This window comes from Dermacentor silvarum, chromosome 6 (assembly GCF_013339745.2).
Source record: "Dermacentor silvarum isolate Dsil-2018 chromosome 6, BIME_Dsil_1.4, whole genome shotgun sequence".
NCBI lineage: Eukaryota > Metazoa > Arthropoda > Arachnida > Ixodida > Ixodidae > Dermacentor > Dermacentor silvarum.
The window spans coordinates 57,686,353-57,758,441 of record NC_051159.1 but is presented as its reverse complement, the minus strand read 5'-3'; the positions used below and the strand labels follow the sequence as shown (position 1 = coordinate 57,758,441).

Sequence of the window (72,089 nt, the reverse complement as noted above, 5' to 3'; positions counted from 1 at the left end):
GACCTAGCAGGTTGACTCTGTTACCTCTAGAACGCTTGGTAGGACATCTAAAGTACTTGATTGCGAGGCATCCAAGAAGTGCGCGATTCTGTTGGTCGATAACGTAAATTTCTTTTTGACAACCGGCCACTCCAGCACAGGCTCGCAATGAACAGTCCAATCGTTACTATTGTGGTGCTGCCAAGTCCAAGCAGCTGTTTCTTTGCTTGCTTCAAGTTGCCCATAACTTCATCGTAGAGTCTTGTTGGTATAGCGGTTACATTCACGCCAGTGTCTACCTCGAACTTCATGGGCAAGCCGTTGACTGTCGCACCTAATTGTTACGCTTTTTGCAAGCGTATAAGCACACTGCGGCGAAGTGTACGGCCCTTTTTGCCACAAGCACTGCATGTTTTGCCGTTCGCTGGCCACACAATGTGTGATGGTGGGTACGTCGTTGAGCCACATCACTTGCACGTCGACGCAGTCTGCTCGCGCTGGGTTTTCTGAGCCTACTGATTTGACTTTCCTTTGCTCTTGGAGTTGCGAGCAGGGGTTGTGACGGCGGCTTCTCGGCGTTAAGTTGCAGCTTCTCGCTTAACTGCGTGTCTATGAGACCGACCACGAGCCTATCACCGATCAGTCAGTTCCTCTGATCGCCATTACTCACAGGTTTCGGCTCGTCTGAATAGTTTGGTGACGAATGTATCGACTGTCTCGTGCGCTTCTTGCTCTGTGTACGTTTCGCACGACAGACCGCGTTGACCTTTTCAGTGTCAGCACTGATACCGTTTGCTGATACAAAGTGTCTGAGGAATCTCACTGACTGCTGGTGCAGTACACACTTTGCTGCGTTTAAGGTGATGCTAAGAAGTACTCTGTGAACTGGGTGTACCAATGAACATATGATGTTCATCCGCGGCACCAAAAGTTTCGCGAACGCTCTTGTTTCTAGCTGTGTCGTAGCCGAGTTTCTCGGCGTCGCAGAGCTAGGACGTCTTCGGCTTCACGACCCATGGCATAGACGAGGGTGTTTCCCTGCGTCTCGTGAGCTTGCTTCTTTAGTCGTGAGATAGCACTACCATCTCGTGAACTACCCTTTCCACTCCTCGGATCGCCGAAAGTCGTTTTTTCGGCAGTTCAACTACGAACGGGTTGAGCGGAGCGGTAAATTCTTCGTTGGCGTAACCTTCTCCTCGCACGGGCGCGGTACGTCAGATGGACTTTCTCGCGCCTACGGCCCTCGTCCTGCATACCTGATTATACCTTTCTCGCGCCTTGCGGCGCTCTACCTTCAAAATAACTTCACTTTGAGTTAATATGTTTTGAAAAGTAACGAAGAGCAGCATACGAAAGGCCTGGCACAAACGAAGATGGCCCGGTCTGTACTGTGTCCTCGACTGCTCCCCTGAGAAAATCAGTGATGTTAATTATTTTGAAGGTAGAGCGCCGCAAGGCGCGAGAAAAGTATAATCTGGCATCACTGATACAGCGATACACCACGAGCGCTGCAGGCGCGAGAAAGTCCATCCGACGTACCGCGCCAGTGCGAGGAGAAGGTTACGCCAACGAGGAATTTGCCGGAGCGGAGCTACATATGCTGACACTGTAGGCAAAGCCATGTGTAGCGAAGTTTCGCGTTCGGGGCAGTGCGCGCCTGCGCTGCGGGCGTTTTCAGACGTCTATTCCAATGGTGCGTTTCTCACGGCGTTGTCGAGCATCCCGCCGCTGCCACCATGTCTTGGTCGTCTGGCGAGCATGTGACGAGATTGACGAGACGCAAGTGTTAACTGACAACTGGTAAACAAGTTACATACGCACCACTCGCATGGCTACATGCCGGCTTGGATGGCGTGGGCCGCGGTCTCCTAGAGGCACGTCATCGCGTCATTCCGCATATCACCATATGATCTCACCATGGATAGATGGCTGAACCATTTAAATCGGGTGGCGGCTCACACCATCTAGCCATGATTATAGTAATATACATAACCGAGAAGTAGTATGTATGTAATTGTACATAGTGGAGGTTAAATTTCACTCTTGTCTTGGTTTTAGCCACCAAACCTTCTTTTGGTTATTTCTACCTTATCTGCACCGTCCCTCAACCCCAATACTTTGAAAAAAAATCCGCCCCGTTGCTTTGAACTGTAAGGCGAAGCCCTACTTAGAAAAGTATCTAGAGTTCAGCCATTTCCTCCTCTTCCCCCGCTCCGCATAAATTGTTTATCCCTTGATACTTGGTTCGGTACGTCTTAGTCCGCAATACTCCCGTCATGACTTCAAACAACAAAGATCTTCCCCTAGAATTATCATAGATATTTTCTTTGGCAGTTTCCTGCTTGAATGTTCTGTATGTTCCCAGTGCTGATTTCGTCTGCATCCCTGTTTTCCACAGATCCCTCACTCATTCTTTACCCTTTTTCTTAAACACTGTTTCTTGGTTTGCACCCCTCCTGCAGTCTAAATATTTGATTAACAATTTTCTGGTTCACTTCCTCCATTTTGTGTCAACGTTCCTCATGTACAGGTAGCAGAAAACTTTCCTAGCCCACCGCTTTTCCCCCATTTCTCTCAATCGCTCCTGTCTTGCTGCTAGCTTCTCTGCTCTGAAATGGTGACCATACTATGTCACCCTGTACCCTCTATTTGGTGTATTTCCATGTGCTGCCAAAGCAAGTCTACCTACCCGTTGCTGCTTAATTTCCAACCTTGCTCGAACCTCTGATCTCATGCACAGGACCGCATTGCCAAAAGTCAGACTAGGAATCATCACCCCTTTTCAAATCCCTCTCGACCACTTCGTACCTATTATAATTACACAGTGCCCTAATTATCATCACAGCTGCATTCCTGTTACTTCAAGTTGTATCTTTCGTGTTCCATTAGGTACTCCGCTCCATTGTTTATCCACACGCCACGATTTTTGTCCTTACCCAGTACCTTCAGTGTAACCTAGCTCCTATATCCTATGCTTGCCATCTTTATTTTAATTAAAAATCATGATTGCCGATTTTCATTACTGAACTTTAAACCTAACTTATCAACTTCTTTACTGTAGATGTCCATCAATCCCTGCAAATCTCTCATGCATCATTGTGTTTACCAGCGCCAACCAAGTCGTAGCTGGCGGATACGGTAGTGGCAATGGTAGGGCGGCATATGGTAAATGCTTGTTCATTTATTGTTCCAATAGGAACCTGTGGGGTACCTGGATAATTAAATAAATTGAGGTATGTGTACCTACTCGCATGTAGCGTCAAGCGTTGAGCAAAACCAGAGACTTGGAGCGTTCCATCAGCAAGCTGAAGCGCTGGTAAACACGATGCATGAGAGAGTGGTTTCCTGTGATCCACATAACGATAGGTCTTTTTTATCGCAAGACTAATTATTCGCAACGCTGAAAAGCTCATTTCTTATTCCTCTTGTGCCATAGACATGCGGAAATATAGTTTAAGGGTCTGGCCGCATTATTGTTTCAGAGAGGACCATGTGTGGCCATATACGTGGTGTCTCTTTTAGCTGCACCAATTTATTTTTAATTGTCTGTGGCAGATAGCACAATTATAAACCTTGATCAAAATTACTCGATAAGGCGGCCATTACCTTACGAGAAACAAGTATGCTTTTTAAATAATTTACTTAATTGCGCTAATAAACACTACGCCACGCGAGCAAATAGCGCAGCTTAGCGAACATGCGCCAACCAGACTTGTGCCTGAGACCGTCGCGGCAATGGTATACAGCGGTATACATGTATAGCGCTATGCTAAACGTTCGTAACAACCCTAAAATTTCAATTTCCCTTCGCTTCCAGAGAAGTCCGTTGGAGGAAACCGCTACATAAGAGTAACATTTCGCCAGAGATCCCATAAAGCGCTGATAAAATAATGGGTAAACAAGAAAGAAAGCAGCAATTCACAACAGCGTGACCCGCCGCGGTGGCTCAGTCAGCTAAGGTGTTGCGCTGCTGAGCACGAGATCAGGGGATCGAATCCAGGCCGCGGCGGCCGCATTTCGATGGAGGCGAAATGCAAAGACGCCCGTGTGCTTGCGCTGCAGTGCACGTTGAAAAACCCCAGGGCCGGTATTTTGTAGCGATGCCTTTCCGGCGCTAATGTCTTTTCGCGCTTGGTCAATGGTCAGAGCGATGGTGCTCTCGCGTTAACAACGCACACTAAACACGAATGATCCCAGATGGTAGTAAATGCCTCGTCGCCTAGCGCATTCCCGAATGAGAGTTTAATATACTCCAATCCTATGGAGTTTTAGTTAACTCCATCTCTCACAAGAGTTGTTATGGTGTTCAAATAAGAGTAAATATTACTTCATTTCTCTCGGGAGTTTTTACGGTGTTCCAATTGGAGTGAATATTACTTCATTTCCGGAAGGGGTTTTTAGGTATCCTAATTTGAGTGAATATTACTTCATTTCTTCAGGGAGACTTTAAGTGTTTAAATTGGAGTGAATATTACTTAATTTCTTGAGGGAGTCGTTAAGTGTTTAAATTGGAGTGAATATTACTTCATTTCTGGAAAGTGTTCTGGGGGTGTAGCAAATGGAGTAACCGACGGTCTTGGGGCCCAGCCGAGGTTCCGCTATCGGCAGGCGAACGTCTTCTTCTGCCCTCTCGTACCCCGTGTCCCACTACTGCTTGCGGCACATACCCAAATCATACAAGACTCTCATGATTGTAACACATCCCCCCACGTAGACGAAGCCCACCGGGCAAGTCAAACAGCATCTCGAGTGGTGCAGGGCTTCAAGCGGGCAACATGAGTCACTTCAGTCTTTGAAGAGCGACGACCATTTGAAAGGAAACGTGCTATGCGGTATGTCAATTCGCTTATACGGTCTAACACAACGTGAGGTCCAGCATAGTGCTGCCAGTAGTTTTTCGCACAACCCACGTTTTCTCGGTAGGCGTCCATATCGACAGTAAGTCACCGGGATCATATGTGACGTGTCGGTGTCGGCGGTCATAAGGAGCCTTCGAACGATCTTGTGAAGCAAGAGTGCGCAAATAAGCAAGGCGGTGGGCTTCTTCTGAACGACAGATGGTCTCACATATGCAGGCATCATCGTGGTTTATAAATGGGAAGATCGTATCAAGGGTATAACGTGGCGACCGAGCGTAAAGAAGAAAGATTGGGCTGTAGCCGGTAGTTTCGTTCTGGGCGGTGTTAAATGCATAAGTTACGAAAGGTAGAACGCTGTCGCAGTTCTTGTGATTCCGTCGAGACGTACATGGACAAAATGTTCGTGAGAGTTCTGTTGGTGAATTCCGTAAGTCCGTTTGTTTGTGGATGGTACGGAGTAGAGTGTCGAAAACTTGAACAACACAGACGAAGCCTCTCTTCAACCACACCTGCAGTAAACTTGTCGCCTGCTATCGCTGATAACGATTTTAGGAGGCCTGTGTCGGAGGATGATAAAACGTAGCAACAAAAGGGACACGTCGGCTGCAATAGCCGGTGGTATTGCAGCCGTCTCACAAGTAGCGTGTCAGGTGGTCAGTGCACACTACGATCCAACGATTTCCGTTAGAGGACCGTGGAAACGGGCCGAGAAGGTCGATTCCCGACTTCTTGGGGGTGGCACAGGGTGTAGTCTACCAGGAGGAGTACTTGTGGGACAGTTTGCGACGTTGACATTCGTTGCAGCTAGATACGTACTGTCGCATCGTCTGACGCCTATTAGGCCAGTAAAATCGTTCTTGAAGACGGGAATGCTGTCTAGCTGTTCCCAAATGAGCGGAGGTTGGTTCGTCATGCATAGCCCGTAAGATTGAAGTGCGCAGACTTTTCGGGACCACCAGGAGATATCGTGAGCCTGTGGTAGAATAATTATTTTGTACAGAAGCCCATCACTTGTGCAATTACAATTGGCTGCTGATTTCTGTTTGGCAGCAAGCAGTTTTAAAGTGTCGTCGTTTTGCGGCTCAGTCCTGAAGGTATTGCATGAGGAAATGCACATCCAACGTTGTGACACCAGCAGATAAGGCAGTAGTTCCTGTATGAAGCTCCACCGGACAGCACCAGCTGAAAAAAAGTAAATCACAAGCATGTTACATTTGCAAGCACGTAACAGCGTGTTACAAGCATGAGTCATTTTGGTATTTAGGCATAGGAATACGGCGTGTACAGGCGAAACGTGCGAAAGCGGTGAATGGGGGGCATTACAAACAAAAGCAATTCGCTTTTACTTACATGGCGTAGAAAATACCCGAATCATCCCAAACATATATGAAACATCTGATTTCCAAGCGTTCCCCCATTTCCGGGCATTATTTCCTGCACTTTGGAAGCACAAATACACGAGCGACTTCGCGTTTCCAAAACTTGGCCTCGGGCGACGCGACGGTACGCTACATACATAGAGACGGACGCAACAGGCACTCAAGACAAATGCGTGGGTGCAATGCCTTTTTTAAGTCCTTTAGAAGACGTAATTTTCGAATTACAAGTTTCTGATATGTTCGTTGTTCGCGCGTTCTGCCGGCGCCAGCAGCACACCCCATGTTATCACTCGTGGCAATCGCCCATCGCGTTTTCAACAGGCGTGACTACCGAAAGAAGGTATATGTTGTTGCGGAGCTACAAAAAACTTCACAGACTTGTCCCTCTAAGATTCATTACACGCCAAACTAACTTTATCACCACGGCCGAGCTGCTTATCGCTAACTGCGTCACAGCGCGCTGTGCGGCCAGCGTGCCTCAAAAGTACCCCAGAAAGCAACGAAATTATTTTTCAGTAATGTCCGGCGTCAGAGAAAGCGGCACAAACTTCTCCTAGCAAGATGCACTAGACTACACACCACGGCCGAGTTCTCGCTAACAGCGACACGGCGCCCTGTGCGGCCAGTGTGGCTCAAAAACTGAAATAAGTTACAATAGTCCCATACGAAGGGTCGGAAACATGTCTCAGTACGATTCATTAGCTCAAATTAACTGCGCCAGGATGGCCGAGCTGTCTTTCGCTAACTGCGTCTTAAGTCTCGGTCCCGTGCCGTAAGCCTAATTGCGTCGTAGACTGGGAAACAAGATTTCTCACCTTGCCGTAGTCCAATGGTGCAGTGGTGTCTTGTCCCAGTGCAGAAGGAACGCAAGAATACGCCGAGAGCCCATTAAACCACGTTACATTTAAAAAAGAAAAAAAAGGAGACAGATGGGTCGCCGCGCGCGAGCGCTCAAACGCGCGCGCAGCCATCCTCACTGGCTTCGGGGGAGTGTCTGGCGGATGACGCATGTATCTGCCGCGTCATTGACCTGTGGCTAGGTAAGGCAAGGAAAATAAGTCGCAAAGCTTAAGTTCATTTATACGCAAAACGTTTTAGTTTTCACGGCAAAGAATTAAAATAACAAATCAATGCCTGTTAACTTAAGTTCACTTTCTTTTTCTTCGATGCTCGCGGCAGCTAACGTTCGGTGTCAAAAGTATAGCGTGACGTATGGTGACGTTTTTCCTGTTGCCAGTTTTTGCCGAGTGTCCCCTCTTGTTGAATTTCTTTCTCTACGGTATTGAGATCAGGAAATGCTGGCTCCAAGGATACGATGTATTGGTCAAAGTTGTCCGCGTCACAGTCCGCCGTGGGAAGCGGTAGCCGCGACAGGCAGTCGGCGTCAGCCGTCGACCGCTTTTATGGGAAACGGTGATGTCATACTCCTGTAGACGGAGTGTCCAACGTGCAAGCCTGCCAAATGGATCACGCAGATTGACGAGCCAGCACAGCACAGCCAGGGATGGTCTGTGACGGTGGTGAAAGGGCGTCCGTACTGGTATGACCGAAAGAGGTGTACTGCGTAAATCACCGCGAGACATTCTTGTTCTGTGACGGTGTAATTGCGCTCGGGCTTGCTGAGAGAGCGACTCGCGTACGCTACGACGTGTTCTTTGGTGTTCAAGCGTTGAATAAGAACTGTGCCGACGCCAATACCGCTAGCATCCGTGTGAAGTTCTGTGGGAGCCAAGGGATCGAAGTGTGTGAGAACTGGTTGGGACGTCAAACGGAACTTCAGTTCACGAAAAGCACACACATTCTGAGGTCCAGTCAAATTGAACGCCTTTCTGAAGCAGACACGTCAATATATGCGCGAAGTGAGCAAATCCGGGAATAAACCACGGAAGTATGAGCAAAGGCCCTTCGAAGCTCTTTTACTGAGCAAGGTTGCTGAAAGGCTTCGAGTGTGGCAGTTTCTGCTGGATCAGGTCTTATGCCCTCTTTGTCCACTAGGTGGCCTAGAACCAGTATTTGGCATTCTCCAAAGCGGCATTTCTTGGAGTTTAGTACCAAGCGTGATTTGCCTGGGCACTCTAGTACAAGATTGCGGCGAGCGTTGTGTCCACTAAACGTGCGTTCAAAAATCACGACATCATCCAAATAACACATGCAGACCTCCCATTTCAAACCACGCAGAATGGTGTCCATGAAGCTCTGAAAAGTTGCAGGCGCGTTACACAGTCCAAACGGCATCACATTAAATTCGAAAAGTCCGTCGGGCGTAACGAATGCGATTTTTTCCTTGTCTGCCTTGTGCATCAGAATTTGCCAGTATCCGGACCGCAAGTCTACACTCGAAAAGTATGAAGCCGAAGAAAGGCAATCTATAGCACGATCAATCCGTGGCAAAGGGTATACGTCTTTCTTGGTAACGGCGTTGAGGCGGCGGTAATCAACGCAACATCGCCATGTGCCATCTTTCTCTTTAACTAGAATTACAGGGGCAGCCGACAGACCACTCGATTTTTGGATAACGTTTTTCTTTAGCATGTCACGGACTTGGTCATTGATCACCTTGCGCCCCGAAGGTGATATCCGGTATGGCTTTTGTCGCAGAGGCTGGTGAGGTCCCGTGACTATGCGATGCTCTACACGAGAAGGGGGAAAGGATCGTGGAGCCTCTTGCTGGCAAAAGTCGAACAACGCGAAATGTTTTCGTAGAATATTTGCCAGTTCCTGTAGTTGGTTAGTGCTGAGCGATTTGTTTATCATAGCCATCATCGAAGTGTCCGTGACGCATGCATTCGACTGGCACTCATCCGTGGCATCGGGGGCTCCTGAAAGGATGGCGAGCGCCAATACTTGATGTTCACGAATAGCCGCAAGTTTTAAACCCTTCTGCAGTATTGTGGGTTAATTCGAGCAATTTATCGTCCATAATACAGTACGCCCGCCGATAACCGAGAGCGTACAATAAGGCACCAGAACATTCTTCTTCAGGCAACTAAGGTGAATGGGCTCTACGGTAGCGTCAAATCTTCTGTCGGTTGCAGGAGAACAGGCGACTGGGACACATTTGGCAGACAGCGGCGGTACGACGGTATATGCGGACACACAAAGGGCACATTCGTAACACGGCGGGCGTTCCACAAAGACGGCTGGAAGGCTCGAATCTACAGTAATTTCTCCCGTCCGGCAATCGACATTGGCACCACACAGCTTAAGAAAATCGAGGCGCAGAATTACGTCATGCGTAGCATGAGGTAAAACTACAAACTCCGCGTTAAACGGTTCACAACCCAAACTAACTTATGCACTGCACACACCTACAGGGTACAATAGTTCTCCACTCACTCCACGAAACACATCGGCACGGTCCCACGAAAATAGCACTTTTCGTCCTAGCAGGCGTTTGAATGCGTGACTCATTACGAAAACGGTCGCACCAGTGTGCACTAAGGCCATTGTTGAGACGCCGTCTACACGTACGCAAACCTTATTTTTAAACATGCAAATTGGCGGAGGTATTTCTGTCATAATCGAAGACTGTCCAGCGGCATCACCTCAAATGGCCGCGCTGACTCGTTTTCCGGCGAAGGCGACGAGTAGCGGCGCCGGGGAGACGGTGACCGGCTTACGCGAGGAGCATAAGGTGGTGTCAAGCTCCGATCGGAGGCCGGTGAACGGTTTCGCAGTGTTCCCGGGTTCTCGTTGGACGTACCTTGTGGATATATGTACGCACCGCCAACGCGTTGCTGGCCAGATGTTGTTGATCGGTCGTACCTCGGCGGCTGGCGGCGTTGTGGGACCACGTAGCAGTACCTAGCGATGTGGCCATCGATACCACAGTTGTAGCACAAGGGCAGAGGACGCTCGACGAAATGCCGCTCGAAGCGCTCAGCCGGCAGAGGTCGTCGAGCAGGGTAGAGCCCCCCAGGACGTTTAACAGGAGCCGTTCGCCTCTGTGCATCACGGCTGGAGTGAAAGCGTTGCCCAAACCGCTGTTCTGACAGAAACCTTTCCAGATGTGGCCACGTCGTTCCGGCCACATCGACGTCCGTGACAAACACAGACGGTGCCAAAGTAGCGCATGGTGCTGTGTGCGCTGAGTGATACACTGGGTACGTGGCCGGCGGTTGAGCTGTGTTGCACACTAGTTCATTGTGTCGCCGCAGTTCTTCGCGTACTATTTCCCGGATAGTAGAGGCAAGGTCGGCGGACGGACTCGTATCGACGCTGGCGACAGTTGTCGCGTTTGCCAGTCGTCTAAATTTGGGCGCAATGCGACGGGTCTTCAACGTCTCAAATGTACGGCAGTGACGCAAGACATCTGAGACGGGCGTGAGGTCTTCTCTCCCTGTCAGAAAATTATAGACGTCTTCTACGATGCCTTTCAGAAGATGTCCGACTCGGTCGTCCTCAGACACCCGCGGGTTTATGATTTTGCACAACTTGAGTACTTTTATATAGGTAGTGCATGTCTCTGTTGGAGTTTGAGCTCTTTGGATAAATGTTCTCTCCGCGCGTTTCTTTTTGGCATCAGTGTCGCCCAAACATTTCCCTATTTCTTCAACAAACAGTTCCCATGTTGTTAAGGACTCTTCGTGATTCTCGAACCACATCAGTGCGGTTTCCATCAAAAATAAGACGACGTTGTCAAGCTTTGTGACCGAGTTCCAGTGGTTATATCGGCTCACCCGATTGTAGTGCGTAAGCCACTCGTCCACGTCGTCTCCCGCTCTTTCCGCGAATGAGCGTGGTTCCATGTAATGGCGTGCAGAAAAACTGGCGTTCACCTTTGTGCGGTTGCAACTGGATCTGGGTCTGGTCCTCCGTTCTGTGGCATGATGAATGTTTTTGGCGAGATACCGGCTAGACGGCGGCTCCGGGGGAGTTAAAGCGCTTGCAACTCTGTAGTACGGTGACTTCGGGTACCCCGCACCTCCACCACTCTGTTACGGGTTACTCTCCGCGAGGAGGACTTATTTGGACGCAACCGACAGTCTTGGGCGCCAGCCGATGTTCCGCTATCGCTAGGCGAATGTCTTCTTCTTCTGCCCTCTCGTACCCCGTGTCTCACTACTGCTTGCGGCACACACCCAAATCATACAAGACTTACACGCTTGTAACAATATATCAATGCAGGTACCATAGCCACTATTAAGTGCGCAGGTTCGAACTGACTTCAAATCGCCGTGCTACCACAGATCCTTATTTTCCTCGTAGAAGGAAGGAGATGCTGCAAAATTACAGGGCGCAACATAAGTGGTTAATCTGGCCGCTATGAGTGAGTCTTCAAGCATTAAATGGGTAATTAACCCCAGATGCTCCTGGAGATCTCCGTGTGCTTTGTTTGTCTTAGCGCGGCTGGTTCATTTGTAAATTCTGCAGATTCCAAGCGTACATGGGCCGTTTTTGCTGGAGGTTTGGCAGCGCGTATCACTAAAGTAGCGTGTACAACTAATCTGTGAAGTAATGTTACACTGCCTCGGAAAATGTTTCAACTTCTACATGGTTGCACAATGCCGTATGTGAAAACGTTTGTCGCACGCTCTGTCATCATATCATATATAACACGTTTTCCGCCGTAGCTTATCCACCAGTGCCTTGAGCAACCACTTTACGCACGTAGCCGGGCGCTGGGAGGCGAGAGTTGTTATGCTTTGCCGTCGGTTCAATGTTGTCCAGGTCTCTTTCCGGAGGCACGGCGCGGAGCTTTAGTAGGTTTCGGTCAGTTCACAACAAAAGCTATCTGCGAGCCAGTAATTTGGAAGCAGGTAGGTGTAATGGTTGGAAGGACCATCTCTTCTGCACTTGTTCAGCAAATGTTAAGACAGATGTTCGTTTGCACCCAGGTGGTATACATACATATCCTACTCACTGACACCAGGACGTGCTCTTGACATTGCGTGCACTGCCTTGCTCTCTACCAGAAACCATTATTTGACGAATTCGGTTAGAGAGAATGTCCATACCAAAACAATTGTTAGGATCCACTTGGAATTTCATGGGGCCTGTTGCAGTGTACGCAACAAGAGCTATACATTGCCATTTTTTTTCGGCTGGCACTTCTTTGCTTCAAATCAACCACTCACAAACCGTCGTGAAAGCTTTGCTGAGGAACAGACGGACTACCGAACTATACAGCAGACATTTTTCAATGAAGTATAAGTGTTGATTTTAGCATACCCATAGACATTTTTATGCGTTAGCATTCTTACGGTAAGTCATGCTCTTTCTTGGGACATCTATGTCTGTATCTAACCATTTTGCCGCCTACCTGGGTCACTGGGTAGTTTGTGGTCGAATGGTTAGTGCATCAGACTGATGTGCTGAAGTAACAGGGCTCGAAACCAATCATCGGATCAATGTTTAACTGCGCGAAGAAACGGACCACAGCGACAGCATGAAATAAGGACGCAGGCAGGCGTGTAAATAATGTTTATTCGCTATTTAGAACATTTTCGCTACTCTAGAATGTAAAATATAGAGGACATGAATTACGAATAAAAAAGTGCATTCATTCAAAATCCAACCCACAATTCCTGCCTGGGAGGTGGAGACGGTACCACCCCCAATAGTACCAATACACCAAAGTCTAACTCAAGATGGCGGCCTCCTGGCAGCCGTTGGGACAGTTTCTTGATGCCTTTTTTAGTGTTTTCGAAATGTCTAACTCTTATCTCTTTGTCCGTTCCACTTTTTGGGAAGACTGCGTACACCGGAGTGACCAGGCTTGCTTCCACGTAAATGTTATTTCCTGTTCATGGAACCTCAGAGATTCCCAGAAAGCACTTGCAGTTTTCTCATGAAACAAGAAGTAATAAGTGTAGGCTCCGGACATTTCAAAAATAATCAATAAAGCAAAAATACAAGCATTACAGAAAGATTAAGAGATTGACGTATTAAGAGGCGTGCTGTTAAGAGTAAAAATATCAAGTAGAAAATTAAAGAAATCGGTAAGAATACACCCAAGGCTACACGACAGCACTGGTCCAAGCATGGTCCAATGCTCGCAGAAATTGGTATGAATTTTGGCCCAATCCTGGCATTGTGGCGAAGTGCAATCCGATCCAAGGTCCAACCACTGTTCGAGCCAAGATTGGCCGTACAGTTTGCCATTGTAGTATCCAATGTAGTTCAAGCATAGAGCCACTGCTCAGCCGTTCTGTATGCAACGTGTTTCAAGAATATGCAGTGCTCCGCCATTTTGTATCCAACGTCTTTCAAGAATATTCAGTGCTCATCCATTTTGCATCCAATGTGTTTCAAGCATAGCCTGTACTCAGCCGTTCTGTTGCTTGTATGCTAGCTTACTGCCTATACAATTAGTAGCAAAGAAAACGTGATGGAAATAAGTGCGGGAAGGAAAGTTCCTGCAGACACACGCAAAGCATAAACGAAAATATAATTTATTTAGAATACTATTTACAATAAAGTTCTTGAACTGATGCAGGCATGAGTAGGGGTGCTCAGCTCCAGGGGCAGCAGCAGGAGGAGGAGGGGCAGGGGCTGCAGGAGCAGGGGAAGGAGCAGGGGCAGCAGCAGCCGGACAGGAGGGGCCGACAGTGGACTTGTCAGGGACGTGAGGGCAAAGGTGGGGCAGAGAGACGGCAGCAGTGGGCAGGCAATGATTCCTGCCCCGAAGTTAGGGATCATCGGGCTGCTCTGCTGCAAACGTTTCTGCGAAACGCCTCTTCCTGCCACCACCGCTGTCCACAGATCCTGGCAACCACCTCTTAATGAAGTACTGTGCTTCTGTCAGGTCGCCCCCCCCCCCCTTCGCACAGATGACATCGGCACACAAACATACAAAGACCACAATTAGTACATACAACATGCACCGTAAAGATCACCCACAATAGAGCAGGCAAACACATTCAACAAAAGAAAACCTTATCATAAACTCAAGAGACTTAGTGAAATAAGTTGCCAAGTCTTTAGCACACAGTTTATCTGACAGAGTTTGCAACCGCACCTAACCTTATTGAATCGAGGTTCACAGCATGCTCAGCGGCGAAATGCAAAATACGCCTCACCTCCCGACCTCACCTTCATCACACAAACCACGCGAGCCTAATTGCTTAACACACTCGAAAACTTAGGCAGCGATTACTACATACTGAACATAACGCTACAAACCGGACGCCTACGCAGGCACATCGGCACAGCCAAAATGACTGACTGGCGAAAAATCAGGGAAGCCCAAGAACAGGACACAAACACAATCACGAACCTGGAAGACTGGTGCGACAACCTCCGTCGACAGAAAAAACACCACACAAAGGAAATTGCCAGAACGGAAGAGACCCCAGAGGTGGATCCCCACCTACTACACCTGTGGGACGCCAAACGAGGCCTCACCCGCTGTTGGAAAACACAGAAGTACAACAGGAAACTCAAGACACGCATAGCACAAATAACAGCGGAAGCAGAAGAATATGCCATGCAACTCACCTCGGCGAACTGGTATAGATTCTGCAACTCCTTCGGTGGCACCCTGGGTACCGCCAAGACGTGGGACATACTCAAAGCCATCCTGGACCCCACCAAAACCAAAGGAGAGGGGCACAAGGCCCTGGAGCGGCTACTACCCAGGCAGCCAACAAGACCTCATCGACGCCATCAAGAACAAGTGCTATGGAGATCCACCTCCCACGCAATCATGTACAACACCATACATGGGACAACCAAACCCACTTTTCGACGAACCTATCACAGAACACGAGGTGAGAGCGGCCATCGCAGCCACCACCCGTAACACAGCGGCCGGCACGGACCTTATCATGAACGCCATGATCAGAAACCTTAGCGACAAGGCCATCTCCGCGCTAACGGCCTTTCTCAACCAACACTGGGAACAAGGTACCGTGCCGGCGATGTGGAAACACGCACGCATAATCATGATCCCCAAACCGGGGAAGAAATTGGCAATTGAAAATCTCAGACCCATCTTGCTCACATCCTGCCTCGGCAAGGTGTACGAGAAAATTATACACAAGAGGCTGCAGAGACACTTAGAAGACAACAAGCACCTGCCAGACACCATGTTTGGTTTCCGCGCAGGCTTGTCCACACAAGACGTTTTACTCTAAATCAAGGAAGAAGTCCTCAGCAACGTTCCCCGCAGCGGCGAACATGCCCTCCTAGCAATCGACATCAAAGGAGCTTTCGACAACGTCCGCCACCAAGGAATCCTAGAAGAGCTCACCAACACCACCTGCGGTGAGCGAACGTACAAGTACGTTCAGAGCTTCCTAAGCCACCGCACGGCACAGCTGAAGATTGGGGAGATCCAGACTGCAGTATACCACCCTCCCAACAATGGCGCACCACAAGGAACAGTCATCTCACCCACGCTCTTCAATGTCGCCATGATCCCCCTCGCAAGAAAACTGCAGGACGTAGAAGGCCTCCGCCACGCCTTCTACGCAGACGACATAACACTCTGGACCACAACAGGGTCCCTTATTGAAAAAGAAGAACGGCTGCAAACTGCAGCTGACCTCATCCATCAATACGTCAGCCAACGGGGACTACAATGCTCGCCCGAGAAATCTGAGCTCATACGAGTCTGGCGAGGCCGGGGTAACCACACAGTCCCCAGAGACCCAACACGAAAAATCGAGGTACACCTCAACGGGAGCCTCATACCAGAAACCTCATTGCTCATGGTGCTGGGCATGTGGCTGCAGTCTAACCAGCGTGCTACACACACCCTTACGCTCCTCAAAACCAGTGTCAAGGCGATATCACGCATGATATTCCATGTAACTTCGAAAAATAGAGGCATGAAGGAAGGGGACACCCTCCGACTGGTCAAAAGCCTGGTGGTGAGCAGAATCACATACAGCCTGCCCTACTACCATCTCACACAATCCGAGACGAAACAGGCTGACACGCTCTTGATGATGGCTTTCAAGACTGCTCTCCGCCTGCCGATGAGTACATCGACTGAGAAATTATTGGCTGGGGTTACACAACACCCTCAGCGAACTCACAGAAGCCCTTCACCTCTCACAACAACAGAGACGTGCGCGGACTCACACGGGCCGTCAGGTCCTAAAAACCTTGGGCTTCAAACAATACGAACCCAAGAAACCTGCACGATACCTCGTCACGTCCAGGACAGGTATCACATTGCCCCAATACCACGCAACATGGACCCTAACCTACACTCCGGAAGGAGAAAAGCGAGGGCCCAATACATAGAGAAAACATTCAGGTTCGATACCGGGGCCTGTTTTACGGACGCCGCTATGTACGGAACGAAGAAAAAGGGCGCAGTGGCAGGCCACGTCACCTCCAGTGCATTGACCCGCCCCTGCACGATCACGGAAGCGGAAGAGCTGGCCATCGCGTTAGCCATCCGCGAAGGCCGACACGCAAGCACACCACTGACGATCCTCACGGACTCCCAGCAGGCCTGCCGCAACTTCCTACAGGGAGAATCGCAAGACCTGCGGCACAAGTCCTAGCCCAAATACCCAAGGAGGACACTGACGACAACACCATCATAGCCATCATTTGGATACCGGGTCACGCTGTCATCACGGGTAACCTGTATGCCGACAGAGCAGCTCGAGAATTTGCACATAACCGAGCACTCATCACGCCGACTGCAGATGGCCCTGACCCAGTTGACCCCGAGTAATCATCAATTCTGAACTACCACAGAGGTAGTCGCTTGCGATATCCCGCACCCCATCGAATACTAAAGACGGAGGATGCCGCTGCCTGGCGGAGGCTCCAGACAGGCACTTACATGAACTTACACCTATTACATCCCATGCACTCCACAGCCTACAGGGACGAATGCCCGTGGTGTGGGGCCACACCAACCCTATACCACAATACGTGGGAGTGCACGCTACACAACATAGAACACCATGACACGAGCACCACGAGGGAGCAATGGCAGGCACTGCTGTCCAGCTCGGCCCTCGACGACCAGCTCAAGCTGATCCAGAGAGCAGAAAAGATGGCAAGAGCCAGCGGAGCCCTCCACTAGGGGCCCCGACCATTAGCGATGCCCCATTGGGGCAAGACAAAACTATCTTTGGATTAAAGTTTATCTATCTATCTATCTATCTATCTACGCAAAGTAATGCTGTGGATAATTAAATGCTGCTATCGCCTTCCCCGCCCTCAATATTCTTGATCCATTTACAGGATCTTCATCCTTGTTGCCTTCGTTGACATTCCTGTTTTTCCACCCTAACATAGCGTTAACGTCATCAGTGATGATCACACCATGTCATTACTGACCGATACATATTTAGCTGTCTCACCCGCTGATGCTAAACGTGTAAGCTGCCTGGTGTGATGCAATTCATCGGCATGCTCGTCAAGCAATTCACCTAAGCTGCCATTGGTGCTAGTGCAGAGAACACTTTCGCAATTTCTGCAAGGGCAGTGGTGGCTGAGCATGTGGCTGCTATAGTAAAAAATGAAATCAGCCAACACGGACGCCCAAATTTCTTCGTTGCAGAAGTTGACAATTCATATGAAAGACAGGATTTTGGCAAGGACAATCTCTTGTTATGCAAGCCATTTCGCTGTAGAGGAGTTCGGCAGAATACACAATACTTCAACAATACAAAAGGATGACTGCGGAAGCTTTACCTGTGGCTATCCGGCATAACTTCAAATTGAGGAATGCCCTCTTCCCCTTCCTTCTATGAAGGCTGTAAAGCACTTGGGACGGAGTGCGCCATTACAGCCTTCATGGCATTAGTTGCCACCTCGCGCAGCGACTTCCCTCCTATTTGCAGGAGGTGCTTGTGCTGCAAAAGACAAAAATTGCCAGAGATGTGGAAATGAGCACTGTATGTGGCAATGTTTTCAAGGTGTAAAATCTACCAAATACTACCAGAATATAAGTTATTGCCAAGTGAAGTGAATTTTTAGCTGAGTGCAAAGCAAAACATTTTTGCTCGAAGAGGTTTGTGACGCAATGCCCTTTAATTGTAAATGTGCTCCACAACACCTAAGCGTTACTGGAAGAAACACAAACACGAAGTGCATCAGGTCTTGTCTGTTCTCTGAATTTCATGTTTGTGTTTCATAACCCTTAGCACAGTAACTATGTTGCATAGTAACTACCTCTCCAAGCTTTCACTATCATTTGTAAGCACACCAATTCTACTCCCATGCAAATTCCCAATGCATAATTAGGGGATGTGACATTAGAGTGCAGGAAAGTCAGATCTACATACGTGTGGCACAAAACAGCTTAAAGGCATACCGACATGACATTTTCAGACCTTCACACTTTGCGTTAAAGCGACTGACGACCAGTTTTTAAAGACCTAGTTTTGTGGTAACCAAAAGCTAACCCTCAGCAATGTTTGCACCTGCAGCTTTGCAAATTGTCAAAGCAGGCCTATCATATGGCTTTCACAGGAGTGAGTGCAACTGCAGTTAACTGCCTACATTTTGGCCTTTTCAACCACTTTTGAAAATATAAAGCTGGTACAATAAGTTTTCATTGTCGTACAGACCTTCTTACATTTGTACAGCGTTTTCCCCCCAAAATACACACCTACATCATAGCTGCCGGGCCCCCGTTATCATTATTCTGTCGATAGATTTACCAAGCCAACTCATCAAAAACAAAGGCAGTGCCACTTTCACTACAAACGAAGCCTTATCAGCATATTGTAAGTTAAAAAAATAACAGAAAAATGTAGACTCCATTTCAATACTCAATAAGAATACTATAAACCCCATACAATAATAGAAAGCCATGTGATACGCCTCTCATTCATGATAAATAAGGAACAGTGTCCTGAAAGCGTAGGGAGACGTAGACACACCACAAGTTCGGACTTTCAACTGGTAAGTTTATTGAATGAACGAGTTTATGAAAAGTTGAACTGCACATGCACCCGGAAGGCAGTGAACAATTTATGACATTAACTCGTGGTTAGATCAGGTGATACTAAACAATAATGAATTACCAAAAATAAGAACCATCGTGCTGCTCCGCTGTCAACGATTTGTGTGGTCTAAAAAGGAAATTTCTTCTTGGAAGACTATTGCAGGCTGACGAATGCAACCTGGTCCTGCTTTCTGTATTCTATAGGCCTCGCAAATTTCATGCGTCAATTGGTCTGTGTGGCGAAAAAGAATCTCGGTCCGAGAGAATTCTGCAGTGCACCCGCAGTCATGGCAATGCATTGCGAAATGCGAGGCGCAAACAGTGCATTTTGGTGCTCCCTGAGGCGCACGTTTACAAACCGCCCCGATTGCCCCACGTACACGCGGCCACAGGTGAGGGGGATGCTGTACACGACTGCAGTGGCGCAAGGCAAACACATGATAAGTGTGCCTTACAGGGCTGACGCTACCTACTTTCTTTCTGGCTGAAAAGAAGAAAACAAATCTATGCGATGCCACAATCCCCCCCCCCCCCTTCAACCTGTGCGAACGCTAGTGGATGTACGGCTAATGGCTTGCTTCTTGGTGCCGCATCTTTACTCTCCAAACTTTACTCTTCGCACAAGCTTTCCCCAAGACACCAATAGCATGCTGTCTTGTGGAAAGTTCGTGCAAGAATTGCAGCATGCTATGGACACTAGTGTTCGCACAGGTTGAAACAAAAAAAGGGTTAGGGGGGCGGGGGGGATCATGACATGGCATAGATTTGTTGTTTTCTTTTTCAGCCAGAAGGAAAGTGGGTAACATCTGCGCAGCAGTTACAAAATTTGTGGAGAAATTTGCAAATGCAAAAAAATATCTGCCCTGTAAGGCACACTAATATACGTGTGCCTTGCGCCATTGCAATCGTGTACAGCAACCCCCTCATCTCTGGCCGAGTGTACGTGGGACAATCAGGGCGGTGTGTAAACGTGCGCCACAGGGAGCACCAAAATGCACGGTTTGTGCGTCGCATTTGGCAATTCGGGTACACTGCAGAATTCTCTCCTACCGAGATTCGTTTTCGCCACACAGACCAACTGACTCATGAAATTTGCGAGGCCTATAGAATACAGAAAGCAGGACCAGGTTGCATTAGTCAGCCTACAATAGTCTTCCAAGAAAGAGAAATGTCCTTTTTAGACCACGCAAATCAGTGACAGCCGAGCAGTGTGATGGTTTTTATTTTTTTAAATTCATTCTTGTTTTGTATCACCTGATCTAACCACGAGTGCATGCATAGTTCAAGTGTTCATAAACTCGTTCATTGAGTAACTTTTCCAATTGAAAGTCAGCACTTGTGGTGTGTCAAGTCTCCCTTCGTCTACGTTTTCAGTGCACTGTTCCTTATTTACCATGAATCAATACCAAGTTGTTCCAGTTTTCCCTCCTGTTCGGGCCACTTATGCATCTTCATGTTTTTGCCATGTGGGGCGCCAAGGGTCATTTTTCGCAACTTTTGGGGAAGAATTAAAAATATAAATCCACATTTATTGAGAAAAACATGGCTTATTTTAACCAGTAGGATAGGTCATTTTTCCACAAGCGGTTTTCTCAATTCATGTTCTGAGCAGTTGTCTGTCCCTTTAGGTAAAGGCGCCAGACTTTAAAACCCCAGAAATATACTGGCAAATCCCAGAGTGCACTAAATACCTAATTTATACTAGTTTTTCTACAGCCAGGTTTCGTTTAGCTTTCTCCCTCTCATAACATCATGGCACAGAAGGCAACCACGTAAGACATCAGAAGGTTTGACACTTGCTTCGACTTGATTGTCGAAAGGATGATTCGGCTTCTACACAGAAGCCTTGTTCACTGACTATTATTGATTTCATTTAGCTACGACAGGCAAATGGCCAACAACTATGTCAGTGAACAAGGCTTCATGGGGAAGGCAGAACATATAACCCTTTCAACAACAAACAATGCTATTTCCCCTTCACGATGCCGTGTTCTCTCTATGGCCAGCATCTGTTTTTGCCATGAATGTTCAATGAAATGGTTCGAGCTGTTCGCAATTTGACTGACTATCCCAACCTTTGTCATTTAGGCCTGAAAAATGGGGTACCGCCATTACAATACCGTATTTTCTCGCCTAACGAACGCACTTTTTTTCCTTGAAAATCTGCGCAAAGTTGGGGGGGGGGTGCGTTTATTAGGAAGGGTAAAATTTTGAACGATTTGTTTTTCCGCTGCCACCTCTAAAGAAAGCCGCAGTTTCATCCGAAAGGCGAACCATCGATTGCGATAGCAGATGCGCAGAGAGCTACACAAAGTAAGGATAGTAGTTCTATCGCCCGTATAAACTTTCAATGTAATTTAACCAGCATGGTTTCAGCGCGCACACTCACTGTCGAAATGCTGGTGTGAGGAAGCGCTGCAGCAACAGCGAGCGAAGTGACCTTGATGCCGTGTATCGCTTCAACTAAAACTGAGCGGCGATAACGGAGTACGCACAAAAGTATAAGCCGCCGTTGCACCTAGACTCAGCCTCCGACGCAGATCGCGCGGCCGTGCAATGTGCAGTTGCTGTGCCACCTCCCTCCCCTCCCAGCGGCGCCATGCACACGACGAAATACGGCGCGTTTCCTACCCGCTTTCTTCCCTCGACGCGGGATAGAGCCGCGATCGTTGGCGCCGACTTCAAAAATGCACCTGGAGTGTCCACATGATTGCTACCGCAATAAAAGTAGGGGACACGTACAATTCGGCGTCCGATACAATCGTACCAACTAAATGCCATATCGTACGCCGAATCGTACTGTGTCTCTCCTACTTCACGGCAGCAAGTTCAGGGTGGGTTTAATACGCGGGAGAAAAAAAATCGAAATTTTGACGACGAAAGTTGTGGGCGCGTTAATTATGCGAGCGCGTCCATTACACAAGTAAATACGGTATTTCACTTATTCAATCTGATGGGCATAAATTCTCTCACATAATGTAGCATAGTAGCTGATAAAACAAAGCACAGAGAAATCTGAGTAGTGGAATAAAAAGTAACAGTGGCCACAGGGTATGTGGGTTTACATTCTTAAAGTAATTGTTAGTGCTCTAGAAAATGCTTTGAACCATTGCATGAAACTGGATAGTTTAGAATTTTGTTTCATGGGCTTGTAGCACAAGAAAAAAAATGTTAGTGCAATGAGGCAATTGGACAACAGGTACACTAGACTTGCTGCAAATGTGGTTTTCATTACATATCCAATTGCAATGCAATTTCAAACTCTATTATTTAGAAAACAGAACCGTAGATTAAAATGAGGTAAATACAGTTTATACATAACATCATTGCACTGCCATTTATCATTCACGATGTGCTAACTTGTCCAACAAAAACAATTTATTCACAAGTGCTCTGCATTGCGTCCTTCTATAGAAAGCTGCCACAGTTTGCATTTTATATCAGCAATAGATTTTTATTAACTTAACGACTTACTCCTGCTTCATGAATGTATCTCTACGGAGAGCTGTTGGAAATCACTGATTCAGCAAGCAACTATGGTAGCTCAGTGCCTTTGGCGTTGCGGTGCTGAGCTCGAGGACAAAGATTTGATTCTGGCAGTCATGGTCACATTTCCATGAGGCATCATTGCAAGAACACTAGTGTACGCTTAGATTTATATGCATGTTAAAGAAACTAACGTGCAGTTCAATGGTAGCAGTACAGCTAGAATGGTTGACCAGCAACAGATAGGCAAAAAACACGTCAGCCTTTAATAATGGCTGGACCTCGGAGAGCGCGCGCGCAACCACGAACTTCGTCGTTCTCGCCTCAAGGGTCAGTGTCACCACGCTCCAACTTATTTCGCGTCAATATTTCATTAGAAACTATACAGCAGGGAACAAATTATTTCCACGAACTCTTTAGTGTGTGCGAGGCAAAGTTCCTTCACATAGAACCCACATCATGTTTCAGGAAACAGCAGAGAACTTCCACTTGTTACATAGCATTATAATTAAAAATAAAAGGGCAGTACAAACCAAGGTGGCAGCTACAGCCTCATCCCGCACGGCTGCCTCTAATTCTTCAGTATTGTCGGCAGGTAGCCGAGGAAGAACTGGAGGCACCGTCGACAACGCAGGCTGAGACACTGCACGGGTCTTGTCGAGAGGCTGTTTCATCCTGCGTCTCAGACACGACCCGTGCTTCATGCCTCAGCTGGTGCAGCTCATGCATGACGTCCCTGTTGTGCTGCCACACCTCCAGCTGCACCCGCAGCAGCACCGCTGAAACACAAAAATATTTACTTCACAGCAGAAGGGGTACATTTATGGCATATTTGGTTGTTTCTGAGCACTCTAGTAAATGTAAAGGATCAGGATTTGTACAGGTCTCGGTGACAAAAATTCATAGGTATTTAAAGACTTTCAAGGGTGCTTCCAGCAATAGAAGGAGAGGTGGAACCATTGTATTGTGTCTGATGGGAAGTACCGTATTTTCCGGTCTATAAGTCGCACCTTTGTATAAGACTCAACCCCTCAAACCGGCAGCTTTTCTAGAAAAAAAAACGTAAATAAGTCGCACCGGTGTATAAGACGCACCTCTTCGTTCGGTAAGCGATTAAAAAAATTCGGACGTTTGTTTCCGTGAACGTGGGTCACGCGCAAGCGTAAGGGTGCTTCTGGTTCACTGTAGTAAGGGTACCATATATTTCCGCTCCAGGCGCATTTCTGCCGTCGTAGTTGCCGCGATGTTCCGTATAAAGTCCGAGGGCGATAACATCGTCCCCGCGTGCCATACTCTGTATGTGCGAGTGAAGCCGTCCGACGGGGAGCCGAATCGCGCACAAGGGAGAAAAGCGGGAACGCAGCACGGAAGGGAGGGAGGGGGGTGGCGCTTTGTACGCTGGTGGCAACTGCGTAGTTTGCAGAGCGGCGCGCGCTGTATCTTGACCGCGATCTGCAGATGCGACGAATTCGGGGTCGGTCGACTCGCGGTCGACCTGCCAGCCGCTTGCGCTGCTGCTCCGTCCCTCTCATCGCACAGCGCTCAGGAACTCGATCACGAGAAGAACCCGCCACCTCGATAGCGCGCTCAGAACACGCAGCAATTACGTCAACCAGTGCGCTTAGCAAGGCCATAACATCGAATTCGTTTTTGACGGCAGTTTTCCCGGAAAAAAAAACAAAGAAAAAGGCACATAAGTCGCACCGTTCTATAAGACGCCCCGACGAAAAATTCAGAAAAATAAACGCATCTTATACACCGGAAAGTACAGTACTTCGTAAGGTGACCACGATATATTTGAAAGTTAGCGAAATTATTTCTTTAAAACATATGGCAAGAACTTGTGAGACATACCTTGCACATATTCGCGCCATAATTTTTGATTAAGAGTCTCAAGATTGGAAAAAAATCCGCCTGCAGAAACTTTGCACCATACCTGTGGCACTTATGATAGCCATTGAAGATGTTCTCTTCATAAACTAAATGATGCGAGAGAGACATTTCAAATAATGTAGCAATTTGAAAGCCTAGAGCTTTTTTTTGCAGAATGATACAGATAACATTTCTGTCATACGTTTAGGTGTCAAGAATTCTAATTCGTTTAGGTGTTTAGAACTTACTAATTCTCTCTACTGAATCTACTGAATTTGTAAAAATAATTGACCATATAATGCCTATTGGAAGCTAGCAAGAATTTAAAAAAATGGTGAGGAGCAGCCCTCTGGAAAGGTATCTTCACAGACTGCTTCTTAGCTCCTCCCGCTACATGTAGAATGTGTTTGCTTGCCAAGATCAAGGGGTGGTTCAGTGCTGCTTTAATGCATAAATAGCAAGAAGGTCTCGGTTTATTTTTCAGTGCCATCTGCTTTTAGAAATTCATTGCTCAGATACGCCAAAACAAATGCTGACTTGTGCATATTGATCTGGGGCGCTATAACGTAAAATGATTCCAAACTGTTTTGATTCCAAACTCCTGACGTCAAATTTACGTAACCAGCGACGCAAGCATCGGGCGGTGAACCGCAGCGTTGTCTGAACAACCCAATCAAACACTCTCCTCGTTTATAAGAGGTCACCTTTGTTCGCTTTCAAAACCAATAACATTGTCTACACTCAGCGGCTTTTCTTATCTAATTGGCTGACAAGAGGCGAGGAGCACGCTCTAGTGGAGAGGGTTTCGATGGGGCCGAGCCAGCACAGTGAAAATAGATAACAGCATGAAGAGGGTGGTGCCGGCTTCTCCGATTTGTCCGCTTCGCCTTACTTAGCTTGCGGTGTCTGGTCGAAAATCGCGGCGGCATGCAACGTAAGGATAAAAATACCACTAAAAAAGATCCTCAGCAAGGAAGAGTTGGCAGAGCGATGTCGTATGCATGCCGAAAGGGCTCGATAACGTTTTACTGCCACGCAAAAACGTATATCATGCGCAAATTAATAAATACGTGCTCACCGGCAGGTGCGAGTAGCGAGGGCCGTGAGCGATCGGCGGGCAGCCATCTTCTATTCCTTTCGGAACGGGGCAGTCTGTGGATATTAAGAAAATTTTTCAGTTTTGTTCGGCATATTAATGCAGTTTTTTCGCGTACACGTCACTTTGACGTGGTGAGTTTTCGCGGTTTTGGGAAGTCGCATGACAGACAGCCGAAGTGGGCGTAGCCAGAAAACATTCGACCAATAGCAGAGGGCTAATGGTGAAAGTGCGTCGAATCAGGGATGATTATTTTTCTTTTGTGGGGTTTTATCATGCGTAATCAGCGTGTACACGTTATATCAGATAGGGAGCTATAGCGGTTTTCGTGACGCCGCGTGACAGACAGGCGAAGTTGGGAGTGGCTCGAAAAAGTTTTCACCAATCATGGAGGCTGATTGCAGAAATTGGAATCAAAACACTTTGGAATCATTTTACGTTATAGCGACCCTGTACAGCAACGCATTGACAAGCTTTCCAGCCACATGCAAAATAAAAGTACTACTACAGCCTACTTCCTAAGCTGACTCCAGCATACTCCATTCCATTCAAAGGTTCCTGCTGAAGCCTATAGATTTCTATGGGATCAACTTTTGTTATACCAATCCTAAAATGAATTCAAACTTGGCTGGCCATCGCACACGTGTTCGACCCTAATGGTGACCGCATTAGTTTCGAGAATCCTAATAAAAGAGCAGAGCTGGTCAGTTAAAAACACTGAATGCTTATTTTATGGAAAGCTTACGGGGTGCAGGTAGCTCCAGTCGAGGTGAAGCAGGATGCCCCTCTTCACCATGGCCAGCTTCAATGCCTAAATAGAACGTTTACGCATATACACTTATTTTTAAGCCACTATATACTAAATCAACAATTCAGAAACTTTCAAAGCAAAGGTATAGTCATAAAAGAAAAAGTAGGCTGTTTAAGTAGCATGGAGGTTTTTTAAAAAAGAAAAAGAATGCAGCTACTTAAAAAAAGTTTTCCAGTAAAAGAAAGAACATTTTGGTCCAATATACTCATCCATAGTCCACCATTTTTGGGGACAGATAGAGAGCTACACAGGAGGCAAGCACATGTCAACACAAGGCTATATTAATGTTGAAATGACTGTACGGTATCCTGGTAAGCTTTGTTGCACGCACTTCGACTTGCCACTTTAGCCTGATGCTGTCACCTCTAGCTTCCTGGTCAGCCCAGTTGGCATAGCGACTGCTCTGTAAATGTAGCGCTGCTCCGAGTTTGCCTTCCCCTTTGACATAAGCATGAGCATAAAAAAACAAAAAACACAAGCAATTACCCGACAGCTCCGTGGTGTCCACGGCCGACTCACATTCCGCCTTCTTGGCCCTCCTCTTTGCCTTGTCATAAATGCCTTTGAAGAAAGTAAAAATATTCAAAACAGATTATAATAGACACTAAAACAACAAGCAACCTGTTAAGCTATGCAGGCTACATTCAACAGACAAATGTCATGAATAAGATATTTGTGACCTCTGTGAATGCCCACAGCAAACTGCGCAGACATTGCGAACAAGCTGGCACAGCTTTGATGACGTCAAAGTATCAGTGGTACAAGGTAACATAACTCAGGAACTGTAGAATGACACTAAACAGTTAGTTTGTCATTGTTTTTATATTGTTTGCAAGTTTTCAGTTGCGCCCACCGCCACCAACAGTCAGTGTTATGACATGTCAGAGACAGTCAAGCACCTGCAAATCTCAATTAACAACGAATCATTCATTATTACAAGCCCCTGTCAACGCAAAAATGCAGATTGCATTTGGTATAACTTGGGATGGCAACATTCAATCTGGCCAAAAGGTTCAAGCCTCTTGGTGCACAGTTTTTAATGTTAGATGTTCAACAAACTATGCAACCTTCTAAGGCAGGTTTACACCTGCAAGATATCAGCCATAAAATGACAAGAGTGCTGTTAATATTCAAGCCATTGCTAATTTTACAGATGTAGGCATTGTAAGCTTGGCGGAGAAAAGTTATGCATAATAATAAACAGCGAAGCCTTGATTACTTTACTGTATTTTCAATAATGGTGCTTGTCAACAGTAATTGCCACATTTTCAACAGCTATACAGAGTGCATCATACACAAACTTTAAATTGAAGGAAAAAAAAGAGGGGGGGGGGGGGGGCAAACGAACTGTATTGGTCCTCACTACCGTGGTCTTAAAGGGACAGTAAAGAGAAAAGTACTTCCGCATCAGTAAATTACTGTTCAGTCTACACAAACAAAACAAAGTGCATGTTCGTTGGAGTTTGGTTGAAAAAGCGCTAGTATTCATGGTCACGTCATGCAAGTAGCAAAGCAATGAGCGAACGTTTTATTTGTTCTAATTGTCAAGATGTTAATTTGGGAGATGAGCATCATAACAGACATCAAAACAAACTGTTTCCAGCGAGGAACACATTGTGTATTAATTTTTTTCAGCAATGAACCCCCCACCCCATGAAATTTGAAAAAGATCTGCATGGAGTTACAGGGCCCTGAAACTGTCTTAGTTGGTAAGCAAGCTAGCCCTGTCATTGATAATATCATAAATATTCTTTACACAATGCACCAACAGCTCCCCAATATTATGAAATACCAACATAAAAGAAATGCACTGCTCCGAGTGGTTAGCCTGTGACGTGCAGTTTACTTTCCCGCGTGCCTCATAATCGGAACTGGTTTTGGCACGTGAAACCCCTGAAAGAAGAACAGTTAACTTTCCCCGCTTAGACTCTTGGATGGCACAGCAACCTTTCGCACACGGGTGCGTTGACGCATGGCAGTTTTCATACTTGCAGGCTTCTCTCCACGAGAAAAAAAACGCGATGTGGACCTTGCTAGAAGCATGTCACTCTAATATATCATACAACTTCCTGATCAACACCCGAACAGATAGATGACTAAATTATAAGTGTTAGCTATAACTAATTAGGTGCCAAGGGCTAATAAATTACTGGCCATTTCTCAACTGGACTCTGAATAACATGCATTTGTTTTTATTTGTGTAAAATTATCTGTGTATTTTTAAAGCTTGTTACATAACAGCTGGGACACTATACCATCAGGTTTTTTTTTTTTTATACAGAGGGTAGTGGTCACAGGTACAAGGATTAGTTACATCACAATGTCATTCCTACTTATCCAATGTTAGCTGTTGCAATAATACGACAAAAAAGAACGTATTAATGCAACACAATATTAGGTCAAAACAAAAGGAAAGCGTGGTACAGTAATTGGTGCATTTAGCATATGAGCCCTTAATACAGGCATGAGACAGTGAAAGGGCTGCAGCAATACATTGCAGTTACTGCCCTCATAAACTCATAATCTTGAACTAGAGCTGTTTGGAAGAGATGACAATAATACTCTTTTGATTTACGTGGTATATACGAGTTCAAGGTACAAGTTCAACAGTCGTTCAAGACAGCCGAGCATAAGGTTAGACGTGATATGTACGTCAAACTTATACAGAGTGCTGAATGATTTCGCTGCGCCTGTTCGAAAAAAGGTTTTGCACTCATCACTGCACTGTTCTTGCTCAAATTTTGCAGAACGATCACATTTTGGGGTCGCCTTCGTTGAGTATGTCACTTACCACAGTTAATTGCCTGGTGTTTTTAGAAAAAAAAAGTGAAAATCTGCCTTCACTTGTGGGGATGTGACTTGCTGCAACGAGAGCACTAGCATAAACTTGTGTCGCTGCCTGCTGGCAGCTGCAGAAAGCAGCTGGTCAGGGAGGTTTTCCACATGCTCCAGGAGCAGGCAACATGCGGCAAACCTCCCTGACCAGCTGCTTAACGAAACTTAACACCCATGAATTTCGTATATGTAATGAAATGTCGGTCTCAGGAAGAACAAAAATCGTCAGTGTGGAAACGCGACTGTCACGAATAAGCAATTGGTGCAAAAGTTAGGTGCAGAACTATTACTACTGACGTAAACCACCTCATGACTTGCCGAGAAGCGTGTTGACTGCTGCACATTATCTCATAATTTCCGCCTAAGGAAGCTGGCATGACATCAGAATCGCCGCACATATAAGCAGCCATTCTGCGCCTAGTCTCCGCGTAGAGTACGGGACACGCTGCAATTGAGATGTTCTTTTGTATGCACTGAATCTGTTTTAGAGGTTTTGCTAAAGATCCATTGTGTGCCACAAGCGCTCCGCTATTTACATGCGCCGTTTGATTCATGTGGTCGATCCACTGCATAAGGCTGGAGCTTTCTGTGCAAGCATGCGAAATCACCGGTTTCATTAGAACACGTATCCTTTTGCACGCGGTACAATTAAGCTCGTCTCCCAAGAAGAGCAAAGCTAGCGGAAGGCGGTGAACGTTTACGCTAAGTTGTGAACAACACGTGGCTGAAGCGAAGTGTTACATGCTGATCTCATATTGTGGCACTAACACGCACCACTCGTACGGGACGAACAGGGATCCATTAGGCCACGCCGAGCACTAAAGAAGTCTCTTAGATTATTTTTCACGTGCTTTAATGTTCGCATAGAACCTACATGGCTTTGTTTGGCACCACCGCAGCAGTGACGTCGGAATTTCTCGGGAAAACGGCTAATGTATTTCCTCGCCGGCACGGTTGCGTGTAGACTCCGCTGCCCTAAACGATGCAGTATATGAAATGGCTGTGGCCGGGTAGCACGCGTATAGATCCCCGACAGACCTCATTCAAGATCTATAGTGTAGCTATATCGCGCAGGTCGTGTATAAAATTTATCTACGCCCAGCGTCTTTCTGTGAATCAAAAAAGCGGTCCAGTCAATGCCATTCCGGAGTATATAACATGCGCGCATGACTGAACTCATCTCGAGCGCACGTAGTACGCGACCGATCGGCCTAGCCACACGTGCGCTCGCTGCATATTTGGCACGCGCCATTAACTACACAAATACTCGCACACGACGTTGACCCGTAGATGAGAATGCACACAAGGTACAATCACGACAAGAAAACTCTCGTATGGAAAAAAATTCATACTCACGCACACGTTGACTTCGGTTTCCTCGGTTACCACGTTGCGCACAAGGCAAGGCATGGCAAGGCTGTCGTCGATGGCGATGGCGCAAATTCCGGATCGCAAGGACAGAGAGGAATTCGAGGAACCGACGCTCTTTTTTTGCGCCACCTCTCGAATCGCCAGCGCAAAAGTACATTATTATTTCATTAATTAAGGCGCATGATACGCAATAAAAACAAGCATAGAGGGAAGCGCGTTCAAGTCGCGCGGGTTGCACCAGAATCATTGAATGACAAAAACGAAAAAAAATGTATATTAATGTTTGTATTAACCCGATCCACAATCCAGCTTTCCGTGGCTGCAGAGTGTACTAGCGGCTCCTTCGCTTCGGTGTAGGTGAATCGAACGTACCTTTGACACGTTCGATTCACCTGTATTAACAGCTCATTCGTTTCAGCGGTGCAGCAATGGCGCCTTTGAACACCCTATGAGAAACCCGCCGTTCATTTCAAAACGTACAGGAAAGCTGCAGGGCTGGTTCGCGATTTTGCTGCACCCTTTCTACTGTCGGTGCCGACTTGTTGCAGTCGTGTAGGTACAGTGCCCTAGAATGCACATACATTATATTCTAATACACTGTGGTACAGGTGCGAAGCAGCAGCGCAGCAGACAACACAGCACACGTGCACAAGCGCCATTAAAAACATAGCTTACGGGTATCTGCGTGTCTAGGCAAGCGCGGGTATAATAACGTCTCTGAAGCCGATTACACCAGCAGCTCAAGACCTATTTAACGCACGCCGTGCAAATTGGTCGAACAAAACACACACCTGCACCGGGTCTGCACCTCGGCATTCGTTTCGCGTGCCGCGCTGTGCCCGTGCCGCAGAAATCGAGCTGCATAATTTCTTAACTTTTCGTGGATCGGTGCGCGAACTGGTTCACATTGGTGCAGGCGAATCGAACGGGCCTTTAAAAAATACGTTCGATTGATAGAGAAAGGAAAAAAATGTCGCAGTTTCGCCCGAAAGGCGAAGCGTCAATGGCGATAACGAATTAGCAGAGATCTATGCGGAGTAGGGATAGTAGCTTTATCGGCTGCATAAAGTTGGACACATTCTCTTACTAACTGAATTAACAAGCGTGGTGTCAGCGCGCATAAGCACACATGAATAGATCACACTCGATGACTGCAGACAACCACTGTCAAAACGCTGGCAGCAAGCGCAGCTGCCGCAGCGAGCGAGTGAAGGTTTGTGTGGTTTATCACTTCAACGGAAAACTGAGCGGCCGAATGCACAGCGCATACAAAGGTCAGAGCCGTTTGGAGGTCGCTTGCAAGGTACGGTGCGCGCGACAAGACCGGCAGCCCGTACCGGCGCACACATAATAATGAACCAAGCGCAAAGAAGTACATGAACGCATTTGTTAGCAGAGTAGAAGTCGCGTCCCCCCCCCCCTTCCCTCCCGCACTTCCTTCCCGCTTTGCTCTTTTCGCGTGGGAGATTGCGTCGCCAGTTCCTCTTGCGCCCGGTTGCAATATTTTATCGCCCTTGGACTTTATACGGAACCTCACGCCGATGGCGACGACGACGGCAGAAATCTGCTTGAAGTGTCCATATAGTTGCTATTGCAATAAAAACTTCCTTCATGGAGGAAGAAATTTTTCTCCCTCCATGGTTTGATTCGGTTCGGCTCATGCGTTGGCAGGTCGGCTGCTTCTTGCTGTGACTGACTGCCCCACTGTGCTGATGCTGCCCACGCTTTCGCCTCATCGTCGTCTTGGGTTTTTCGGAACGGGCTACAGCGCTGCGGTTTCGACATCTGACTCATCCCTTTCGCTCATCATGCCCTCCAAGTGGAGGAAATGCTGAGTCGTAAGAAAGGAATACAACAAGGTAATGAATGAGCTAGGACTCGCGCAGCTTGTTGGCCTTCCTTGTCCAACGACGAAGCTGCAAGCTTCACCTCTGGAGACAGTTCTCGCGTAGAGCTACTTTCGCCTCCGAAGCCGGGAACCAGCAGACAATCGCGAAATTCAATTTCCACGGATGACGGAGGTGAACCTCCGTTCAAACGGTTGAACGAGTGGTCGAGAAGGGTGAAGGTTGAAACGGTTGAACGAGTGGACGTCTGCATACAAGAAGCTCCTTTTGTAGAATGCCAATCAGATAGTGCGTGTACGTCCTCATGTGAGCACAGCGACTCTGATAGCAGCTCAAGTGACAAAGGAGGTCACCAAGGTAGCGATTCAAGTGAGGAGTCTGATGACTTTCTCGCTTCAGACAGCTTCACTGGGCCAGGTGAGGGAATAGCCTTCACTTGTAGTCCAATGCTCTCTCATATACTTTCCGAACAACTGTCTGCAAGTGAAGAGCTTGCTGTAATTGCTTCCAAACATAACATGGCGCATGCATGCATTAACGATGTCCTCGATTACTGCCGGCGAAGAGGCATCTCTGACCTTCCAAAAGATGCTAGGACAGTTTTTAAAACAGCGAAAAGCTCAGGTGGAGCAAAGTGGCTCATTTGTGCACTTTGGCCTTGCAGAAAGAATTCGTCAAGTGTTGCAGCCAGGGCAAGTAGTTCCAAGAGAAATGAAGCTACAAGGCAACATTGACGGAGTCCCTCTTTACAAAAGTAGCCAGCTTGCCTTTTGGTCCATTTTGTGCCGCATAAAAAATGTGGAGGCATCACGGCCATTTGTTGTCAGTGTGTACTGTGGTGCAGGGAAGCCGCCATGTCTGCAGGATAACCTAGAGCCATACCCACTGAGCACACATTGGTCTAGAAGCCGTCTTCAAGACGTCTTGACAAGATAAGCAACACGTCTTGAAAACTATTTTAAACATTTACAAGACGTCTTGAAGATGTTTTGTCAAGATATTAAGTACTTCTTCAAGACCTCTTACCAAGATTTTGTCGGACGTCTTAAAACGTCTTGTAGCCGTGTCTAAGATCGTCTAATGCACCGCCAAATATAGGATATCAGACGTTTTACAAGACGTCTTGTAGACGTCTCAAAGACGGCTAGAAGACGTCTTGCAAGACATCTTGGGAATGTTTTGAAAACGGCTACAGAACGTTCTGCTGGACGTTTTGAGGATGTCTTAAAAGCGTTGTTAAATGCTTTAAGCATCTACTGGTCGACTAAGGCATGGGCTTTTCTATTCGCTCGTATTTAGCTAATTAAGCCTAAATATTGTTTTACAGTATTTATTGTAATTACAAAAGATAGTGACAGTGAAAATATACTTAAAGTGGAGAGGATGTGACATCTCAACACGACGTAGGTTACTTCAACACAGAATATGTATTCCATAAAGTTACCAAGTCCACTTTAAGGAAAAAAAAGTGCAGAAACAAATAAGCAATAAACATGCCGACTATGAATATATATATATATATATATATATATATATATATATTGTCACGTAGTAGTGTCGCTGAAGTAAACAGTCGTAAAACTGTGTATGAAGAAACTAATTCTTTATTAGGCGAACCTGTGCCTGTTGTGTCATCACCCCTTAGATAGAACGCGTAGTGGTGCTCTGACGTCACTGTAGTCTAGAATTGTTGTATCTGAGATAGAACGCACGTGCCTGCGTGTGTGTGTGTCTGTGATGTCACTGATTAGTAGCTCTGTATAGCTATATAAGACGGCCACGTAAGTGCCTTGTGTTCTTTTCGGTTGTATTGCAAGTGGCAATAAACATGTGTTCTGGCAAGTAGGCTAATGCGTACTTGAAGACACAACAGTGGCGACGAGGGTGGGATACGAATAGCGGACGATAGCCACGGCTGAAGTGCTCGTTGCGGATCTAGCTGTTTGGGAACAGCAGGCGTCTAGGCGGACTACCACAGCATGGCTTCCTTTGGCCGCTTCGAGTCGTTCACGGAGGTGGGAGACGAAGACTTCGAATTTTACGTGGAACGCTTTGAACACTACATCCGGGCCACCCAGGTCAGCGATGACTTGAAGGTATCCGCTTTTGTGACTGCCATTGGAAAACAGGCCTACTGCACGTTGAAGAATTTGTTGGCCCCAGTGAAGCCCGAAGCCAAAACTTACGACTAACTGGTCAGGGCTCTAAAAGGGCACTATTCACCGAAGCCCTTGGTGATAGCAGAAATATTCCGGTTCAACCGTCGGTCGGAGCAAGAAAACGAACCAGTTGCTATGTTTGCATTGGAACTAAAAAGGTTGGCTGCATCCTGTGAGTTTGGCCAATTCCTGGATGACGCTTTTTGGGATCGGTTCGTGGCCGGACTGAGAAACGAAGCAACACAAGCCGAGCTTCTCAAGAAGAGTACCCTGACGTTCCAAGCTGCTTATGACCTTGCCAAAAGTGGTGAACTCGCTCGCACAGAAACAAGGAAGATTCACCCTAAAGACCTCGGCGAGGTGAACCTGGTCCAGCAACCCCAACAAAGAAAACCAGTGGCCACCGCATGGAGAAGGGCAGCGAGCAAGAACACGGAGCGGCAAGCCGGATCAACGGAGTGTTTCCGTTGCGGATCGGCGCATGCCGCCGCAACCTGCCCCTTTCGCAAATATCGATGCCGTGCCTGCAAAAAGGTGGGACACCTCGCAAGGGTCTGCAGAACGACGCCCCGTTCGGTACACGCCTGAAGAGAGCACTGGTTTAGAAATCTCCGGTGACTCGGACGGTATAAGTGTTGAGGACGATATTTTGCTTAGCCATATTTTTTCATGTCAGAGTAATGACGGTAGCTACATTGTGAAAGTTAAGGTGGCAGGTAGGAATGTCAAAATGCAAGTTGACACAGGAGCATCTGTGTCTATCCTGCCAGAAAAGATGTACCGGCAATATTGGTCTGACTTAGAGCACTGCACGGGCTCGGGCTTACCCGAAAGCCCGGGCCCGGCCCGGCCCGGCCCGTGGGCCGGGCCGGGCTGGGTAGAGGAGTTTTTTCACGGGCTGGGGCCGTGCTCGGGCACGGCGTGTGCTTTTTGACCCGGGCCCGGGCCGGGCTCGGGCTTTCTGCGAGTTATTCTCGGGCTTCTCAACTCTGAAAAACATGTATTTTTCGGTCTCGGGCCGGGTTCGGGCCGGTTTCTAGTCGGGCTCGGGCCGGGCTCGGGCTTAAGGTAAAGGGGTAGCGGGCCGGGCCTGGCGGGTAACGTAGATTATTTCCGGGCCCGGGCCGGGCCCGGGTCTCGCCATAAAAGATTTGATCGGGCTCGGGCAGGCCGCCCAATGTAAAAACGGGCCCGGGCCGGGCCCGGGCCGCAAAAATCGGCCAGTGCAGTGCTCTAGTCTGACTTACCTCTAGAAAGTTGTAGTTTACGGCTAAAAACGTACGGAGGTGTCCCGCTGGCAATTACAGGCAAGTTGACGGTGCAGGTAGAGCAAAATGGCCAAACCGCGACCTTGCCTTTAATTGTAGTCCGAACACCACAAATATTTGACACTTTGTTGTTGGGCCGTAATTGGCTAGAGGCGTTGAAGTTGGATTGGACGAGCGTGTGTAATATCGGTCTTGATAAATTGGCCGCAGTCATCGAAAAATTTTCGGAAGTGTTTGAGCCGGCACTAGGACTGATAGCTGACGCATCGGTGAACCTAGTGCTCAAAGACGGCAGTACACCTGTTTTCTGTAAGCATCGACCTGTGCCATTTGCACTCAGGGACGCCGTAGCACAGGAATTGCATTCACTAGTGAAATCGGGAGTATTGGTGCCTGTACAGCAAAGTGATCGGGCTACGCCGCTAGTAGTCGTACCCAAGTTAACAACAAAGTTCGCATATGCGGAGACTACAAAGTGACTGTAAGTGCTCCATCTATTTTCCAAGCCGTGGTGGATGACACGTTAAAGGGTTTGGACAGAGTGTCATGTTTTCTTGATGATGTATTAATAGCAGGAGAAACAATGGATGAATGCTGTAAGGTCGAGGCTGTGCTGACACGATTCAAGGAACGGGGTGTGAAATTGCGGAAGGAGAAATGCAAGTTTTTTGAGAAGGCTGTGACCTATTTGGGCCACGTGATTGATGACAGAGGAATCCGTCCTTCAGAAGACGAGGTGCGCGCTATCAAAGAAGCACCAACGCCAAAAAACAAGAACGAGCTACGCGCCTACTTAGGCTTGTTAAATTTCTATGGGAAATTCGTGCCGAACATGTCAGCACAGCTTAAACCATTATATGACTTGCTAGCTGAGAATGTTCAGTGGAAATGGACGGCTTCCGCAGAAAAACCTTCAAAGCATCCAAGGGCTGGCTGCTGAGTGCGTCCGTACTCACCTACTATGACCCTTCAAAGGAGCTAGGGCTGGTTTGCGACGCGTCTTCGTATGGTTTAGGCGCAGTCCTTTTTCACAAGGAAGGATCTGAAGAAAGACCAATCGCTTTTGCGTCTAAGACTCTGACTAAAACGGAGCAGGCGTAAGCCCATATCGAAAAAGAAGCCCTGGCTGTCGTGTACGGATCTAAAGAAGTTTATAAGTACCTTTACGGGCTGAAATTTGTGATATACTCCGACCATCAACCCTTAGTGAGGCTATTAGGACACGATAAGCCAATTCCTGCTATGTCGGCGGCACGCGTGCAGCGTTGGGCCTTACAGATTGCTGCTTATCACCACAAATGGGTTTATCGCAAATCACGGGATATCGGCAACGCTGACGCACTTTCACGCCTGCCGCTTCAGAACACAGGTGACGTGTACACAGATGACGTGTACAGAGGTTTTTCTATGCTGGACGAGCTCCCACTCTCGGCAGAAGACATTAGAGGGGAAACAAGCAAAGACAAGCTGTTATCAAAGGTCTTGTTTTACACGCAGGTCGGCTGGCCTTCAAAGGTGTCTGATGACGCTTTGCCACCATATTTTGTGCGACGAAGTGAGCTCTCTCTTGACAGAGAATGCGTGACGTGGGGAAATCGAGTGATAGTGCCAATGTCTCTTCGCGGAAAAGTGCTATCGCTGTTGCACGAAGGCCATCCTGGAATGGCACGTATGAAAATGCTGTCTAGAGGCCACATGTGGTGGCCCCGCCTTACGCAAGACGTTGAACAAACAGTGAAATTATGTGTCACATGCCAGTTGACCGAAAATGTGGCACCCAAGGTTCCTGTAATGTCGTGGGGAGTGTCTAGGCGCCGGTGGGAGCGTGTGCACTGGGATTTTGCTCATCGTGATCAGCATTGGTTTCTAGTGCTAGTTGACTCCTATTCAAAGTGGGTTGAAATGTTTGTCACGAAGTCAACTAGTAGTGAAAAGACAATAGAGAAACTGCGCACAGTATTTGCCGCGTATGGGTTACCGGAAGAAGTGGTAACCGACAATGGCTCACAGTTTACATCGGCCCTTTTCGAGACATTCATGAGACGGAATGGCATTCGGCACACTAAATCGCCTCCTTATCACCCGGCATCAAATGGCTGCGCGGAGCGTTGTGTACAGACTTTAAAAAAAATTTTTAAGCAGGTCATGGACGAACAAAGAAATGGGCAGATGAAGTCTCTCCAGCACCGGATCGACCAGTTCCTATTCAACTATAGGAACACGCCAACGGGGGTCACTGAAGACACACCGGCCCAGCTATTCTTATCGTGCAAACCGAGGACAAGGTTGAGCCTTCTCCATCCGGATATCGAGCGAAGGATGAAAGAAAAACTTGAGCGAACAAAGCAGTCGGCAAATCAGCGCCGAGGTGCGTGGAGGAACTTCGAAGAAGGCGAAGGTGTCCTTGGACAGGGTCTACGCCCCGGGGAAGGGGAGTGGTTGAGTGGCAAGGTAAACAAACGTGTGAGTTCAAGCACTTATGTGGTCGGGATAGGGAACGAAGAGCGGTACTTTCACGTGGATAATCTGCGACCGCGAACATTCCAGGAGTGCTTCCCGCAATCGGTTCATGCGCCATCCCCAAACCTCGTACCGCCAGCATGCAGCCAACACATTGTGTCTCGTAGGTCGCAAGGTGCACACCCTGTAAACGATAGCGGTGCGCGAGAGACGGTTCATGCGCCGTCTCCAAACACCGAACCGCCAGCCGATAGCCAAGACATTGTGTCTCACAGGTCTTTAGGGGCACACCCTGTAAAAGACGACGGGGAGCGAAAGGCGCCTGACACCGGTCAAGTAGGTGAACAGGCAGTAGCTGCCAACAAAGAACATGCCACCCCTCCGGACCCATCGTCTGCAGGCAGGGAGTTCAGCGGTAGCGCATCGCCATCTTCCCAACCGGAGCTTCGACGCAGCACCCGGCAAAGACAGCCGCCCGACCGCTACTAAGAACACTTGGGGTGGAAGGGAGTGTTGTGTCATCACCCCTTAGATAGAACGTGTAGTGGCGCTCTGACGTCACTGAAGTCTAGAATTGTTGTATATGAGATAGAACGCACGTGCCTGCGTGTGTATGTGTCTGTGATGTCACTGATTAGTAGCTCTGTATAGCTATATAAGACGGCACGTAAGTGCCTTGTGTTCTTTTCCGTTGTATTGCAAGTGGCAATAAACATGTGTTCTGGCAAGTAGGCTACTGCTTACTTGAAGACTTAACAGTGCCCACAAAACCAAGCTACACTCGAAGCACAACGAAAGCGGCGAACACAGTCGGCGGTCGTCGAAATCTGATCAGCGGCGAAACGCGTCGGCTTTTATACCTGAGTCATCGAAGGTTCCAGATTAATCCCTGATGCCCGCGGGTCTTCCAGAAAGTTCTAGACAATTCGCGTCGGTCATACAATCAGATAACATAAGCGTCGGTGAAAACAGGCAACGGAATGAAGCATCGATAGCGTTCTAGAAACTTCCGATACAGGCGCGTCCTGCGCCGAGCGATAACGTTTAACATTTGTTAGCCGGTGGAAAGCGGCCACCGGTGAAAGATAAACATGTATACGTGTCAAAACCCTCCCCTTAAAAAGCATCGTCCCGATGCTAGAAACAGAAAGCGAAAACAAAACCACGCGTACAGAAAGGGACAAAAATAACCAAGCAACAAAGGACCTAAGTTCGTCAGCGGGCGTAGAAAGGCTTAAGACGCACCACGTGGATGACTTCAGGTCGTGCGCGGCGCCGCTGTGATTGCGAAATACCGTCTGGCACGACCTCGTAGTCCAGTGCGCCAATACGTCGGATGATCTTTTATGGTCCGAAATAGCGACAGTAAGAGTTTCTCGCTAAGTCCTCGTCGGCGTATCGGAGTCCAGACCCAAACACGGTCTCCGGGCTGGTACTCGACGTAGCGTCGTCGAAGATTGTAGCGTCGGCTGTCGGTTCTCTGCTGGTTCTTGATGCGCAGGCGGGCGAGCTGTCGACTTTCTTCGGCACGCTGCAAATAGGTGGCAACGTCGAGATTTTCTTCATCGGAGACATCCGGTAGCATGGCGTCAAGCGTCGTTGCCGGTTTCCTTCCGTAGACCAGGTTGAACGGCGCCATGTGCGTCGTTTCTTGCATGGCCGTGTTGTATGCGAAGGTCACGTACGGAAGGATGGAATCCCATGTCTTGTGTTCGACGTCGACGTACATTGCCAGCATGTCGGCGATGGTCTTATTTAGACGCTCGGTGAGGCCATTCATCTGCGGGTGGAAGGCGGTGGTCCGGCGATGGCTTGTCTGGCTGTAGCGCAGCATGGCTTGAGTTAGTTCAGCCGTGAAGGCCGTACCTCTGTCGGTGATGAGGACTTCTGGGGCACCATGACGCAGGAGGATGTTCTCAACGAAGAATCGGGCTACCTCGGCAGCACTGCCTTTGGGCAAGGCTTTTGTTTCGGCGTAGCGGGTGAGGTAGACCGTAGCTACGACGATCCATTTATTCCCAGACGTCGACGTCGGAAAAGGCCCCAGTACGTCCATCCCGATCTGCTGGAACGGTCGGCGAGGTGGCTCGATCGGCTGTAGAAGTCCGGCTGGCCTTGTCGGCGGTGTTTTGCGTCGCTGACAGTCTGGGCATGTCCTTACGTAATGGGCGACGTCGGCAGAGAGGCGAGGCCAGTAGTATTTTTCTTGTATCCTAGCGAGCGTGCGGGAAAAACCGAGGTGTCCAGCCGTTGGGTCGTCATGGAGAGCTTGCAGAACCTCTGGACGCCATGCTGATGGTACCATGAGGAGGTAGTTGGCTCGGAGAGGCGAGAAGTTCTTCTTTAGGAGAATGTCGTTTTGCAAGAAAAACGACGCCAATCCTCGCCTGAACACCTTGGGCACAATGACGGTCTTGCCTTCCAGGTAGTCTACAAGGCTGCTTAGTTCCGGGTCGGCTCTCTGTTGTTCGGCGAATTCGTCGGCACTGATGGGTCCCAAGAAAGTGTCGTCATCCTGGTCGTCCTGTGGCGGCGGTTCGACGGGGGCGCGAGACAAGCAGTCGGCGTCAGAGTGCTTTCGCCCGGACTTGTAAACGACGGTGATGTCAAATGCTTGAAGTCTCAGACTCCATCGTGCGAGGCGACCTGAAGGATCCTTCAAGTTAGCTAGCCAACACAAGGCGTGGTGGTCGCTCACAACTTTAAAGGGTCTGCCATAGAGGTAGGGGCTAAACTTTGATGTGGCCCAGATGATGGCGAGGCACTCCTTTTCTGTTGTGGAATAATTTGCTTCTGCCTTCGGTAGCAACCGGATAGCGTAACTTACAACCCCTTCTAGTCCGTCAGTCCTCTGCACAAGCACGGCGCCGAGTCCTACGCTGCTTGCGTCGGCGTGGACTTCGGTTTCGCCGTTTTCTTCGAAATGCGCAAGTATTGGCGGCGATTGCAGGCGTCGCTTCAGTTCTTCAAATGCTTCGACTTGCGGCGTCTCCCACTTGAACTCGACGTCAGCCTTCGTGAGATACGTCAGTGGCTCAGCCATCCGTGAAAAATTCTTGACGAAGCGCCTGTAATAGGCGCACAGTCCAAGAAATCTACGCACTACCTTCTTGTCAGCGGGCGGAGGAAAGTTGGAGATGGCCGCAGTTTTCTGAGGCTCGGGGCGCACTCCTGACTTGTTGATGACGTGGCCTAAAAACAAGAGCTCCTCATATGCGAAGCGGCACTTTTCTGGCTTTAACGTGAGTCCGGAGGTTTTGATTGCTTGAAGAACTGTTTCAAGGCGCCGCAGGTGTTCTTCGAAGCTTGAGGCAAACACGATGACGTCGTCCAAATAGACGAGGCAAGTCTGCCACTTCAAGCCTGCCAGTACTGTATCCATGACGCGTTGGAAAGTCGCAGGTGCCGAGAAAAGACCAAACGGCATAACCTTGAACTGGAACAGTCCGTCTGGTCTTATAAAGGCAGTCTTCTCCCGGTCCCTCTCGTCGACTTCGATTTGCCAGTAGCCGGTTTTGAGGTCCATCGACGAAAAATACTCTGCGTTGTAGAGTCGATCCAAGGCGTCGTCAATCCGTGGGAGGGGGTATACGTCCTTCTTCGTGAGCTTGTTGAGGCGACGATAATCGACGCAGAAACGTAGGGTTCCATCCTTCTTTTTCACTAACACCACGGGGGACGCCCACGGACTCTTGGACGGCTGGATGATGTCGTCGCGTAGAATTTCGTCTGCTTGTTGCCTTATGGCCTCGCGTTCGCGCGCCGAAACTTGGTACGGGCTCTGACGGAGTGGGCGGACATTTTCGTCGGTTATGATGCGGTGCTTGGCGACAGGGGTTTGTCGAACTTTTGAAGATGACGAGAAGCAGTCCTCGTATTGCAGGAGCAGGGCTTTTAGTTGTTCTTTCTTATGCCTGGGAAGGTTCTGATTGATGTCGAAAGTTGGTTCAGGTACTATAGACGTCGTTGCAGGTGCACTGGAATCCGTGAAGGCAAAAACACTGCTGGCTTTACTATTTCGTCGATGTAGGCGACCGTGGTGCCTTTGTATTCGACCGTGTATTCGACCGTATTGGACCGTGTATTCGACCGTATGCGACCGTGGTGCCTTTGTGATCGTGCTTGTATTCGGGGCTGAAGTTCGTGAGCATCACCCTTGCTTTCCCTGCACGTAGCTCAGCTATGCCTCTAGCGACGCAAATTTCACGGTCGAGCAGTAAGTGATGATCGCCCTCGATGACGCCCTCCATGTCTGCAGGCACTTCGGTACCGACAGAAATCATTACGCTGGAGCGAGGCGGAATGGTGACGTGTATTTCAAGCACATTCAAGGCATGGTACCTTATGCTTGTATCCGGTGGTATCGCGTTGTGCGTTGAAAGCGTTATCGACTTGGACCTTAAGTCGATGACTGCACCGTGTTGACTTAGAAAGTCCATGCCTAGGATGACATCCCTGGAGCAGTGCTGCAGGATTACGAAGCTCGCCGGGTAAGTGCGGTTGTTTACCGTGACTCGCGCTGTGCAGATTCCAGTCGGCGTTATTAGGTGGCCTCTAGCTGTCCGGATATCGGGTTCTTGCCAGGCTGTTTTCACCTTCTTCAACTTGGCGGCGAACGGGCCACTGAAGACGGAATAGTCGGCTCCAGTGTCGACGAGAGCGGTGACGTTATGACCATCCATCAGCACGTCTAAGTCGGTAGACCGTCGTCTGGCGTTGCGGTTAAGTCGTGGCGTCGGATCAGGGCTGCATCGGCTTGCTCCGCTGCTGTTACATCGCGTCGGTAGGTCTTCTTTCGGCGGCGAAGTGTTGTCGTGAAGGCTCTTGCTAGGCGGTGTGCTGGTACCTCGTTGTGATGATGCGCGAATCGTCGTCGTCGGTGGCGGCGGAGGATCTTCGGTATTGCGTCGTACAGCAACTGCACCTCCATCTGTTGCTGCCTTTAGTTTCCCGGATAGGGGCTCATGGACCGGCCCCGGGCTGGGCCAGTGTATGGTCGGCGCTGCGGCGACAGGTAACGTCCTGGTGACGGCGAGCGTGAGGGTCGTCGTGGTTGCCACTGGGCTCCGGCGAGGTAGTCGGCGATGTCACGTGGCCGCTCGCCAAGCTGTGGACGTGGCGCGTTGACGGCGAAACCTCGTAGGCCCCTCTCGCGGTATAGGCATCGGCGGTAGACATGACCAGCTTCCCCGCAGTGATAGCAGAGCGGGCGGTGGTCGGGGGCGCACCAAATGTCCGTCTTTCTCGGGTAGCTGCGCTGGGTGACAAGCGGACATGCTGGCTGCGGCGGCGGCGGTGGGTGACGGTACTGCGGCGTCACGGGGCCCTGGTGCGAGCGTGAAGGAGGGCCTTGACGACGGGCAACGGCGGCCTGAGTCAGTGCTTCCGGCTGGGGTTGCGGCGATTGCGGCTGCACATCAGGAAGTCCAAGTGAGCGCTGAACTTCTTCTTTGACGACGTCGGCGATAGATGCCACTTGAGGCTGCGACCTGGGAAAGAGCTTCTGCAGCTCCTCGCGAACGACTGCTCTGATGGTCTCGCGCAGGTCGTCGGCGCCTAGCGCTTGATTTTCGGCGTAGTTGGTCAGGGCACGGCGGTTGTATTGCCTGGCGCGCATTTCAAGCGTCTTCTCGATTGTTGTGGCCTCGGAAAGAAATTCGGCGGCAGTCTTGGGTGGGTTGCGCATCAATCCGGTAAATAGTTGCTCTTTGACACCCCGCATCAAGAACCGAATTTTCTTTTCCTCAGACATGTCGGGGTCGGAGTGGCGGAAGAGGCGAGACATCTCCTCCGTGAAGATCGCGATGCTCTCGGTCGGCAATTGCACTCTGGTTTCTAAGAGAACCTCTGCCCTTTCTTTTCGTACGACGCTCGTGAAGGTCCTCACGAAGTACTCACGAAAAAGATCCCACGTCACCAGGGTGGTCTCTCTGTTCTCAAACCAGGTCCTAGCAGCGTCATCCAACGAAAAATAGACATGGCGCAGCTTGTCGTCGTCGCTCCATTTGTTGAACGTCGCGGTCCGCTCGTATGTCTCCAGCCAGGTTTCAGGGTCTTCAGCCGATGATCCACGGAAGGTCGGTGGCTCCCTAGGTTGTTGCAGCAGGATGGGGGACGCTGGGGCTGCCATTGGAGTCGTTGACTTGGCCTTGATCGCTGTGGTCTTCTCGGGAAGAAGTCCGTACTCCGGCGGAAGTCCTTGCTGCCTACGGCTAGCTCGCTGGTCCTTGGTGACGTTGGCGTTGTCCTCCGGTTTCGGGCTTGGATCGCGGCTTTGCGGGGGCGTTCGCTGCATGAACGCACTAGCACCTTCACCAGATGTCACGCAGTAGTGACGCTGAAGTAAACAGTCGTAAAACTGTGTATGAAGAAACTAATTCTTTATTGGGCGAACCTGTGCCCACAAAAGCAAGCTACACTCGAAGCACAACGAAAGCGGCGAACACAGTCGGCCGTCGTCGAAATCTGATCAGGGGCGAAACGCGTCAGCTTTTATACCTGAGTAATCGAAGGTTCCAGATTAATCCCTGATGCCCGTGGGTCTTCCAGAAAGTTATATACAATTCGCGTCGGTCATACAATCAGATAAGCGTCGGTGAAAACAGGCAACGGAATGAAGCATCGATAACGTTCTAGAAACTTCCGATACAGGCGCGTCCTGCGCCGAGCGATAACGTTTAACATTGTTAGCCGGTGGAAAGCAGCCACCGGTGAAAGATAAACATGCATACGTGTCAATATATATACTATAAAAAGTACAACGAACTTGACATCTCCAAACTTTAGTTCACCACCTTATCTATTGTCAGCTAGGGGAAGCACTAGCACAAATATGACATTTTAAAGTCTCCAGAAGCTAAAATTAGGTCATATTGCAATCCAGATGGTCTGTCTCCTTCCGATGTCAACTATCCAACGAAATGTTGCTTAGCTTCAGTGATCTGGCTAGAAATGGCATTACGTCCAGGAAGACCCAATATCATTTTACTTACCTTGTCAATACTGATGTAGCTTTGCAGATGGAATAATATCAAAGACTCCAGCAACACTATTACACAAGTTTTCCTTGCATGGATGTTTGGCACGTACACGAATTTAGATACACAAAAGACCCTTCCATTATAACATTAATTATAAAGGAATTGAGTGTCTCCCTGTTATCTGCTACATAAGTAAATCAATGAGGATGCTCCTATTCCTCGCAATATTGAAAAAAGCTTGACTTTACCGACAGCACCAATCCCTATGGCCCATTTCTTACAACCTATCAAAGCATCACTGAAATATTGGCAAAGCCACAAAAGCGATAAACACGTGTGAAAGCCACGTACGCTTAACATAAAGCAAGATTATTCACACAAATGAAGCACTAAAGTAGCCAAAGGTTTCAAACAATTTTTAATAAATCAGTGACACGCCACCACACAAGCAAAATGTTTTAATGCACCTCCTAGAGTTTTGCATTGTGGGTGTCTGTTATCACAAATTGGTCACTTCACGATTCAGGGAGCTGGCTTAGACAGTTCCACAGGCTGATGCACCCGCAGAAAATTCAGCGTGTTAAAATGATACTTGACCTCAGATTTGGCACCTGCAATTAGAAGGTAACACAAAATATTAACAAATATGTTACAGTGAAACTTCGTTATAACAAAACTTGATAGCACAAATTATTGTATACAACAAAATGACATTTCCGCTAATATCCCCGAATATATCTGTGTTTTTATAACCTCGTTTAAACGAAGTAAAATTATCCTGCCAATAGATCGAAATGCCCGACGCTTGCAGGTTCGCTTCTGCTTTCCGCAGGGTAGATCACACATTCGGTGCCGATGTTTAAAACCTTTAGGTATTTGCGTTGAATCCACCGTTGAACACTGGTCCTTGTCACCACTACGCGTAGTTGCGTGTAAGCAGACTCTAGATCGCCATCGCAAATTCTCTCATTGCGGCGCCGCGCAGGTTAGTTAGTGCAGCTATAGGCGTGGCCTCGGAGATTGCGCCGGTGCAACTTCGGAGGCCAGGCCTCCCAGGGTGTACCACGTGCTGCTCGCACATGACAAAAATTGTTGGGTTCGCAGCGTGCAACATATTCAACCGCGTCACCGTTTCGCCGGTTTCGCGATGCTAGAGACGACCCAACTAAAAGCGGTAACGAAAGATCATCACATTGAAACAGAAGGCAGCTATCGTAGAGGCAATCGTGTCAGATGCTAAGTGGTCTGATAAGGACGCCGAAGTTTCTCTTGCTGTTTTATTAGAAGTTCAGTGAGCACGTGGCCATGTAGTACTACTGCTGGCCGAAAAGCCGTCTTCTTCTATACAAGTTCAAATTTGTGCGAGACATCGCGCACTTATTACAGTGAACGGCAGTAACGAATATAATGACGTAATTTTGGCTCCCCCTTCAACTTCGCAACAAAAAGATTTTATTGCATATGACTGATGAGAATTCCCACTCATTTGTACCGCAGCCTTGTTTGCAAACAGTAACTGTTAGAAATCCGACCGAGGCATCTTCCGTATGCAGATGCAATAATGTCATAGCTGCGATTCCGGCTTATATGTAGCCTCGGTAGCAAGCCCCCAAGATACTACCGTGAAATCCGGATTCTTGGCGATAACGACAGCCTTGTCCAAGAAGGCCAGTGCCATGGTTGGAGGCTGCCACGTCCTCCGAAGGTACGTCGCAAGCGATATTTTTCGTTTTCACATCATACACATGCTGCAAGCCCTTTTTCGAAACTGCATCTTTTGTTGATTCAAATGTAGTAGCAATTTGCACCGAAAAACAATTCTACACCGTGTCCTTCACATGTACCAGTTCATGATGCAACGTGCTGGCAGGAACATATATGCGCCGCGCGTCATAGGTGTTCAGAACACGTGGCAAGGCCTCCTCTTGAGGACATATTGAATGGCAACGTCAACTCAAGGACGCGCGGTCAAGCGAGCTCTCACTGGTCAACCTGAACGATGTTCTACGCAACGAATGAAACACTTCCGGGGTAAGCGCACTCACAATGTTCGCGACGTACTTTGAGCCATGCGCGTAGCCCGGATACTTTTTTCGGGGGTGGGAGTGGGGGGAGCTAAAGCACCGCGATCGTCTTGACTGCGGTACTATGTTCTTTTAAGCTCCCAGGCGTCGGAGAAGCGTTGAGACGCGAATGCCCATGATAGCCACACGTTCGAAGGATACGCGCCTTTGTTAATAGGCGACGTGCCAAGCACAAAAGCGGGCAGGGGGCCGGCCGTAAAAAAAGAAGAAAAATTTTGAGGGGGGGGGGGCGGAGCCTAGTCAGCCCCTCCCCCCTCCACCTGATACGCCTCTGCCCTGAGCGTCCTGATAAGAGCAAATTTGCAGGGATGGCTGTAAGATTTTCGCTTTAATCCTGGCGACCATATTTCGGACAATGACTTGCACAGAGTACGTCCGAGTGAGCCTAACCGGAAATTTTCACTCGTTCCATGAAATATCGTGGAGGCCTGCCACATTGCCAGCCACGCGCCCTCGAGCTCGCACGACCCTCGCCTATGTCCCTCGAGTGAGCAAGGCCATCGCAATTGTTCTGAAACCCTATGAAGTCAATGCCCCACGTTTCGGCCCACTAGTTCCAGCATGAACCGGCAGATGTGAAGATGCAGAAAGTATGTTTCAAGCATTGTATACAGAACAGCCTGCGCTAATCGCGACTAGCTTTACATGAGCGAAATCAGTCTCTCTGAAAGCGCTTGAAGCAAGAAATCTATTTCAAAAAGATGGATTGAAATGAATCAAAATTGAAAAAACAATATCCTTTCCAATGCACTTGCAGAGCACGTGGCAACCTGAATATGCCACTAATGAGACAAGGCTTCTATCATTGCCAAGGAAACTGGATTTGAAAGCAGTAGCTCGCATCCTTTGCTATAAGCAGACTACAGAAAAAAACGCTGTATCGCAACAACGGCAATCTCCCGCCTACATACGCAGAATGCCGTCGTTTCGAGCAGTTCGTGTTGTGAACAAGGTTTTCCGTACGTCCCTTTATTATCAACACCTTTTGATCGGCGACCTTTCTTTTTCCCTTCTTGTAACATGAACTCCAGAACCAAGAGAAAGCATAAGCCAGATGCAGCATTGAATTTGAATTTATTATCCTAGCTGCTTCAAAGTATGCAAGTAAATTTGAGTAAAAAAACTGAAGACGGCAAAATTCTACTTATTAATCACTCTTGGGGTTTAAATTAGGATACATAGATTTGTCAAGAACCAAGTGCAGCAGCATAAAAAAAAATCCGTCCAAACTAGCAGTCAATGAGGACACAAAAATACATATGCCGCGCATACAAAAGACACTTAGAATTTACTTTTTTAAAGGCGCAAACGATAGGACATTACATCTGTGTGTTATTCTGAAGGCCAACGTCTTGTTCTGTCATTACTGAGGTCGCAATGACTTATTCACCTTCTCCTGTCATCCTCGCCTCAATGGTAAGCTCAGCCTAGTTAGTGGTTCGCTCAGCTTACCGGTGACAGCATACTCAATTAAAATGACAATTACACAAGCGCCATGGGCTAGCCATATCACGACTTCAAATCATTACGTTAATAAGTACCTGGAATAGCATGCCAGGCGAATAGCCAGGCTAACATTAACAGCATCTCATTAAAGAATGTTTCTCTCTCTCTCTCTCTCTCTATATATATATATATATATATATATATATACATGGTGTCCCAGCTATCACGCAGCACGATTAACAAAAAAGAGGAACGGCGTTACGCGAAGCCAACCTTGAGCGTATTGTTTCCCGTACAGTGGAGTAGCCGCCAGTAATTTTTTCGTTACTGAGATTTATTAATCATCTGTAATTAATTATCTAACTCGGGAAGTACTGTCCTAATTATCAAAGTGTCAATAAAAAGGTTGTAGAGCAACATGAGAAACTCCTGATACAGCTTTCTGTTGCTCAATACGTGCTACATAAATGTATTTTTCCGAGTGTGAAAGAAGTCCACGAATACACGCACAATTGCCGCACGACTGGCCGCTCGAGGCACTTTGCCTATATTCGCGGGCTTCTTTCATGCTCAAAAAACACTTTTATGTAGCACGTATTGAGCAACAGAAAGCTGTATCGGGAGATTTTCATGTTGCTCTACCACTTTCTCATTGACACTTTGATAATTGGGACAGTACTTCTCTAGTTAGGTAATTATTTACAATTAATTAAATCGCAGTTACGAAAAAATTACTGACGGTTTCTCCACTGTACTGGAAACAATACGCCTTAGGGTGACTTCGCGTAACGCCGTTCCTCTTTTTTAAAATCGTGCTGCGTGATAGCTGAGACACCCTGTATATATATGTGACGCAGAAAGCAGCTCAATAACGTAATGGCTTGAAGCATGTGATATGACTGGGCCATTGCGCTTGCCCAAGTGCTATCCAAATTGTTCTAAATTACTCGATGAGGTGGCCTATTCTATGAAAAATGAAAATGTTTAATTGAACAATTCATAGTAACACAAATTAACTTTTTAATAATTACTTTACTGCTCATATTGTTACGGGGAGAAAATATATGTATTTACAATACATACAGTTAGAGGGTTGTAGCTCTGTGGCCAGGGTGACACCATCTACCGAGCTCCGAGACACTTCAGCCTCTTCTTCTCCAACCAACGTCATTTTGTCCACACCGGTACAAACTCGTACGTGACAATAACCCCCCGGCGGAAGAAGCATCGTCTCGATGCTTCTTAGGGTGTCGAATCAGCGTGCGAGTTATAGGGCTTTAGTCGCGAAACGTGCACGATATCAGTTCCTGGAATGGTAGAAGACTTCGAAGTCACAGGTGAGATCTCATATGTGAGGCTGGTGACTTGGCGAAGAACTCGGTATGGCCCGACGTATCGTGGCAGCAGTTTTTCGCAAAGGCCGACGCGACGGGAGCGTAAACGAAGCAGGACAAGGGACCCAGGGCTGAAATGAGCGTCCCGACGACGACTGTCATAACGGTGCTTCTGGATAGTCTGAGATGCCAGAAGACGGTCACGGGCAATACGACGTGCCGCGGCCGCGCCAACAATGGCGTCGTGAGCATAGAACGTGGTAGTGGTGGCGTCAGAAGCGAGCCGTGAGTCAAGAGGCAGGAGAGGGTGACGGCCATATAGTAGATAGAACGGAGAATAACCAGTAATATCGTGACGCGACGAATTGTATGCAAACGTCACGAAAGGTAAGGTGCAGTCCCAATCCCGGTGATCATCACTCACGTACATAGAGAGCATGTCCGTAAGAGTACGGTTGAGACGCTCAGTAAGTCCGTTTGTCTGTGGGTGGTAAGCCGTCGTGAACTTGTGGGACGTTGAGCAAGAGCGAAGGAGGTCGTCGACAACCTTAGAAAGAAAACAGGGGCTTCCATCGGTGAGTAGCTGACGGGGGGCACCATGATGTAGGATCACTTCATGGAGGAGAAAATCAGCCACATCAGTTGCGCAGCTTGTAGGGAGGGCCCGCGTTATGGCATAACGCGCGGTATAGTCCGTCGCAACATCCACCCACTTATTGCCCGAGGATGAGGTAGGAAATGGGCCAAGGAGGTCCAGGCCGACGCGGAAAAATGACTCACTGGGGATATCTATAGGCTGAAGGTGGCCAGCGGGAGACAATGGAGGCTTCTTGCGGCGTTGGCAAAGTTCGCAGGCAGCGACGTAGCTTCGAACAGAGCGATATAGCCCAGGCCCGAAAAAGCGTCTGCGCACACGGTCGTATGTACGGGAGACACCCAAATGACCAGCGGTAGGCGCATCGTGTAACTGCGAGAGAATTGTCGAGCGCAGATGCTGGGGAACGACGAGGAGCAGTTCAGCACCATGTGGATTCATATTGCGTCGATATAAGGTGCCGTCCTGGAGAACAAACATACGGAGAGAAGCGTCCTGTTGCTCGGAGGTAATGCGTTCGATGATGGATCGCGAATATGGGTCACGACGCTGCTCGTCGGCGATGCGTGAGAAGTCGGAGATCGACAAAACGCAGGTATCTGTATCGGTTTCGGTGCCATCGGGTGGGTCGACAGGGTAGCGGGAGAGGCAGTCGGTGTTCTATGTAACCGCCCAGATTTGTAGGACATGGAAAATGTGTACTCTTACAGGCGTAAAGCCCAGCGGCCAAGACGGCCTGTCGGTTCTCTGAGTGAGGAAAGCCAACATAAGGCATGATGATCTGTCGCGACGGTGAAATGTCGACCGAACAGGTAAGGACGAAACTTAGCAATGGACCAAACAAGGGCCAAGCATTCACGTTCTGTTATCGAGTAGTTTCGCTCTGGTGCAGAAAGAAGACGGCTAGCATACGCGATCACGCGATTAGTGTCCCGCTGTCATTGCGACAAGATAGCGCAAATGCCATGGCCGCTAGCATCAGTGCGAACTTCTGTGTAGGCATGCGGATCAAAATGACCCAACACGGATGGATTGGTAAGGCGACTGATGAGCGTTGAAAATGCTTCAGCCTGATCGGGTCCCCAACGAAAAGTGGTGTCCTTTTTCAGAAGGTCTGTGAGAGGACGAGCGATTTCGGCAAAGTTCTGGATAAATCGCTGAAAATAGGAACACAGCCCTAGGAAACTGCGGACATCAGTAGAAGAACGCGGAAGTGGAAACTCACCGACGGCACGAACTTTGTCAGGATCAGGCTGGACGCCAGAAGCGTCAACCTTATACCTTATATCGACGCAAGTGACCAAGTACTCGTATTTGGCGGCGGCCGAAATGGCATTTTGCAGAATTGAGTTGTAGGCCGGCACGTCGAAAAACATCAAGGATAGCTGAGAGTCGGTGAAGGTGGCTCTCAAACGTCGGGGAAAAAACTATGACGTCATCAAGGTAGGAGAGGCATGTGGTCCATTTGAATCCGCGCAGAGGAGAGTCCATCATGCGCTCGAAGGTAGCAGGGGCATTACACAGTCCGGAAGGCATCACTTTGAATTGGTAGAGACCATCTGGGGTGACGAAGGTGGTCTTTTCGCGATCTCGTTCATCCACTGCGATTTGCCAGTAGCGGGAGCGCAAATCAATCGATGAAAAATAACTGGCACCGTGTAAGCAGTCCAGCGCGTCATCAATACGCGGAAGCGGATACACGTACTTTTTCGTAATCTTATTCAGGTGACGGTAATCGATACAAGATCTCCAGGTATTGTCCTTCTTTATAACCAAAACGACAAGTGACGCCCACGGACTGCAGGAAGGCTCGATAATGTCTTTGGAGAGCATTTTGTCCACATCCGTTTGGATCGCCTGGCGTTCAGCCGCTGACACACGGTAGGGCCTCCGGTGTATAGGAGGAGCGTAACCAGTGAGGATGGGATGGGGGACGACACGGGTGCGACCTAGCGATCGATTTCCAAAATCAAAGATGTCTTCATAGGACATCAGAATACGGCGAAGGGCGTGGGCTTAAGCAGGCTGTGGGTCAGTAGCTATCATGGGCGTAAACTTGTCGTTGCTTGAAGTAGGACGGTCGGAAGCTGCAGCAGTGTCGAATCGTGGTTCGAATTGAATTGAATTATGGGATTTTACGTGCCAAAACCACGATCTGATTATGAGGCACGCCGTAGTGGGGGACTCCGGAAATTTGGACCACCTAGGGTTCTTTAACGTCCACCTAAATCTAAGTACACGGGTGTAATCGTGGTTCGGGCGTAAGAGGAGCTACTCCACACTCTTCCAAAGGGGACAGCAAAGCGAGAGATACACCCTCAGGAAGCACTTGCAGACACGAACCAAAGTTCAGAAGAGGAAGCCACGCTCGACTGTTAACAAGAGTGACAATTGAGCTTGGTAGTGCTATTTGGCGTGCCAGGAGAACGTCGCAAAGTGGTGACACCACGTAAGGACCATCTCGAAGTGGAGGAGAAGGCGACATGAGGACGTAGGTCGCAGCATCAGGTTGCAGGCGAACACATTCAGCAGAACGAAGTCGGGACTTGTGGTGTTCGGTCGGGTCGGCAAAGTAATGGGGCAGTTCAAGGCGAAGGGTGCCGGTTGCACAGCCAATAAGTGCTGAATGAGCAGTCAGGAAGTCGATTCCAAGAATCACTTCGTGGGGACACTCGGCCAGTACAGTGAACAGGACTAACACTGGACGACCGGCAATGGTAACACGGGCGGCGCACATTCCCATCACGGCTGTTGTACTGCCATTAGCCACTCGGATGGCAGGCGACTCGGCAGGTGACAGGACTTTACGGAGACGGCTACGAAGATCTGATCGCATAACCGACACCTGGGCGCCAGTATCGATGAGGGCTTGAACGGGTACATCATCAACAAAAATTTCAACAAGGTTCGGTCGAGCAGCAGCGGTCAGCAGAGGTTTTGCAGTCCCAGTCGTCAACGCAGCCTCACCTCCGGGGGCTCCATTGCTTAGTTTCCCGAGAAGCGGCCCGCGTAGGACGGGGACGAGGGACGTCGAGGTGTAGGCGAGCGGGACTGACGGCGTTGCGGCGAGGGCGAGCGGCTAGTGGTGTTTCCCCGAGAGGGAAGGCCGGCATGGTATGGTTCAGAAAGGGGCGACAGAGACCGAGGGTCTCGGTCGAAGCAGCGATCAGCGTATGGTCGAGGCGAGGACTACCAACGGCTACGACGGCAGTGGCGGGAGATGTGACCGACCCGGGAGCAAGCAAAGCAAATTGGCCTGTCATCCGGTGTTCGCCACTCAGAGGGGTTTCGATATCGTTTCGGGAACGACTGGCGAGTGCAGCAGAGGCAATGACAGGAGCAGTAGGGGTGGGACGTGGGCGGACGGCAGACTGGATATCCATGTTTGCAATTTCTTGGCGGACAACAGCTTAAATTAGCGAGATGGTGATGTCGTGCGTATGGGGATAGTGTGAACTTGGAGCCATAGCCTCAAGTTCGCGGCGGATGACCTGTGTCAAGCTTGGCGTGGCAGGCGGATGTGATGCCGGAGGGTCGTTGCAGGTGGAAGTGGCAGCCGTATTGGGAAGTCGGTCGAAGCGTTGGACGATGCGTCTGCTCTTCGCTTGCTCAAAATTCCGGCATTCCTTTATGATGGATTCAATCGTTGAGCAGTTCCTGCAAAGCAGGAGGTTGAACGCATCGTCCGCGATGCCCTTCAAGATGTGTCCAACCCTATCGGCCTCCAGCATGTCCGCGTCCACTTTACGGCAGAGAGCCAGAACGTCTTGAATATACGCGACGTACGATTCGGTTGGTGTCTGGACACGAGACGCTAGCTCTTGCTTGGCCTCCATTTGACGTCCCACAGGTCTTCCGAAAAGATCGCGTAGCATTTCCTTGCAGGAGTCCCAGCTTGTAATTTCGGTTTCATGCGTCTCGAACCATACATTAGCGGTTCTTCCCAAGTAAAAGATCACGTTGGCCAGCAAATGTGTGGCATTCCACTTGTTGTGCTTACCGACGCGCTCATACGACATCAGCCAGTCTTCGACGTCGACCTTGCCAGTGCCAGTGAAGATTCCCGGGTGACGTAGCTGGGTTAGTACCACTTCCGCCGGTGTCTGAGCGGCGGAGGCAGCGTCAGCGTCGGAGGAAGCGTCAGTAGCCATAACAGCGGAACCGATGTGACGCCCGCTGCGAAGATCCAGGGCTGGCTTGTGGCGAGATTACCCTGCACTTCCACCAAAATGTTACGGGGAGAAAATATATGTATTTACAATATATACAGTTAGAGGGTTGTAGCTCTGTGGCCAGGGTGACACCATCTACCGAGCTCCGAGACACTTCAGCCTCTTCTTCCCCAACCAACGTCATTTTGTCCACAGCGGTACAAACTCGTACGTGACAATATTCTTATTTACGTATTGTAGCTAGTGATTATGCAAGGCTTATCGACTTGGAACGAATTCTGAGGAGGGCAACGGTTTTGATATATCCGGTATAAAACTAAGTAAAAATGCAGTTTTTTAACTTAATTAAAAAAACGCTGTTTGTCGGTGGACACATTCAAAATTATTATATCGAAACTAACGTATTCCTCAAATCTCGGTAGAAGTCGATATGCATTGCATACCCACTAGCTACAGTTCGTAGATTAAAATATGTGCTGCAATGTAGTTAAAGTGTTTTATAGCGCAATTAAGTAAATTATTTAGAAAGCATATTGGTTTTTCGTACGGTAATGGCCGTCTTATCGAGTAATTTTGATTAAGGTTTATAATTGTGCTATCTGCCACAGACAATTAAAAAGAAATTGGTGCAGCTAAAAGAGACACCACGTATATGGCCACACATGGAAACCAGCGCCAACCAAGTCGTAGCTGGCGGATACGGTAGTGGCAATGGTAGAGCGGCATATGGTAAATGCTTGTTCATTTATTGTTCCAATAGGAACCTGTGGGGTACCTGGATAATTAAATAAATTGAGGTATGTGTACCTACTCGCATGTAGCGTCAAGCGTTGAGCAAAACCAGAGACTTGGAGCGTTCCATCAGCAAGCTGAAGCGGTGGTAAACACAACGATGCATGAGAGAGTGGTTTCCTGTGATCCACATAACGATAGGTCTTTTTTATCGCAAGACTAATTATTCGCAACGCTGAAAAGCTCATTTCTCATTCCTCTTCTGCCATAGACATGCGGAAATATAGTTTACAAGTCTGGCCGCACTATTGTTTCAGAGAGGACCATGTGTGGCCATATACGCGGTGTCTTTTTTAGCTGCACCAATTTCTTTTTAATTGTCTGTGGCAGATAGCACAATTATAAACCTTGATCAAAATTACTCGATAAGGCGGCCATTACATTACGAGAAACCAATATGGTTTTTAAATAATTTACTTAATTGCGCTAATAAACACTACGCCACGCGCGCAAATAGCGCAGCTTAGCGAACATGCGCCAACCAGACTTGTGCCTGAGACCGTCGCGGCAATGGTATACAGCGGTATACATGTATAGCGCTATGCTAAACGTTCGTAACAACCCTAAAATTTCAATTTCCCTTCGCTTCCAGAGAAGTCCGTTGGAGGAAACCGCTACATAAGAGTAACATTTCGCCAGAGATCCCATAAAGCGCTGATTAAATAATGGGTAAACAAGAAAGAAAGCAGCAATTCACAACAGCGTGGCCCGCCGCGGTGGCTCAGTCAGCTAAGGTGTTGCGCGGCTGAGCACGAGATCAGCAGATCGAATCCCGGCCGCGGCGGCCACATTTCGATGGAGGCGAAATGCAAAAACGCCCGTGTGCTTCTGTTGCAGTGCACGTTGAAAAACCCCAGGGCCGGTATTTTGTAGCGATGCCTTTCCGGCGCTAATGCCTTTTCGCGCTTGGTCAGTGCATGGTCAGAGCGACGGTCCGCTCGCGTTAACAGCGCACACTAAACACAAATAATCCCAGATGGGAGTAAATGCCTCTTCGCCTAGCCCATTCCCGAATGAGAGTTTAATTAATATACTCCATTCATATGGAGTTTTAGTTAACTCCATCTCTCACAAGAGTTGTTACGGTGTTCAAATAAGAGTAAATATTACTTTATTTCTCTCGGGAGTTTTTACGGTGTTCCAATTGGAGTGAATATTACTTCATTACCGGAAGGGGTTTTTAGGTATCCTAATTTGAGTTAATATTACTTCATTTCTTGAGGGAGTCTTTAAGTGTTTAAATTGGAGTGAATATTACCCAATTTCTTGAGGGAGTCTTTAAGTGTTTAAATTGGAGTGAATATTACTTCATTTCTGGAAAGTGTTCTGGGGGTGTAGCAAATGGAGTAACCGACGGTCTTGGGGGCCAGCCGAGGTTCCGCTATCGCATGGCGAACGTCTTCTTCTTCTGCCCTCTCGTACCCCGTGTCCCACTACTGCTTGCGGCACATACCCAAATCATACAAGACTTTCATGGTTGTAACACATCCCCCCACGTAGACGAAGCCCACCGGGCAAGTCAAACAGCATCTCGAGTGGTGCTGGGCTTCAAGCGAGCAACAGGAGTCACTTCAGTCTTTGAAGAGCGTCGACCATTTGAAAGGAGACGTGCTATGCGGTATTTCAATTCGCTTATACGGTCTAACACAACGTGAGGTCCAACATAGTCCGCCAGTAGTTTTTCGCACAACCCACGTTTTCTGGTAGGCGTCCACATCGGCAGTAAGTCACCGGGATCATATGTGACGTGTCGGTGTCGGCGGACATAACGAGCCTTCTAACGATCTTGTGAAGCAAGACTGCGCAAATAAGCAAGGCGGCGGGCTTCTTCTGCACGACAGATGGTCTCACATATGCAGGCATCATCGCGGTTTATAAATGGGAAGATCGTATCAAGGGTATAACGTGGCGGCCGAGCGTAAAGAAGAAAGATTGGGCTGTAGCCGGTAGTTTCGTTCTGGGCGGTGTTAAATGCATAAGTTACGAAAGGTAGAACGCTGTCCCAGTTCTTGTGATCCGTCGAGACGTACATGGACAAAATGTTAGTGAGAGTTCTGTTGGTGTATTCCGTAAGTCCGTTGGTTTGTGGATGGTACGGCGTAGAGTGTCGAAAACTTGAACAACACAGACGAAGCATCTCTTCAACCACACATGCAGTAAACTGTCGCCTGCGATCGCTGATAACGACTTTAGGAGGCCCGTGTCTGAGGATGATAAAACGTAGCAAGAAAAGGCACACGTTGGCTGCAATAGCCGGTTGTATTGCAGCCGTCTCACAGTAGCGTGTCAGGTGGTCAGCGCACACTACGATCCAACGATTTCCATTAGAGGACCGTGGAAACGGGCCGAGAAGGTCGATCCCGACTTCTTGGGGATGGCACAGGGTGTAGTCTACCAGGAGGAGTACTTGTGGGACGTTTGCGACGTTGACATTCGTTGCAGCTAGATACGTACTGTCGCATCGTCTGACGCCTATTAGGCCAGTAAAATCGTTCTTGAAGACGGGAATGTGGTCTAGCTGCTCCCAAATGACCGGAGGTTGGTTCGTCATGCATAGCCCGCAAGATTGAAGTGCGCAGATTTTGCGGGACCACCAGGAGATATGTGAGCCTGTGGTAGAATAATTATTTTTGTACAGAAGCCCATCACTTGTGCAATAACGATTGGTTGCTGATTTCTGTTTGGCAGCAAGCAGTTTTAAAGTGTCGTCGTTTTGCCGCTCAGTCCTGAAGGTATTGAGATCAGGAAATGCTGGCTCCAAGGATACGATGTATTGGTCAAAGTTATCCGCGTCACGGTCCGCCGTGGGAAGCGATAGCCGCGACAGGCAGTCGGCGTCGGCGAGCCGTCGACCACTTTTAAAGGAAACGGTGATGTCATACTCCTGTAGACGGAGTGTCCAACGTGCAAGCCTGCCAAATGGATCACGCAGATCGACGAGCCAGCACAGCCAGTGATGGTCTGTGACGGTGGTGAAAGGGCGTCTGTACAGGTATGACCGAAAGAGGTGTACTGCGTAAATCACCGCGAGACATTCTTGTTCTGTGACGGTGTAATTGCGCTTGGGCTTGCTTAGAGAGCGACTCGCGTACGCTACGACGTGTTCTTTGGTGTTGAAGCATTGAATAAGAACTGTGCCGACGCCAATACCGGTAGCATCCGTGTGAAGTTCTGTGGGATCCAAGGGATCGAAGTGTTTGAGAACTGGGTGGGAGGTCAAACGGAACTTCAGTTCACAAAAAGCACACGCACATTATGGGGCCCAGTCAAATTGAACGCCTTTCTGAAGCAGACACGTCAATATATGCGCGATGTGAGAAAATTCGGGAATAAACCGACGGAAGTATGAGCAAAGGCCTAAGAAGCTTCGTAGCTCTTTTACTGATCAAGGTTGCTGAAAGGCTTCGAGTGTGGCAGTTTCTGCTGGATCAGGTCTTATGCCCTCTTTGTCCACTAGGTGGCCTAGAACCAGTATTGGCATTCTCCAAAGCGACATTTCTTGGAGTTTAGTACCAAGCGTGATTTGCCTAGGCGCTCTAGTACAAGATTGCGGCGAGCGTTGTGTCCACTAAACATGCGTCCCAAAATCACGACATCATCCAAATAACACATGCAGACCTCCCATTTCAAACCACGCAGAATGGTGTCCATGAAGCGCAGAAAAGTTGCAGGCGCGTTACACAGTCCAAGCGGCATCACATTAAATTCGAAAAGTCCGTCGGGCGTAACGAATGCAATTTTTTCCTTGTCTGCCTTGTGCATCGGAATCTGCCAGTATCCGGACCGCAAGTCCACACTCGAAAAGTATGAAGCCGAAGAAAGGCAATCTATAGCATGATCATTCCGTGGCAAAGAGTATACCTCTTTCTTGGTAACGGCGTTGAGGCGTCGGTAATGAACGCAAAATCGCCATGTGCCATCTTTCTCTTCAACTAGAATTACAGGGGCTTCCCACGGACTACTCGAGTCTTGGATAACGTTTCTCTTTAGCATGTCACGGACTTGGTCATTGATCACGTTGCGCTCCGAAGGTGACATCCGGTATGGCTTTTGTCGCAGAGGCTGGTGAGGTCCCGTGACTATGCGATGATGTACACGAGAAGGGGGAAAGGATCGTGGAGCCTCTTGCTGGAAAAAGTCGAACAACGCGAAGTGTTTTCGTAGAATATTTGCCAGTTCCTGTAGTTGGTTAGTGCTGAGCGATTTGTTTATCATAGCCATCATCGAAGTGTCCGTGACGCATGCATTCGACTGGGACTCATCCGTGGCATCGGGGGCTCCTGCAAGGATGGCGAGCGCGAATACTTGATGTTCACGAATAGCCGCAAGTTTTAAACCCTCCTGCAGTATTGTGGGTTAATTCGAGCAATTTATCGGCCATAATACAGTACGCCCGCCGATAACCGAGGGCGTACAATAGGGCACCAGAACATTCTTCTTCAGGCAACTAAGGTGAACGGGCTCTACGGTAGCGTCAAATCTTCTGTCGGTTGCAGGAGAACAGGCGACTGGGACACATTTGGCAGACAGCGGGGGTACGACGGTATATGCGGAGACACAAAGGGCACATTCGTAATACGGCGGGTGTTTCACAAAGACGGGCGGAAGGCTCAAATCTACAGTAATTTCTCCCGTCCGGCTATCGACATTGGCACCACACAGCTTACGAAAATCGAGGCGCAGAAAACTACAAACTCCGCGTTAAACGTTTCACAACCCAAACTAACTTATGCACTGCACACACATACAGGGTACAATAGTTCTCCACTCACTCCACGAAACACATCAGCACGGTTCCACGAAAACAGCACTTTTCGTCCTAGCAGGCGTTAGAATGCGTGACTCATTACAAAAACGGTCGCTCCTATGTTCACTAAGGCCATTGTTGAGACGCCATCTACACGTACGCAAACCTTTATTTTAAACATGCAAATTGGTGGAGGTATTTCTGTCATAATCGAAGACTGTCCAGCGGCATCACCTCCAACGGCCGCGCTGACTAGTTTTCCGGCGAAGGCGACGAGTAGCGGCGCCGGGGAGACGGTGACCGGCTTACGCGAGGAGCAGAAGGTGGTGTCAAGCTCCGATCGGAGGCCGGTGAACGGTTTCGCAGTGTTCCCACGTTCTCGTTGGACGTACCGCGTGGATATGTGTATGCACCGCCAACGCGTTGCTGGCCAGATGTTGTTGATCGGTCGTACCTCGGCGGCTGGCGGCGTTGTGGGATCACGTAGCAGTACCTAGCGATGTGGCCCTCGATACCACAGTTGTAGCACAAGGGCAGACGACGCTCGACGAAATGCCGCTCGAAGCGCTCAGCCGGCAGAGGTCGTCGAGCAGGGTAGAGCACCCCAGGACGTTTAACAGGAGCCGTTCGCCTCTGTGCATCACGGCTGGAGTGAAAGCGTTGGCCAAACCGCTGTTCTGACAGAAACGTTTCCAGATGTGGCCACGTCGTTCCGGCCACATCGACGTCCGTGACAAACACAGACGGTGGCAAAGTAGCGCATGGTGCTGTGTGCGCTGAGTGATACACTGGGTACGTGGCCGGCGGTTGAGCTGTGTTGCACACTAGTTCATTGTGTCGCCGCAGTTCTTCGCGTACTATTTCCCGGATAGTAGAGGCAAGGTCGGCGGACGGACTCGTATCGACGCTGGCGACAGTTGTCGCGTTTGCCAGTCGCCCAAATTTGGCCGCAATGTCACGGGTCTTCAACGTCTCAAATGTACGGCACTGACGCAAGACATTTGAGACGGGCGTGAGGTCTTCTCTCCCTGTCAGAAAATTATAGACGTCTTCTGCGATGCCTTTCAGAAGATGTCCGACTCGGTCGTCCTCAGACACCTGCGGGTTTATGATTTTGCACAACTTGAATACTTCTATATAGGTAGTGCATGTCTCTGTTGGAGTTTGAGCTCTTTGGGCAAGTGTTCTCTCCGCGTGTTTCTTTTTGGCATCAGTGTCGCCCAAACATTTCCCTATTTCTTCAACAAAGAGTTCCCATGTTGTTAAGGACTCTTCGTGATTCTTGCACCACATCAGTGCGGTTTCTATCAAAAATAAGACGACGTTGTCAAGCTTTGTGACCGAGTTCAAGTGGTTATATCGGCTCACCCGATTGTAGTGCCTCAGCCACTCGTCCACGTCGTCTCCCGCTCTTTCCCCAAATGAGCGTGGGTCCTTGTAATGGTGCGCAGAAAAACTGGCGTTCACCTTTGTGCGGTTGCAACTGGCTCTGGGTCTGCTCCTCCGGTCTGTGGCATGATGAATGTTATCGGCGAGATACCGGCTAGACGGCGGCTCCGGTGGAGTTCAAGAGCTTGCAACTCTGTAGTACGGCGACTTCAGGTACCCCGCACCTCCACCACTCTGTTACGGGTAACTTTCCGTGAGGAGGGTTTATTGGGACGCAACCGACAGTCTTGGGCGCCAGCCAAGGTTCCGCTATCGCTAGGCGAACGTATTCTTCTTCTGCCCTCTCGTACCCCGTGTCTACTGCTTGCGGCAAATACCCAAATCATACAAGACTTTCACGCTTGTAACAATATATCAATGGTACCATAGCCCTATTAGTTGCGCAGTTTCGCACTGACGTCAATCGCCGTGCTACCCCCAAATCCTTATTTTCCTCGTAGAAGGGAAAGAGATACTGCAAAATCGCAGGGCGCAACGTAAGTGGTTAAATCTGGCCGCTAGAGTGAGTCTTCCAAGCATTGAATGGGTAATTAACCCCAGATGCTCCTGAGATCTCCGTGTGCTTGTTTTGTCTTAGCGCGGGTTGTTAATTTGTAAATTCTGGCAGATTCCAAGCATACATGGGGCCGTTTTTGCTGGAGGTTTGGCAGCGCGTATCACTAAAGTAGCGTGTATAACTAATTTGTGAAGTAATTTACACTGCCTCGGAAATGTTTCAACTTCTACATGGTTTGCACAATGCCGTATGTGAAAAACGTTTGTCGCACGCTCCGTCCTCATATCATATAGAACGCGCTTTTCCGCCGTAGCTTTATCCACCAATGCCTTGAGCACCACTTTAGTAGGTTTCGGTCATTTTCACAACAAAAGCTATCTGCGAGCCAGTAATTTGGAAGCAGGTAGGTGTAACGGTTGGAGGGACCATCTCTTCTGCACTTGTTCAGCAAATGTTAAGACAGATGTTCGTTTGCACCCAGGTGGTATACACAAATATCCTACTCACTGACACCAGGACGTGCCCTTGACATTGCGTGCACTGCCTTGCTCTCTACCAGAAACCATTATTTGACGAATTCGGTTAGAGAGAATGTCCATACGAAAACAATTGTTAGGATCCACTTGGAATTCCATGGGGCCTGTTGCAGTGTACGCAACAAGAGCTATACATTGCCATTTTTTTTCGGCTGGCACTGCTTTGCTTCAAAGGAACCACTCACAAACCGTCGTGAAGGCTTTGCTGAAGAACAGACGGATTACCGAACTATACAGCAGACATTTTTCAATGACGTTTAAGTGTTGATTTTAGCATACCCATAGACATTTTAATGCGTTAGCATTCTTACGGTAAGTCATGCTCTTTCTTGGGACATCTATGTCTGTATCTAACCATTTTGCCGCCTACCTGGGTCACTGGGTAGTTTTTGGTCGAATGGTTAGTGCATCAGACTGATGTGCTGAAGTAACAGGGCTCGAAACCAATCATCGGATCAATGTTTAACTGCGCGAAGAAACGGACCACAGCGACAGCATGAAATAAGGACGCAGGCAGGCGTGTAAATAATGTTTATTCGCTATTTAGAACATTTTCGTTACTCTAGAATGTAAAATATAGAGGAAATAAATTACGAATAAAAAAGTACATTCATTCAGAATCCAACCCACAATTCCTGCCTGGGAGGTGGAGACAGTACCACCCTCAATAGTACCAATACAACAAAGTCTAACTCAAGATGGCGGCCTCCTGGCAGCCGTTGGGACAGTTTCTTGATGCCTTTTTTATTGTTTTCGAAATCTCTAACTCTTATCTCTTCGTCCGTTCCACTTTTTGGGAAGACTGCGTACACCGGAGTGACCACGCTTGCTTCCACGTAAATGTTATTTCCTGTTCATGGAACCTCAGAGATTCCCAGAAAGCACTTACAGTTTTCTCATGAAACAAGAAGTAATAAGTGTAGGCTCCGGACATTTGAAAAATAAGCAATAAAGCAAGAAATACAAGCAATAGAGAAAGATTAAGAGATTGGCGTATTAAGAGGCGTGCGGTTAAGAGTAAAAATAGCAAGTAAAAAATTAAAGAAATCGGTAAGAATACACCCCATGAAGCACGACAGCACTGGGCCAAGCATGGTCCCATGCTCGCCGAAATTGGTACGAATTTTGGCCCAATCCGGGCATTATGGCGAAGTGCAACCCGATCCAAGGTCCACCCACTGTTCGAGCCAAGATTGGCCGTACAGTTTGCCATTGTAGTATCCAATGTAGTTCAAGCATAGAGCCAGTGCTCCGCCATTCTGTATCCAACGTGTTTCAAGAATATGCAGTGCTCAGCCATTTTGTATCCAACGTCTTTCAAGAATATCCAGTGCTCAGCCATTTTGCATCCAATGTGTTTCAAGCATAGCCTGTACTCAGCCATTCTGTTGCTTGTATGCTAGCTTACTGCCTATACAATTAGTAGCAAAGAAAACGTGATGGAAATAAGTGCGAGAAGGAAACTTCCTACTGACACACGCAAAGCATAAACGAAAATATAATTATTTAGAATACTATTTACAATAAAGTTCTTGAACAGATGCAGGCATGAGTAGGGGTGCTCACTCCAAGGGCAGCAGCAGGAGGAGGGGAAGGAGCAGGGGCAGCAGCAGCCGGACAGGAGGGGCCGACAGCGGACTTGTCAGGAACGTGAGGGCAAAGGTGGGGCAGAGAGAGGGCAGCAGTGGGCAGGCAATGATTCCTGCCCCGAAGTGAGGGATCATCGGGCTGCTCTGCTGCAAACGTTTCTGCGAAACGCCTCTTCCTGCCACCACCGCTGTCCACAGATCCTGGCAACCACCTCTTAATGAAGTCCTATGCTTCTGTCAGGTCGCCCCTCCCCCCTCCTTCGCACAGATGACATATGCACACAAACATACAAAGACCACAATTAGTACATACAACATGCACCGTAAAGATCACCCACAATACAGCAGGCAAACACATTCAACAAAAGAAAACCTTATCATGAACTCAAGAGACTTAGTGAAATAAGTTGCCAAGTCTTTAGCACACAGTTTATCTGACAGAATTTGCAACCGCAGCTAACCTTATTGAATCGAGGTTCACAGCATGCTAAGCGGCGAAATGCAGGATACGCCTCACCTCCCGACCTCACCTTCATCACACAAACCACGTGAGCCGAATGGCTCAACACACTCGAAAACTTAGGCAGCGATCACTACATACTGAACATAACGCTACAAACCGGACGCCTACGCAGGCAGATTGGCACAGCCAAAATCACTGACTGGCGAAAAATCAGGGAAGCCCAAGAACAGGACACAAACACAATCACGAACCTGCAAGACTGGTGCGACAACCTCCGTCGACAGAAACAACAGCTCACAAAGGAAATTGCCAGAATGGAAGAGACCCCAGAGGTAGATCCCCACCTACTACACCTGTGGGACGCCAAACGAGGCCTCACCCGCCGTTGGAAAACACAGAAGTACAACAGGAAACTGAAGACACGCATAGCACAGATAACAGCGGAAGCCGTAGAATATGCCATGCAACTCACCTCGGCGAACTGGTATAGATTCTGCGACTCCTACGTTGGCACCCTGGGTACCGCCAAGACGTGGCACATACTCAAAGCCATCCTGGACCCCACCAAAACCAAAGGAGAGGGGCACAAGGCCCTGGAATGGCTACTACACACCTACCCATGCAGCCAACAAGATCTCATCGACGCCATCAAGAACAAGTGCTATGGAGATCCAGCTCCCACGCAACCATGTACAACACCATACATGGGACAATCCAACCCACTTGTGGACGAACCTATCACAGAACACGAGGTGAGAGCGGCCATCGCAGCCACCACCCGTAACACAGCGGCGGGCACGGACCGTATCACGAACGCCATGATCAGAAACCTTAGCGACAAGGCCATCTCCGCACTCACGGCCTTTCTCAACCAACACTGGGAACAAGGTACGGTGCCGGCGATGTGGAAACACGCACGTATAATCATGATCCCCAAACCGGGGAAGAAATTGGCAATTGAAAATCTCAGACCCATCTCGCTCACATCCTGCCTCGGCAAGGTGTACGATAAAATTATACAGAAGAGACTGCAGAGACACTTAGAAGAGAACAAGCACCTGCCAGACACCATGTTTGGTTTCCGCGTAGGCTTGTCCACACAAGACGTTTTACTCCAAATCAAGGAAGAAATCCTCAGCAACGTTCCCCGCAGTCGGCGAACATGCCCTCCTAGCAATCGACATCAAAGGAGCTTTCGACAACGTCAGCCACCAAGGAATCCTAGAAGGGCTCGCCAACACCAACTGCGGTGAGCGAACATACAAGTACGTTCAGGGCTTCCTAAGCCACCGCACGGCAGAGCTGAAGATTGGGGAGATCCAGACTGCAGTATACCACCCTCCCAACAAGGGCACAACACAAGGAGCAGTCATCTCACCCACGCTCTTCAATGTCACCATGATCGGCCTCGCAAGAAAACTGCAGGACGTAGAAGGCCTCCGCCACGCCTTCTACGCAGACGACATAACACTCCGGACCACAACAGGGTCCCTTATTGAAAAAGAAGATCGTTTGCAAACTGCAGCTGACCTCATCCAACAATACGTCAGCCAACGGGGACTACAATGCTCGCCCGAGAAATCTGAGCTCATACGAGTCTGGCGAGGCCGGGGTAACCACACAGTCCACACAGACCCAACTCGAAAAATCGAGGTACACCTCAACGGGAGCCTCATACCAGAAACGTCATTGCTCAGGGTGCTGGGCACGTGGCTGCAGTCCAACCAGCGTGCTACACACACCCTTACGTTCCTCAAAACCAGTGTCAAGGCGATATCACGCATGATATCCCGCGTAACTTCGAAGAATAGAGGCATGAAGGAAGGGGACACCCTTCGACTGGTCAAAAGCCTGGTGGTGAGCAGAATCACATACAGCCTGCCCTACTACCATCTCACACAATCTGAGACGAAACAGGCTGACACGCTCTTGAGGATGGCTTTCAAGACCGCTCTCCGCCTGCCGATGAGTACATCGACTGAGAAATTATTGGCTGGGGTTACACAACACCCTCAGCGAACTCACAGAAGCCCTTCACGTCTCACAAGAACAGAGACTTGCGCGGACTCACACGGGCCGTCAGGTCCTACAAACCTTGGGCTTCAAACAATACGAACCCAAGAAACCTGCACGATGCCTCGTCACGTCCAGGACAGGTATCACATTGCCCCAATACCACGCAACATGGACCCTAACCTACACTCAGGAAGGAGAAAAGCGAGGGCCCAATACATAGAGAAAACATTCAGGTTCGATACCACGGCCCGTTTTACGGACGCCGCTATGTACGGAACGAAGAAAAAGGGCGTAGTGGCAGTAGGGTGTAACCGCCGAGGCCACGTCACCTCCAGTGCATCGACCCACCCCTGCACGATCACGGAAGTGGAAGAGCTGGCCATCGCGTTAGCCATCCGCGAAAGCCAACACGCAAGCAAACCACTGACGATACTCACGGACTCCCAGCAGGCCTGCGGCAACTTCGTACAGGGAAGAATCGCAAGACCTGCTGCACAAGTCCTAGCCCAAATACCCAAGGAGGACACTGACGACAACACCACCATAACCATCATTTGGATACCGGGTCACGCTGACATCACGGGTAACCTGTATGCCGACAGAGCAGCTCGAGAATTTGCACATAACCGAGCACTCATCACGCCGACTGCATATGGCCCTGACCCAGTTGACCCCGGGTATTCATTAATTCTGAACTACCACAGAGGGAGTCGCTTGCGATATCCCCCCCCCTCGAAAACTAAAGACGGAGGATGCCGCTGCCTGGCGTAGGCTCTAGACAGGCGCTTACACGAACTTACACATATTACATCGCATGCACCCCACAGCCTACAGGCACGAATGCCCGTGGTGTGGGGCCACACCAACCCTATAACACAATACGTGGGAGTGCACGCTACACAACATAGAACACCATTACACGAACACCACGAGGGAGCAATGGGAGGCACTGCTGTCCAGCTCGGCCCTCGACGACCTGCGCAAGCTGATCCAGAGAGCAGAGTAGATGGCAAGAGCCAGCGGAGCCCTGGACAAGGGGCCCCTACCATTAGCGATGCCCCATTTGGGCAAGACAAAACTATCTTTGGATTAAAGTTTATCTATCTATCTATCCACGCAAAGTAATCTTGTGGATAATTAAATGCTGCTATCGCCTTCCCCGCCATCAAAATTCTTGATCCATTTACAGGATCTTCATCCCTGTTGCCTTCGTTGACATTCCCGTTTTTCCACCCTAACATAGGGTTAACGTCATCAGTGATGATCAGACCATGTGTTTACTAACCGAGACTTATTCAACTGTTTCACCCGCTGATGCTAAACGTGTAAGCTGCCTGGTGTGATGCAATTCACCGGCATGCTCGTCAAGCAATTCACCTAAACTGCCATTGGTGCTAGTGCACACTTTCGCAATTTCTGCAAGGGCAGTGGTGGCTGAGCATGTGGCTTTTATAGTAAAAAATGAAATCAGCCAACAGGGACGCCCAAATTTCTTCGTTGTAGAAGTTGACAATTCATATGAAAGACAGGATTTTGGCAAGGACAGTCTCTTGTTATGCAAGCCATTCGCTGTAGAGGAGCTCAGATATATACACAATACTTCAACAATACAAGAGGATGACTGCGGAAGCTTTACCCGTCACTATCCGGCATAACTTCAAATTGAGGAATGCCCTCTTCCCCTTCCTTCTATGAAGGCTGTAAAGCGCTGGGGACGGAGTGCGCCGTTACAGCCTTCATGGCATTCGATGCCACCTCGTGCAGCGACTTCCCTCCTATTTGCAGGAGGTGCTTGCGCTGCAAAAGACAAAAATTGCCAGAGATGTGGAAATGAGCATTGTATGTGGCAATGTTTTCAAGTTGAAAAATCTACCTAATACTACCAGAATATAAGTTATTGCCAAGTGAAGTGAATTTTTAGCTGAGAGCAAAGCAAAACATTTTTGCTGGAAGAGGTTTGTGACGCAATGCCCTTTAATTGTAAATATGCTCCACAGCACCTAAGCGTTACTGGAAGAAACACAAACACGAAGTGCATCAGGTCTTGTCTGTTCTCTGCATTTCATGTTTGTGTTTCATAACCCTTAGCACAGTAACTATGTTACATAGTAACTACCTCTCCAAGCTTTCACTATCATTTGTAAGCACACCAATTCTACTCCCATGGAAATTCCCAATGCATAATTAGGGGATGTGTCATTAGAGTGCAGGAAAGTCAGGTCTACATACGTGTGGCACAAAACGGCTTAAAGGCATACCGACATGATATTTTCAGACCTTCACATTTTGCGTTAAAGGGACTGACAACCAGTTTTAAAGACCTAATTTTGTGGTAACCAAAAGCTAACCCTCAGCAATGTTTGCACCTGCAGCTTTGCAAATTATGAAAGCAGCCCATCATATGGCTATCACAGGAGTGAGTGCAACTGCAGTTAACTGCCTACATTTTGGCCTTTTCAACCACTTTTGAAAATATAAAGCTGGTACAATAAGTTTGCACTGTCGTACAGACCTTCTTACATTTGTACAGCGTTTTTCCCCCAAAATACACACCTACATCAAGGCTGCCTGGCCCCCGTTATCATTATTCTGTCGATAGACTTACCAAGCCAACTCATCAAAAACAAGGGCAGTGCCACTTTTACTACAAACGATGGCTTATCAGCATATTGTAAGTTAAAAAAAATAACAGAAAAATGTAGACTGCATTTCAATACTAATAAGAGTACCATAAACCCCATACAATAAAAGAAAGCCATGTGATACGCCTCTCATTCATGATAAATAAGGAACAGTGTCCTGAAAGCGTAGGGAGACGTAGACACAACACAAGTGCGGACTTTCAACTGGTAAGTTTAATGAATGAACGAGTTTATGAACAGTTGAACTGCACATGCACCTGGAAGGCAGTGAACAATTTATGACATGCACTCGTGGTTAGATCAGGTGATACTAAATAATAATGAATTAACAAAAATAAAAACCATCGCGCTGCTCCGCTGTCAACAATTTGTGTGGTCTAAAAAGGAAATTTCTTCTTGGAAGACTATTGCAGGCTGACGAATGCAACCTGGTCCTGCTTTCTGTATTCTATAGGCCTCGCAAATTTCATCCGTCAATTGGTCTGTGTGGCGACAAAGAATCTCGGTCCGAGCGAATTCTGCAGTGCACCCGCAGTCATGGCAATGCATTGCGACATGCGAGGCGCAAACAGTACATTATGGTGCTCCCTGAGGCGCACGTTTACAAACCACCCCGATTGCCCCACGTACACGCGGCCACAGGTGAGGGGGATGCTGTACACGATTGCAGTGGCGCAAGGCACACACATGTTAAGTGTGCCTTACAGGGCTGACGCTACCTACTTTCTTTCTGGCTGAAAAGAACAAAACAAATCTATGCCATGCCACGATCCCCCCCCCCCCCTCAACCATTGCGAACGCTAGTGGATGTACGGCTAACGGCTTGCTTCTTGGTGCCGCATCCTTACTCTCCGAACTTTACTCTTCGCACAAGCTTTCCCCAAGACACCAATAGCATGCTGTCTTGTGGAACGTTCCTGCAAGAATTGAAGCAGGCTATGGACACTAGCGTTCGCACAGGTTTAAATAAAAGGGTTAGGGGGGCGGCGGGGATCGTGGCATAGATTAGTTTTTGTTTCAGCCAGAAAGAAAGTGGGTAGCATCTGCGCAGAAGTTACAGAATTTGTGGAGAAAGGTGCAAATGCAAAAAAATATCTGCCCTGTAAGGCACACTAATATAGGTGTGCCTTGCGCCATTGCAATCTTGTACAGCAACCCCCTCATCTGTGGCCGAGTGTACGTGGGACAATCAGGGCGGTCTGTAAACGTGCGCCACAGGGAGCACCAAAATGCACTATTTGTGCCTCGCATTTGGCAATTCGGGTGCACTGCAGAATTCTCTTTGACCGAGATTTGTTTTCGCCACACAGACCAATTGACTCATGAAATTTGCGAGGCCTATAGAATACAGAAAGCAGGACCAGGTTGCATTAGTCAGCCTACAATAGTCTTCCAAGAAAGAGAAATTTCCTTTTTAGACCACGCAAATCAGTGACAGCCGAGCAGTGTCATAGTTTTTCTTTTTATTGCGACAGCAATTGTATGGACACTTCAACCGGATTTCTGCCGTCGCCGTCGTCGTCGCCGTCGCCGTGAAGTTCCCTATAGATAAAATCTTCGCCGCGTGCCGTATGCCCGAGCGGAAGCGTGCGGGGACGCGCGCTATCACGGAGAGCGAACGCACTCAATCTCCCACGCGCAAGCAAGGAAGCGGGAAGCCAGCCCCGGAGGGAGCGGGGGGGCACTTCCACTCTGCCAACAACCGCGCTCGTCGCTCGCTCGCACCGTCTCTTATCCCCACACGGCTCTGACCTTTATGCGCCGTGCATTCGCCCCGCTCAGTTTCCGTTGAAGCGATAGACCGCGCGTACCTTCGCCGCTGCGGCGTATCCGCTTGCTGCCAGGGTTTTGACGGTCGTTGTCTGCAGTCATTCAGTGTGATCTATTCATGTTTGTTTGTGCGCGCTCACACCACGCTTGTTCATTCAGTTAGTAATAGTCGGGCCACATTTTCCAACGCACGCTACACATGCAATGCTGCCCGGATCGGCAGTGCAGCGCTACAGGTGTGTCCCTTCGCACGCGCTGCCCATGGGGAAGCGCTTCTCATCAACACCACCGTTTCACACGCGCCTTCTCATGGTCATCGAGTCTCTCTTCATGTCGGTCTACTTACGCCGCAGCACGCCTGATTACTTAATCAGCTCATGTTTACTACAATTCATATTGCTACCAAAGCCGCTCACCTTACATCGTATGACATTGCTGTGTTGCTATCGCATTCATTGCTTCGCCCTTAGGGCGAAACTGTGACATTTTTAAAAATTCATTCTTGTTTTTTATCACCTGACATAACCACGAGTGCATGCACAGTTCAAGTGTTCATAAAGTCGTTCATTCAGTAAGTTTTCCAATTGAAAGTCCGCACTTGTGGTGTGTCAAGTCTCCCTTCGTCTACGTTTTCAGTGCACTGTTCCTTATTTACCATGAATCAATACCAAGTTGTTCCCGTTTTCCCTCC

At 48.6% G+C, this 72,089-nt stretch overlaps 1 protein-coding gene, 1 long non-coding RNA gene and 1 pseudogene across 4 annotated transcripts; 2 read left to right on the top strand and 1 right to left on the bottom strand.

Moving 5' to 3' along the window:
- Positions 1–23,256: 23,256 nt before the first annotated feature.
- On the bottom strand, positions 23,257–30,576 carry LOC125946243 (uncharacterized). 3 transcript variants are annotated; one of them, XR_007467487.1, is made up of 3 exons: positions 30,539–30,576; positions 26,834–26,908; positions 23,257–23,347 (listed from the first exon to the last, which is right to left on the bottom strand). It is a non-coding gene; the product is annotated as an uncharacterized LOC125946243 (long non-coding RNA). The 3 variants fall into 3 exon arrangements; XR_007467488.1 differs by having other exon boundaries at positions 30,535–30,554; XR_007467486.1 differs by lacking the exon at positions 30,539–30,576 and adding an exon at positions 29,139–29,191.
- Positions 30,577–34,379: 3,803 nt separating this feature from the next.
- Positions 34,380–35,147, top strand: LOC125946301 (uncharacterized; annotated as a pseudogene).
- Positions 35,148–37,419: 2,272 nt separating this feature from the next.
- On the top strand, positions 37,420–38,776 carry LOC125946300 (uncharacterized protein K02A2.6-like). Its single transcript, XM_049669014.1, has one exon. The coding sequence runs from the start codon at positions 37,439–37,441 to the stop codon at positions 38,774–38,776; it is 1,338 nt and encodes a 445-aa protein (XP_049524971.1). The 5' UTR covers positions 37,420–37,438.
- The last annotated feature ends 33,313 nt before the right edge of the window (positions 38,777–72,089 follow it).

Coding starts and splice junctions, on each gene's coding strand:
- LOC125946300 (XM_049669014.1), top strand. CDS start 37,439: ATGTCTCTTCGCGGAAAAGTGCTATCGCTGTTGCACGAAGGCCATCCT.